Source organism: Thalia democratica, chromosome 3 (genome assembly GCF_965202585.1).
Source record: "Thalia democratica chromosome 3, ktThaDemo2.hap1.1, whole genome shotgun sequence".
In the NCBI taxonomy this organism is placed as follows: domain Eukaryota; kingdom Metazoa; phylum Chordata; class Thaliacea; order Salpida; family Salpidae; genus Thalia; species Thalia democratica.
The window spans coordinates 52515480-52587568 of NC_139167.1; the positions used below are offsets into that span (position 1 = coordinate 52515480).

At 25.9% G+C, this 72089-nt stretch overlaps 3 protein-coding genes across 4 annotated transcripts; all 3 read left to right on the top strand.

Moving 5' to 3' along the window:
• Window positions 1-815: 815 nt before the first annotated feature.
• Window positions 816-4672, top strand: LOC145831875 (uncharacterized). The gene is made up of 6 exons (XM_082939226.1): window positions 816-1106; window positions 1393-1552; window positions 2353-2516; window positions 3637-3767; window positions 3823-3898; window positions 4225-4672. The coding sequence occupies exons 1-6, from the start codon at window positions 906-908 to the stop codon at window positions 4564-4566; spliced, it is 1074 nt and encodes a 357-aa protein (XP_082795352.1). The 5' UTR covers window positions 816-905; the 3' UTR covers window positions 4567-4672.
• A 14278-nt stretch (window positions 4673-18950) lies between these two features.
• On the top strand, window positions 18951-28661 carry LOC145831271 (uncharacterized). Of its 2 annotated transcripts, none has more exons than XM_082938453.1 (18): window positions 18951-19077; window positions 19194-19296; window positions 19724-19922; window positions 21003-21100; window positions 22467-22527; window positions 23381-23476; window positions 23731-23913; window positions 24213-24338; window positions 24681-24901; window positions 25150-25460; window positions 25645-25973; window positions 26502-26610; window positions 26820-26914; window positions 26997-27207; window positions 27541-27680; window positions 27923-28115; window positions 28296-28357; window positions 28460-28661. In XM_082938453.1, the coding sequence occupies exons 1-18, from the start codon at window positions 18972-18974 to the stop codon at window positions 28631-28633; spliced, it is 2817 nt and encodes a 938-aa protein (XP_082794579.1). In that variant the 5' UTR covers window positions 18951-18971; the 3' UTR covers window positions 28634-28661. The 2 variants fall into 2 exon arrangements, with proteins under 2 accessions (XP_082794579.1, XP_082794580.1); XM_082938454.1 differs by having other exon boundaries at window positions 26997-27168.
• Window positions 28662-38997: 10336 nt separating this feature from the next.
• Window positions 38998-45048, top strand: LOC145831626 (cell cycle checkpoint control protein RAD9A-like). Its single transcript, XM_082938932.1, has 6 exons — window positions 38998-39259; window positions 39604-39755; window positions 41325-41432; window positions 42531-42641; window positions 43244-43688; window positions 44770-45048. Exons 1-6 carry the CDS (start codon window positions 38998-39000, stop codon window positions 44925-44927), a joined length of 1236 nt encoding a protein of 411 aa, XP_082795058.1. The 3' UTR covers window positions 44928-45048.
• Window positions 45049-72089: the final 27041 nt, after the last annotated feature.

The following is a 72089-nucleotide window of genomic DNA, read 5'->3' on the forward strand; positions in this document are numbered from 1 at the left end:
GTTGAAACTATGATTTGGCAGAGTGAACTAACAAAGTTTAAATTCAAGTACTTCAGTATTAATTTTATAAATATAACTTATTAGAAAATCATTAATAAACTTACTTTAGACGAAACTTTAATACAAGAAATAGTTTATGGAATTGTTTTTATTTTAATATTACACTTTTTTGTACTATCAAAAATATTTTTTTTTAAGTTTTTTTTTAATTTTTTTTTGTATTAAAGTATGAATAAAACATCGTTTACAATTTAATATTACCATTTTTAGCTACTTATGGTTTAAAAATTCTGAAGTTTGTTTCAAAAAAATATTTTAAAGCTATCTGTTCAAAGCAAATACTTGATTTTTATCTTGTCACTCACTATCACATACAAAGCAAATACTTTAATACGTGCCATTGTTAAAATTGCCCATCAAAAATAACACGGCATCATCTGTATAAACAAGCTTAACAATGCCTTACAAATCCTCTACAAGTGAATTTTGTTATGGCCAAAATAAAAAGTACTTTTTTCTTACGATAGTTTACTTTGTACTTTTCAAGTTTAGTTTAGTAAAAATTGAATGAAATAAGCTTTAGTGCAGCTACTAAACCAAATAAAGTTTTTGGAACATTGAGTTCAAACAGTAGCTCGTTTAAGACAAAGCAAACAGAAGTCAGGAGTGTTTTTATTGAGTGAAAGGTAAAAACAAAAGGTCGGCACAAAAGACAAGAGGCTTAGTTAAGAGTACTGAGTGTTGGGCAAACACGCTTGTTTCACTGTAAGAATTTACTTCAGCTTAACTTTAAAAACAAATTTACGTTATTTGTTTTACCTGGTAGCTTATTTCAGCTCAATTTTTTGATTTTTTAAAAATTAATTGGCTTGAATTAAATCTGTAAGGAGTTATATAAACACTTAATGGAACAACAAGAATGGTCAGTTAAAAGTAATAGTGGCACTTTGTTGAACTCGCTGTTTTCTGTGAACAAAAAGAGTGAATTAAAATACAAGTTTGTCAAACCAAAGTTGAAAAACAAAATAAGTTCGAAAAATTTTAAAGACTTACAACATGCAGTAAGCGACAACTATGATTTTATTGCAGATGGTGTTTTTGCAGAAGTTAGTTAATTGTTTTATTTTATAAGTAGCAGTTATAAGTTTTACTATATTAAAATTAAGCTTTTTTGTTGAAATATTTTTTCAATGCAATATATTTTTTAATTTAATTTACTTTCTGACTAAAATTGTTTTAAAGTTTTTGAGAAAAAGCTTGTTTTTTTTAAGCTGGAACTCAATTTAATGCCATTATATAGTATTACTTAGTACTAAATTTTATTTTTGTTAAATATTTGTTGAACTTAGAAAAAGAATATCACAAACAGTAATTTAAATCTGTTTTTTATAGAAAAATAACGCTAATGGTTTCAACAATGTTGTAGACTTAAGCTACAATAAGGCTAATGGAGTTTTAGTCACCAGCGAGTTTAGCACAAAGCGTCACCCTTTAGGAAAAGTGTCATTTTTCAAAAAAGATGGAAGCATTATAAATACTTTCGACACACTAAGTGAGTTACAAGTGTAACATAGGCCTTACAGTTAATACTTTTTTTACAATTGTATTTAATTTGTGTTTAATCTTAAACATAATTAGTCTTTATCCAACTACAGCTTGCGTCTTGAAATAAATTTATATAAAATGAAAGTTAAAACAAGTATAGAATCAACTAATTTATAAACTATATTTTGTACAACTATTTAATTTTCAATGACTAGCAAGTACAGTATACTACCGCTTAAGTACGCACTTTTTTTGGTACGCACCCCGCCTTAAGTACGCACTTATCCAGAAAGACAAAATGGCCAACTTGCTGAGTTAGCCTGAGACTTTCACAACTTTTAAACTAGGGTGAGTAATCCTGAGTAGTCTAAGTGGCCTGAGATTGTTACAGTCCTGTTATTAAATGTTAATAAACTAAATACTTATGTAGTGTCTGCAGAAAAGTGAAAAGAATAATGATGTTTTAGCTGCAAAGCTATAAAACAAATAAATCTAGATGAAAAAGTTAAAAAAACCTACAAATACAACATAGATAAGTCATAATTTAATTCAAATGTACAGACATTGATGTTTTGAAAATGTTTGGTAAACACAATGTAGTTTGGTCGGGTTCAATTTGCGTACTTAAGCGGTAGTCTACTGTACCTTTTTGTATAATAGCTATGTATAGAAATTTATTTAAAATAAATACTGTATAAGTAAAAACAATAGTTGAATAATTAAGCTGTAAATTATTTTTTATCAACAAATATACTACAATAGTATAAAGTTTAGCTTTATTTAATAAAATAACTTTAATTTAAACAGATAATGGAATAAAAATGAGTTCGTTCGGAGTAACACACACAAACAATGACCAGATAGCAGTTTGTAATGGAGATGCAGTTTCTTTGATGACTTCTGAAGGAAGCTTGGTTTCTAAGCTGCAAAATTCGAAATTACACAACTTTTGTCATATCACTTCTTTAGAAGTTAGATAAAGCTTTCAAGCTGTTGAATTTTCTAATTTTATTTAAATTAAGTTATGTTTTTTAATTAATGATCATCTTCACTTTACAGCTGTTGTTCAAAGTTAAAGCTTTTGATTACAATTATTTTATTTAGTTTTCTATAATAAATTTTATTTCTTAGTTTTTAGTTTATGCCATCGATAATAAACAATGAACTTTACCGCAAGATCAACAACAACAGCATCCGGGACAATCCTACGACCGGTTTCGTCCTTATTAGGACTTATCTGGCAAGAATAGTCGCGAAACCGGTCGTAGGAAAGGACGAAACCGATCGTAGGATTGTCTCGGATGCTGTTGTTGTTGATCTTGCGGTAAAGTTCATTGTTTATTATCGATGGCATACAACATCTCAACATTGTTGATGATGGCCGAAATAAATATTGGCTAAAACTGATCAAACGAGCGCAGACTATAATCTCACAACAAGCTGACAATGTCTGAGACGTTGAGCTGTGAATGATATAACTGTGTCATTTTTTCAACTTTACCCACAAACGGTCGCTTCAGTACTTAGTACTTAAGCCCGCTTGTTTAAGATCACAATAGCGGTTTCTCGCGACTATTCCTGCCTGATGAGTCCTAATAAGGACGAAACCGGTCGTAGGATTGTCTCGGATGCTGTTGTTGTTGATCTTGCGGTAAAGTTCATTGTTTATTAGTTTTTAGTTGAAATATATATAAACAAATACACCAGCTTTGTAATTAAGTACTTTAGTAGTTTTTAGTTTTTTTACATGACTGTCTTTTTTAGCTTGTCAATAGTTTACGTTTTACCTTTCTACTTAAAAAACTTTGCTTAACTTTTAGTCTAAGACACTTAGATTAGGTATTTTTATATTGTTTAAAAAGATAACAAACAACACTTTAGACTAAGTATTTTTAAATTTCTAAGCTTTTTTTAAGTAGTTATTATTTATATTTTTCAATTTCTAAGAAAACAATCAATTTTTTGTGTTAAGTTAAATAGTTACAATATTGTTAAACACTCTAATGCTAGTATACTACTAAACGTTGCAAGTACTTTGTACAGGTTTATTTAGTTGCTTTAAATAAATTTCAAGCAATTAATATTTTTCAGGCTGGTAAACTAGCTTCAACAAGCACTGAATCGGAAGACAACTGTTTAGCTGTATGGGACACGAGATCAAACCAGTTAGCTTCGCTTATAAAAGTTAAATCTCCGCGTACTAATTTGAAGAAAAGTACAAAGTAATTTAAATAAATGTTTTCTTATTTTCAATTGAAACTAATTTAATATGCTTAGGTTTTCTCCTTGGTTTTTGTCCAGTGATTCATCAAATCAATTGTATGTGATTGACAAAAGTACAGATACAGTCAAGGTAAACTTTAGCGTTTATAATTCATTTTATTATTATTTAGTGTTTACCTCTTTTATCTCGTTTTGCTAAAGACTAAGTTTTTTTTTTATAAAAATAGGTTCTGGTATATCAAAGTTTTAATATTGAATTAAACTAGACAGTAGAGTAGTGTAAAAAAATTCTAAATTTTTAATGCCTTTTGATTTTTTCGAATTAAAACAAAACAAACTACTTTAATAAACGGTTTTAAAATATTATAATGTATACTAAGATCATAAAATAATCAAGAAAAACAAACTTCATATTTATTAAAACTTTCTCAACTAAAATTATTCAACTCAAAACAGGTCATTGACTTGAGGTCTAGAAGGCAAATTTTCGAATTTGACAAAGCAGGAAAAAACAGCAAAATCGAACCAGGGTGCGTGAGTTTTCAGGGAATAGAAGTCGATAATGACGGTAACATCATTGTTGTTGATGACAAGTCATTAGAATTAGTTGTGTTTGATAAATACGGGGAGTTCGTCAGAGAAATTCCGCTCGACTTTAAAGATAATTCGAAAGCCTGGGCTGTTGCCATAAACGAAATAAAAGTTAAAAGAAAAAACAGGAGTACAATGAAATTAGCTGTTTCTGCATATAATAATAATCCTTTTGTTAATGTTTATGAGATTGATTTTACTATTTAAGCTTGACAAAGCATAACACTTTATTATGTTAGAATTAAACAATGCCGTAAGTTCTCAACATATTAAACTAAAAAGATTAATTACACATTTTCAAAAATATATTTTTGCTTTATGATTTAACTTTATTATTTTATAACCTCTGTTCAACTTTTTATTTGTTTGCGAAAACTTGTTGAAATAAGGACTTATACATTTTTTACTTAGTAATGAAAACTGTTTAACTTATTATTAAAAACTATTGTCTTGTTTGTAATAAAAAATATTATTTTAAAAAACTTAAAAGAAATAAATTTTTTTGGTATCATAAAAAAGTATTTTATTTTGTGAAAAGTTTAATAAAAAATTATGTAATTACAAATGAAATCAACTGCGTTGATAAATATGTTTCTGCTACTAATGATTTTAAGTCTAATTAATTCACCTAAAGCTAAAAATTTCAACAACCAACCAATCTTATTTGTAGCTATATGATCTTACTTTTTAATAATTTGTAACATGTGTGTAGGATAAAGTTTTAAATCCATTATAAAATACTTTTTTTTACAACTTTAAGTTTGTTTAAATGTAAATTTAAGATTTTTTTCAAAGTTCATTTATGTTTAAGTGACGTTATTTTATAAATTTTATAAAACTTTTTTATTTCTTTTAAACCAACTTTCTTCTGTATAAAAATCATATTCATTTTCATTACAAAAGCGTTTTATAAGAAACTAGTGATAAATACTAGTATATATCAACACAATTAACAGTATTGTACTTAGACGCTTAAGTATAGTTTAAAGTAGGGGTGAGCAACGTACGGCCCGCGGGCCGGATCCGGCCCCCGAAGTCAAAATAACCGGCGCCAAACCTTTTTTAAATTTAAACGCAATCCGGCCCGCGGACAAAATTTATCCGGCCCGCGAGTGGATTATCCGGCCCGCTAGGCATTTTCAAAGTTTATATGAAATCTTACAAGCCAATATAAATATTACAAAATTTGTACAAAACCTTTTTTAGATTATTTTCACAAAATAAACATTAAAACTTTAACCTAAAAACGTTTTTAAAAATGGCTTTTAACTTTTGTAGTAATAAAAACACTCTTTTGTTATAGTACCTTGTTCTGTTTCAAGTCAGTTGAATTAATTCTTTCTCAAACTATCCAAAAAAAATTGTTTGCTGAACTAACTTTGATGATCTTACATATCATAATGATTTTCATAAAAATTGACACGTAAAAATTTGATGTCTTTCCCAGATGTGTAGTGAGTTGTTCTTATAAATGTTAAGAAAAGTAGTTTTTAATAACATTGACACCTACTTTAAGTAAAACTGCTCAGCTTTACATTTTAGTAGAATATTTCAAGTAGAGACTACAGTTTGCACTCTTTTCTGCTATTGATATTTTAATTAGGGAATTTTTGAATAATTAAATGGTTAAGTTTAATGATGACCAACTGATGACAATATTTCAGACAATATCTCATTAACTTAAAGTATGATAAGTTTAGGAAATTTTTTTGTGTATGTTTGTAATAACAGTTTACAACCTAACAAAATTTTGAATGAATCTTTATAAGTTTTTTTAAATAAAAAAATTGTAGTTAAATATTGGAATGTCAGTTAACTTCTGAAAAATATTATTAATGTAGCCTCGAGCCAAGGATTACCAAAATTAGATAATTTTGAATAGTTAAAAATTCTTAGTGTTTTAGTTTTAAATCTTAGGCTCGAGTAACTTTTAGTAAGTAAATTATTGTTTTTATAAAACTAACTAGTATTAATTCGGTCCAGAGTTGTAATAAATACAGAATTATGAGTACTTGATAAAAATTAACTTAAAATTTTATACTTATGAACCTTGGTAATTAATAAATTGATTCAAAATTTTAAAACACCAAATCAATTAGCATCGGCCAGATCCAATTCTTTTGAAGTTAGTTCTATTCGGATACGAATTTTGTCTAAAATTAGTATTTAGCCGGATCAGGAAAACATTTTTGAATAAAGATCCGGATCTAAAAACGGATCCAACTGAATCAATCCGGTAGATAACTTACTCGAAATGCTCCGGCCCGCTGAGGACTAATTTTTTTTGTATCCGGCCCGTCAATTATTTACGTTGCCCACCCCTAGTTTAAAGCTACCTATAGATAGACTAAGTAATAGCGATATGCTGCATTACAAGATTTTTCACAATGTTTTGAACTTAATCTATCTAAAAAAACTGTTTACAGCATTGTTTACTATACCAACTAGATAGCTAAGTTAAATCCTAAAAGTTTTAGCTCTGCTTACATCTATTTAAAAAATTCCTTTTTAACGTATAAAAATTTATTTTACGGTACTGTTTATTGTACAGACTAAATAAGCAAAGTAGTTTGTTATATGTGAATCTATAAACAACTATATTTTTTAAAATATTTTAAAATTGTAAAATATGAAACAATGAAAATTATTTAACTTTTATGTCAAAAGCAAAAAATAAACGCCAAGGGATGTATTAGCTTGAAAATTTAAAAGACAAACAGAATTCTGTAAGTAGTAAAAGACAGTCAAAAGTAAATCACTATATTAAATATCTAATAGCTAATAAAATTCAAGCATTTAATAGCTATAAGGCTAGCAAAAATTTCAGTTAGTTTTAGGTTAGTAATAATTTGTTTTTTTACAAAGTTAACTACTTTTTAGTGTATTTATTGATAACTTAAGTAAATACTCTGCCGTTTTTTAGTTGTGGTAGAGTCTTAAGTAACTTAAAGTACCTTATCTTTCTATTGACAAAAATATATAACTTAAACGAAGTATTTTATTTTGTAAAAATGTTAACGTAGACAAATAGGATATACTAATTGAAAGGTTTCAATTGTTTTCAAAGTAACATTTATATCAAAATAACTTAAAAAAGAAAGTATTAAACTATCACAAAAAGCAGTAGGCAAACTGCGGCCTGCAAAGTGAAAATATAAGTCTCGCGATGTACTTTTTAGCTAAATAATGACTTTGAAACGTAAGTTTTTGTGGATAAAACTTATGATAAAGAATAAGTAAGTTTTTTGAACACAGTAAAGAAATCTAAGCTTAATAGTTTAGTCAAATGACCTTATATTTGGACATATATTTCAGTCATCGAGCAACACACGACAATTAGGCTCTTACTTTAGTATTTGGTACTACTAGTGGTTCATTATAATTATTTTTTTGAACTTTGTTTAACAGTAGTTCTTTTTAATGATTACTAGAATTATTTGAAAAAACTCCGGCCCGCGAGCAAACTTTTTAGGAAAACTATCCCTTTACTTGTAAAGAGCTGCCAACCCCTGATATAGAGTTTACTGTTGTACAGTGTTTTACGTTATATGATGATCTTAGAATGATACCTAACTCACTATTCAAACTTATTTCAATTAAAAACGTAAAAATTTAGTTTTTCTTGTCGTATTGATTTAAATAAATCTTGTTAATTACCGTTTATCATCAAATAAGAAAGGATGCGTTGACTAGTATTATATACAATATAGTATAAATGAAAACAAAAAGTATAAGTACAAACTTAAAAGAATGGTACGCATAGTTAAATGTATTTAAACTATTTTAGTAAACTAAAGTTTTTTTATTAGAAATTGATCACTTTATCCACCACCAACAATAACAATGAACTACACCATACGACAAGCAACTACGGAATTCAAGACAACTTACGACCGGTTTAATCCTTATTAGGAATCACCAGGTAGGTGTACTCGCGAGAAATACCTGCCTGATGAGTCCTAATAAGGACGAAACCGGTCGTGGGTTGTCTAGGATGCTCTTGTCAAGGGTATTATGGAGAAGTTCATTGTCTTTTAGGAACATTGAGGGAATTAAATGACCAAACTTTTAATTTATCATGAACGTAGAAGATTGGTCAACTAAATAGTTGGTGTTGTAAATGCAAAAAATAGATTTTCCTTAGCTACCACAAAATGTGATCAATGACTTTTATCCACCTATTTTATAGAAAAAATATTTTAAAGATACAAAGCACCACTCGAAAAATTTGTAAAGAGTTGGATTTTTCTTTATTCAAATACGGAAAAGTATTAACGAAGTACAAAAAGAAGAAAAAAAAAACACTATTCTACTAAAAATAAGTGTTCTGTACTTTGTTATATTAAAACAAATCTAAGTACCTGTTTAAAATACTAAATAAATATAATTTTTAATCTTAATCAAAAAATTAACAGAATATTTATTTAAGTATGGTTTTAATGTTTTCCAGTTCTTTAAGCTAAAATCTTAAAGCACAAGCAGATGCACTTAATCACACAAATAAAAAAATATTGCACAAAAAACTTGTAAAACTAAAACTTATTTCTAAGTTACCTATATGAAACAGTGACCATAACAATTAAGCAGGATATGTGTATTAGAATAATTTTAATTGTGTTTGCATAGATTTAGTTTCGCGTTTAAAATTTTTTGATTTATTTTACAACTTTACTGATAAGCAATTCTTTCAAAACTAAACTACAAATCAAAATCACAAAAAATAAGAGTAAATATTATATTAAAAATTTTTAGATATTGCGAAAACTAAGAAAACACTCACTATAACAAAATGGATTATTTAAAAAATCAAATGTAACTACTGATCTCTTTTATCAGGACCAAGCTATTAACTAAGCTTAAAAATTAACATTTTAATCATTGTAGCTCTAACTACTATTAAGTTACTCAAATTTTATCAAACTGAAAAATAAAAAAAATAATTAAAAATGTTTTTTGATATTTGAAAAAAAAAACACGGTTTTCAATATGAGCAAATACTGTACTGTTTGTTGGTATAGTGTGTTCTTTTATTTTATCAAACAATTGTTACTCGGTTTCTTTAACATATATTCTCGGACATACAAACTAATACAGATGGCAACTGTTAAAACTTTTGTTTTACTTAAGTAGTGGTTAGCATTTTATTAGTCGGCAGACAAAACTTAACAAATTAATATTTTGCAAGCTAGACTAGTTAAAAAATGGCTTAACAGGTCTTGTAATTTAAAAAATGTACTAATGAAATCAAGAAACTTTTTGAAAGCAAACTTTATAAAACATTCGTTGAATAAGTACTAAAAATGAATTAAGAATTTTTGTAAAACATTAGTTTTTAATAAGCTCAGTTTTTTTTTATATACTAAATATTTCCCAGCTAAAATGCGTCGCGGGGAAAATAATTTAGTAGCAGTTCGGATACAGTCCCCGCACCGTACGTTTTCCACTCTACACTCTATATATATAAAGGCTAATAGCATTATAATACCATTATAGTTAAAGTTTTTCTCATGGTTGTACTAAAGTTATTTAAAATGTTTTAAGTATAAGGAATGCTTAAATATTATATGTACTGCGTGCTTAACTATACTTTTGAATTTACTTCTAGTTTTTATAGTTTTTCTTACTTATTCTTTAACTTGTTTCTCTACAAATTTTATTGGATATGTGTTTTTGATAGAAAATGTTTAATTTGAATTTTTAGTTACTTTATTTTAAACTCTTTAGATACTAACATTTGCTCCGTATGAGCTAGTATTAAATTAATTTAAGTACCGTAATTGCAGAGTGCACATATGAAAGTTTGATAAATTCATATTTATTTATGTGATAAACACTTTTTTTTTATTCCTATTTATTATGTTTAGAAAAAATGGTTGACTCAATGTATTGGTTTTCGCTGTATATGATAAACCATTTAACTAATTGGATTTTTTGCATTTGGAAAATAAGAATATACATCATTAATACACCTACCTACAGTAAGTTATAGGTTTATAGATTTCTGTAATGGATCTTTTTTAAAACTACTTACAAACCAATTGGCGAACAGGTCAGCCAGGGTTGACCCCATAGATAACTCATAAATTTATTTGTACACTTCTCCGTTAAAAATGAGTATGTTTTGTGAGCAGGTTTTCAATAAGTTCCTAAACACGTTTTTGGTTATTTTTAATAATGCAAAAGTTTTAAAAAAAAACTTGCGTGAAAACATCTGTAACTTTATCTGCAGCTTTTTCTAATGGAACATTAGTAGACAGGCTGATTCTAAAGTCAAACGTTCTAGATCTAGACATATCTGTTGCTTACTTTTACAAGTTATTTTATGGTTTGTACTTTTGCAAATTCGATACTGAAATTTATTATCAACTTACTTGTTAAGTAGAGCTTAGGCTAGTTTTTCAGTCATTTATATAGTTTGTATTCCGGTGTTCTAATAACAGACAGTACCGGTCACATTGGGCTAACAAGTGGTAATTAGCTTTTTTGGTGACTAGAACATTGATCTAAAGCTATACCTTTTAAAATGCAAACAAATTGTTTTTTTTTTGTTTTTGCTTTAAGTATTTAAGAAGTAATATTACTTTAAATGTAGCTATTTTTTGTTATTCATATTTAAAACGCTACTTGAAGTAAATACTAGTTTTACATCAAAGTTAAACTTTGCAAACAATTACACAAAAACAAGTGAAAAAGATTATAAAATGTCTAAAATTTAGAATAATATAAGTTCTTTGAAAAATAGAAATAATAGCATTATCATCGTCTGTTTTCTTATTGGGACTCAGGGGTGTTTTTAGGGCAATTTTATATAATACTGAGGGTCCTATAATTCAAGGTCATCAAGGTGTACACTGGTGCACACTAGTGTACACGAAACTTTTTTTGGTGTGCACGAAATTTTGAAATTACAAAAAAAATACATAGAGTTAGATTAAGTATGTAGTTAATATTTAGTAAAGTATTTAAAGAATACTGAATTGGGGATTTTGAAGTAATTGCGAAGAAGTGTTCAATTAATAAGTATGTAAGACAAAGCCATATAACTAAAATATCATTGTGAAAATAAAGTAAAACAAATAAAGAGGTCAATTAAAAAGAGGATGAAATAAAAATTTCAGCTTCAGTTTTTAAATGGTTTGCATGTAAATACAAACTGATTTATGACTTTTAAGGAGAAATGCACTAATAAAATAATTACGTAGTCACACCACTAGCGGCGCTTAACAAAATTAGATCTTGGGGTGCATCGATTTTATTTTTTGCAGCTGGGTGTACACAGAATTTGATTAGCTTGACGACCACTGCTATAACATATAAGGTAAAACTTACTTGCTTTTTTTTAAAGTCCAGAGAACCTATAATAAAGAAGATACACAAAATTTCTGGAATTCGAATTTAAAGACCTAAAATTTTCAAGGATTCAGTCAGCAATATTTTAAATTCATTACTTTTTTTTTTAAATATCAACTGTCATGTTTCATATACTGTTCATAAGGCTTTTGTTAAAGTTAATGAAAAGTGTACTCAAGCTTATATTTTATAAGCTGTTTTAACAGTAGAAAAAACAGAAAACTAGTTTAAAACTTTCTACTAAAGCAATACTTGTTTGCTTTAATACGTTTTAAGATATAACGTAATAAGACTTCAAGTTATAGAGAAAAAAAACAAAGCCAAACGAAAAAATAAAACAATATAATGTTTTTTATAGCATATTTTTCTTTATAAAGCTTTTTCTTGTTTGTTTTTAATTTATTACTTATAATTGAGTTGACTTTTAATGAATTTTTTAACTTATAGTTGCATTCAATTTAATTATAGTTGAAAAAAATTAGCTGTTAAAAGCTATTAGTTATAGTAAAAATAAGTTTACTGTTAAAAAACTGATTTAAGCCTTCAAAATGACTTAGCAATTACAGAAGGTTTATAAGCTTAAATTTACTTTATTTTATTTAAAATCTACTTTTATTTAATTTTATTTTACTGACATCAGGTATTCTACTGACGAAGCTCAGTCGAAAATACTCTAAGAAATTTATATTAGTTATGTTATAAATTATTATTATCATTAATACTAATTAGTTGAACACAATAAAAAACTCAACGCTCAAATACTTCGGTCAAAGGTCCTGGTTTATAGAAAAACCTTTCGGTCATTGAGCGACACACTAACTATTTAATTTATCTTTTTTGTGTTATGAAATAAACAAAATAATTAGCATTAAGAGTTCGTAGTTTTACAAAAATAAGTGTAAGAAGAACAAAAAACATGCTAAATGAAACTAAACACAATATGACATGTTACTCAAAATAGTTTATAAAATAAAAATAGTAGTTTAATAGTGTTTTAGATGTAGAACAAACGTTACACTGAACAAAAAACTTAGTCTTATTGACTTGTTTTAAGTTGTTTATAACTATATACCTCTACCTATATATTTGACTATATCAGGATAGACGACGAAAAAAAAAAGCAAAATAGTACAATAAAGTTATTTAGAACAACAAAATTTTATCAGAAGTAAATGAATGCAAAACAAGCTAATATATTTCCTTTTTTCTACAGTAAACTAGTTGGTAATTTAAAGTTTTTAAAGCAATAATAAAGAAGGCTTTTAAGTTTTTAGTTCAATTAAAATTAAGTTTTCTAAGTTATGAGTTGTGTTAATGTTTATAAAGTTATACATACACCGGAAAAGAATTATCAGGTTAGATAAAACAAAAAATATCTGCTTTTTTGTTAAAAGCTTGTAATTCACGATATTAATTATTCGAAAAATGATCAAGTTAATCTATGTAAAATAATTTTACCCACTGTGGGCTGAAAGGGGGTCAACCGCCATTGACTATTTTAGTGACTAAAAAACTGTTGTAAAATTTTATTTAATTGTTTAGATTCGGAGTAATTTTTTAAATGCTGTTTTCTGCTTTAACTGTTCAAAATATAGTTTTAATTGTCTGCTAACAAAAGATCCTAGTGAAGTAACTTCACTGGAATATAAATAAAAACAAATTATACAGTAATCTTCCTTTATTCTACCAACATATGTTTCTGTGTGTCAACGAATCAACACACTTCAACTGGGTTCTGTAAAAAAATAATTACTGTAATGAGAGAATAGAAGCATAGAATAAAGTAGGTGTATACATGTTAAAATAAGATATTTTCGACAGATAATAGTTATTAATAGGTAAAATACTTAATATTAAATCCACTGGTTAATGTTTTTTTTTTTATTTTTTAAATAGATTACATAAAAACTAAATTAATGTTCTTCGCAATACAAATTAAATACTTTAAATATTCTCGTTTACATCGTGACGTAATTATTAGTTGCAATGAATGTATTTTTCATTAGTTAACGACAATAAATTTTGAATCAGTTATCTTTTTCATTAACGTGAGTTGTTTGTTTATATTATAATTTGTTGTTATGTTGTGTAATTTAGCTAACTTTACTTATTTTAGACTTAATAATCACATATAATATATAGTTTTATAACAGTCGGATTTAATATTAAGTATTTTACCTATTAATAACTATTATCTGTCGAAAATATCTTATTTTAACATGTATACACCTACTTTATTCTATGCTTCATTACAATAATTATTTATTTACAGAACCCAGATGAAGTGTGTTGATTCGTTGACACACAGAAACATATGTTGGTAGAATAAAGGAAGATTACTGTATAATTTGTTTTTATTTGTTTTCTGCTTTATTTATTTTAAAATTTACTTAAGCTTAAGTTTAAGAAATTTTTGCTCTTTTGAAGTTTAAAATTTACTTGAAAATTTCTAAAACTTATGTCAAAATTAAGGCTTACAGCAACTGCTAAAATATATTTTAAAACATTTTTTATTAATACATTTTTTTTAGGTTTTTTTAATAAGTGCTTATTTAAAAAAGTCAACATTATTTGAAAACTCAAAAAGAAAAGAAAGTTATTTCCAACAAAAAAACTTCTTTCTGAAAATTCGTCAGTGTTTTGAGGGCAATGTAGGGTATTTTTAAGAGTTAATTTCATAAAACACAAGTCACAGAGTTTTTTTTTTCGCAAACATCTATATACAAATTTAAAAATGTGTATCTTAATAAAAATACAACAATTTTTTTATGTTTTAGGTATTTTTGTGTAAATGTGACTTTCTTGAAGTAATATTTTTTTTCTCTTTTTAGTCCTGTAATGATATTTACATTTCATTTTCTTATTTTTTCAGTCCTAAAGTTTTGTTATAAATTAAAGCTTTAACTATTTTTAAATCAAATACAAACCTTATGAGGTTTTATTCTATTTATAAAACTAAGTGTTAACTTCAAATAGTATATAAAGCTTTTTGTGACAGTTGTATGTCAATGGCTGGTTGCAAGTACACCGTGACCTGTTTAAACATTGTAAAAAAAATAAAGCAATTAATTTTGTTGAATGTTATTTTATTTAATGCTAGTTTGACATTTAATTTCTAGTAAAAGATGAATTTACAGCTGTACAAATCAAATGACATGTCTCTACATGTCTAATTTATTAAGGCAGAACTTCTCAAATATTTACTTATTATTCATTAACTAAAATGTCTGGTCTAATTTTGCTTTTAATTAATAAGTTTTATGCTACAAACAAATAATGCTTGTAAAAAACTATTACTACTTATTTCTAACACAAAAATAAGTTACATTATCTAAATTGTATTCTTTAAAACGTTGTAATTCAGCACACTTTTCACCATTCAACACAAAAGTAAAAAGTTTCTAAACGATAATTTTTTTATACCATTGTATTTAGAAACAATCATTGTACTTTATTTAACAAAATAAAAATTTAAAATAAACTGAAAAGTTTTAATCAAGATCTGAACTTATAACACAGGTTTTAAATTATTCCTGGTGTAAAAAACTTAAAACTTGTATTGTAAATTATAGTAAATGATTACCAGTTATATTTTTTTAAGTTACGGTAGCGAATTTTTTAAACAAAAATTAATTAATGGTTCCTATACCGAAGTGTATAAAAAAAGACATCATATACGCCATTTACTAAAATAATTTTAATCATATCATTCAGAATTAATTGCAACGCTATAAAGCTTTCAAAAGTATATAACTCCAACATATGTGCTTATTTAAATTTAATTATATAGTTTTGATGTTAGAACTAATAAACTTGAACAACATTTACCTTAAGTTAATATTTTTGGATAACTTAGAAAAAAACAAACAATTGCTTGTTTACAAGTTCATACTTGTTTTCATTAGCCTTTTTTTTTAATATTTAGTGCAAAGACCTTTTTTTCCAAAGTCAGCTTAAAGAGAGCTATAAGCAACGATAGAAAACTGATGTAAAAAATCAATCTATAATTTAGGAAAAACATCTATAGGCTGTTCCCAAGTCAAATTTCTACAATACATGTACAGTTTGTTAAGTTTTATCAGTTTTTAATGTTTAAAGTTTATAACTACTAAAGGACATTAAATTAAAGTGCTTAAAATTATGATTTGTTAAACAAAATAATATGCTTCACTTTTTTTTTTTTGATCATTCTTAATTTTCGGAGCATACGATAAAGTAAAAAAAATATGTATACAACAACATATTAATAAAGTTTATTATCTAACAATTTTATTTTACACTGTTAATAACTAAAGTTATATTCTAGTTAAAATTTGTATAAAAGTTAAACTAATCGCTAACTTTTTTGTAATTAAAACATGTTTGTACTCAGTCTACTGTGTTGAGACGTAATATTTGCAAACGCCTATTGTAAACATGTAAAAGGTCGAATGTTTTTTAAAACGATAAATAAATATGTAGTAAAACATTTCTCAGTACTAATTATGTTGATATGTATTTTTTACCAGTTTTTTTTTTACTGTTACTTTATTTTATAATTTTTATTTCAAAAACAAGATGAAAATTTGTACGTAATAAGCTTAAAAATTTTTTTTATGCTAACAACCTAAAACCTATTTGCAAACATCTAAGATTTATAAATCTCAATATATACTTTTTATTTTTGTTACAAAACTAAAAAACTTAGAACTCATTCAGTCCAAATGTTACGTTCTAAACAGCGATTTCTAGTTACAATGTCTTAATTAACTTTGTAGTTCTTGTACACTTTTCACTACTTAATACTAAAACTAATTTACATTTATATGCGATCAATTTTACTACTATTTAACTAAAAACGATAATTATCGTTAAAGTTGTCAACACATTAATCTAAAACAAATTTTGAGATTATATCACAATTTAAAGTTATAACACAGCTTTTATTTCATTTCACGTATGTCAGATTTTGAAAATGAACTTAGTATAGAACTATAAAAATTAGCTCCCCTTTCTAATTTTCTAAGTTACAATGGCACAGTTTAAGCTTAAAAATCAGTAAATGTCACTGTTCTTCCGGTTTATACCTTAAAACTTAAAAGTAAAATATCATTTACAGTAACAATTTATAAAGTTAAACATGTCCGTACTTAATAAAGAATTATATTGTAAGGGAATAAACCTATACCAGAAGTAAAGTACCAATAAAAAATAAATATTAAACTAAGCTATAACTTTTTTTTCTTGTAATTACAACGATGTTTGCACTCTTTCTGTTGTACAAAACGTCATAATAGCTAACGCCTATTGTAAACACATAAGAAAAAGGTTGAATACATTATAAAAGGAAAATCAAGTATTTACTAGCTTATTTTTCAATATACGATTTAAACTTTTATAAATATCAGATAAAGACCTTGACTAAAATATTCATATAAACTTGTTTAATTTTTATACTCTTACTCTTAAGTTTCTTTAGATATGAATGAGAAAAGCAGTAATTTTTGATTAAACTTTATTGGCAAAGACCCATTTTAGTAATAATAAGAATTTTTTGTTCTTTAAATAAAATATAGTAATTTGATTATTTTTGAAAGATTTGAAACAGTTTTATAATTACGCAGTTTAGTAACTTATTTGTTTCGTTTAAGTTTAAACTTTATAATCTATATTTTTTTTTGTTTCAGTTATTATAGCACTGCTGGTTAAAAAATTATTATTAAAAAAATACTTATGAATGAAATACAGGAGGGGTTGTTTGAGTTTTCAAATACCATCTTAGAGTTATACACATTGTAGATTTAAAATTTATTACATACTTGTGACGTTGACGTTTCGACTTTTCATTAGTCATTTTTTAAATGACTAATGAAAAGTATATCTCTCTAAAATGGTATTTGAAAACTTATGAATGAGCAAAAATTTGTCAAATAGAATATAGAAAAAACATATTTTTACAGTTAAACTTATAACCTATCATTAGACATTTTATTAGATTTAAAAAAAATTCATAACCTCAATCATATATTTTGTAGATTAGTCATTATTAGTGTTGTATTCATGTAGTAAAACTAATTTCATACAGCTAAACTTTAACAATAACTTAACTTTTATTTATTTAGCTTTATAAAAAACAATCGATATAAATTTATTCACGGTTTAAAATATATAACATTATTCTTTTTGGTAGAATTTACCGCATAAACGTCAGTGTCCAAAACAAAATCAACTATCCGAGAAAGTTGCACCTTTTTAAACTACTAAACTCATTCTAAATTTCCTTACAATTTAAAACTACTGTAAAAAGATACCAGACAGATAATTTTTTACATAAAGCATTTCGTTCATATACTAAACATTTGGAAATGTGAAAACGCCTTACTCAAATATAATCTATTGTTGTATTTTATTAAGGCGTCATCGCATTTAAAAAAAATTATGTAAAAACGAAAAACTTTGTGTAAATACTTTTGTCTGGTATCAAATTTTAGTAGTAGGTAACTGTAGTTTAGTTTTGTTTTATTCTTTTTAAAAAATTAATCATACTCAAGCGCAAAAAAAAATATTCATAATAATATTTTTGTCGTAAATGTAAATTTTAATTAGCATCTGAGGTCTTTAAGCTGATTACTACTTATTTTTTGATCTACTTTAAGCATTTTGTTGATTTTTTAGAAATTTTCGAAAAAACGTTGCTTAACTCTTAAAATCTTGTACTTTTACTATTATCTTACAAGAAAAGTTTGCGGCTGCAGAACATCTTTTTTTATTTAGTTTTATACAGGACAACTTTACTTTATTTTATATACGGTCTGTTTTAGTTTTTTTGAAGACATCAGATAGAGTTTTTAGAATAAGATTAGAATTCAAAAAATAATTGTGTATTATTTTCATTTATCATTTAAGATAAGGTTTTATTGTTATTTTTTTTTTTTATTAGTATTTTTTATCGTTTATGAAGTAAAATATATTTTATTTGGAAGAGATTAATTTGTAGTTTACACAGTTGCGTACCTTATTGATGTTAATGTTAAATAATGCGTTTAATAATAGATAACATTACATATATAAATCTTATAATTTGATAATAAAAAATAAACAAGTCATAAATATAGGCTTTTATTTCTACAAAATACTAAAAAAAATGATAGCGTAATTTTTTTAAAAATCTTATTAGTATATTATATAATTTTAATTTTTCCTCCAAAAGTCAATTACTAGTTAAAGTTTTTTCATGAAGTTTAAACAATTAAAACAGTAAAAGGTATTCATTTAGTAATAAAATGGTTCGGTCAAGGTCTTCATCATCGAGTTCATCCTCTTCATCTTCATCATCGGGATCAACTCATAGAAGAGCAGTCTCCGTGGGAAAGTCTTCATCAGCTGCTGGTACTTATCTAGCTAACTATTTTTTTATTGTAAACCTTTAATTTTTTTTTACTTGAAAATTTTCCATAGCTCAGTTTGACCAAAAAAAAATTAACCAATTTAATTTTGTTTCAAAGCATCAGCAAATGTGAACATCAGTCATGCATCTGCAACTATTTCGCGTCCGTCAAGTTACCACAAAAAGTACGAGCTCGAAATGTCAAAGTATGAAATTAGTGGGTCAGTTGAAAACTACTGTTTTATTATTTCATATGTACAAGTTTAAATATACTTTTTATTATATTACTTCATTTTTACTATTACATTATTACATTCTACTTGCATTTGATAAGGTCGAGTTTTTTCACACTGAAACCTGGTAATAAATAGAGTAGCCTATTCGCACTTGTATTATTGTTTAGATTTTAACACTTCGAAAATGTAAATGATAATTAAATATTAAACTTTTATATTTGATGTAGATGTTTAGCAATAAGAGATCTGAGCTGAATAAAATTTCTCAAACCCTTGTTGGCTTAATTGCTAGAAAACATACCTTTAACATTTTCCGTTTTATTAAAAATATTCACTTTTGTAAAATTTTTTTAGTTATTTGCAAATCAAATCAATCCTTGTATATAGAAAAAATAATTAACTTAAATTACAGCGAGGTAAAGATTATGAAGGAAGGGGAAAGGGAACAACTGAAAACTCTCAACAACTCTCTCGTCAACTACATAGACAAGGTGCACGATCTTGAAGTGATGGTGAAGAAACTGTGCGTTGAAAATGCGAAGCTGTCCAAGAAGTGCAAGAAGGGCAGCCCTGAGATTGACATAAGAGCTATTTACGAAGCAGAACTGAGAGTTTGTCGTTTATACTTGTTTATACACTTTTATAATTTTGTTATAAGAATTATAAGTAACTTATAAAATACTTTCAGCGAAGCTAAAACAATTACAAAAAGCGGTTTAATAACTAACAATTAAATATCTATCTCTTCTTATATAAATGACACAATTACTAACGAAATTGTATAATTAACTTTATGCATAAGTTAAAAACAGTTTTGTATGTTAAATTATCTGTAAGCTACTTAAAAATGCTGAAAAGCTTTTAAAATGTGATAAGCAAACATCATAAAAAAGCACTACCAATAAAAATCGTACACGCATCAACAATAGTACTTTTAATTAAGACAGACACAAAGCAAAGCAAGGTTATTGAGAAATACTGATAAATTTAGATTGATAAAGACATATTTAGAACATTTTTATAACCACCTTTAAGCTAACAAATTTAAAAATATGTCCAAAAACTTATCATCAACTTGTGTTTTTATACTGAAAAATAAAAATAAAAAACTTCGTTTTAAATAGACTACTTGTTTTATTAAAAAGTACATTTATTAAAAGTTTTACAACAAAGTAAATAAATTACTAGTCAAACTTAGAAATAATAAAAAAATCAAAAAAATATACACTTTTAACGTTTACACTCATTCTTTTAAGGATTGATTAATATCTTGAACATAAGTATTCATATAGTTTTACAATCAGTTTTATACAACTTTTAATACACAAAATAAAACAATTATTAGTCAAGTGTTTCAGATATTTTGCACTATATATATATTTTTTTTAATTTACAGTTTATAGGTTTAACAGGATGTTAAAATAGAATATTCTTTATTTTATAAAATAAAATAGATCGTATAACATCAACTTTTTTTAGTCACCATAAAGCTATAAACTATTAAGTGATTGACTTTGTTATATTGAAAACTGTTTTTATGCAGATTGCAGACCCAATGAATAAACTTCAATTTTCTATAAATTTAATTAAACAAGTTAATAAAAAAATATTTTTAGCTATTATAATTTAAAAAAAGAAAGCATAACTAAATGAAAAATTCCAGATAAAACTAAAACTAATAATAATTTTAGGCTTTACGCTGCAAAATAGAAAATTTACAATCTGTTAATGTGGAACTTTCAATTGATAGAGACAATAAAAGCTTTGATTTTGAAAAAACTCGTGTAAAGTAAGTAAAATTTTCTTTTTAAAATTAAAATTAAGTTTATAGCAACTTGAAGATAATTTAAACATTGTTAGACACTTTTTAAGTTTTAAAAAAAAGAGTTTTTATCTAAGAGTTTTTATTTTTACATTTTAACAATATTAGATTTTATTACTTCTCAATTTATTTAAGATATTCATAGTTTGTTTATTCTAGCCTCACAAATGAAATTTCCATTTCTGCGGTCTATTCCTTTAAGAGGGCACTTAATTTTAGTGTTGCTGCAATCACAACTTGTTTATTCATTTTTATCTCGATTTAAATTTCCAAGCTTTTTTGCATTGTGATATTTTAATCTATTATTCTTATTTACCATACAAAAGCAAATTATTTTAATGTTATTCTAGTATTTGATTTATCATAATTTGCTGTTTTTGATAAAGTGCATTTCAATCAGATTAATGACTTTTCTGTCTATGTTAGTTTTTACTGATTTACAGAAAGGCCAATAAAACGAAATACACCTATTTTTCTATACTTTTTCTTTGCTCCGTTGTTTATTCAGTGTATTTAAATACGTGTTTGTACCCGCTTTTTATGTGTGTGTTGGGTGTAGCCAGTTTTGGCTTGATCAAATAAGCTTTTGCTGCTAAAATGCCTTTTGTCTTTTTTGTATCATTGCTAGTATGGTTTTTATGATTTATGATTTATGGTTATGGATAATTTGAAATTGCTTGTATAGTTTTATGGTTTGTTGTTAATGGTTTTGGATAATTTATTTTCTTTCAAATACAACTTCTCTCATTATTAAGTTTTCGATACGGATAAAAATTGTTATTATATGCATTTAGACATAAAAAAAGCAATGTAATAAAAGAATTATGATTTATAAGGGTGACGAGTACTCTTTGAAACTTAAGTAGCCAAAAAACAAAACTTTGCTTTGGTAATTGGTTTTACTTTTTGAGTTTTGTTTAAATTAGATAAAGTTCCAAAGTCAATCTCAATAAGCTAATTAGGTATGTTGTAGGTTTTTTTTGTTTACTTCCTAGAATAACATAACAAACTTAAAACGTCAAATTGTCTTTTACTGTTAAATAGCTTTTACAACTTTGAAAAAAGTTATTTTAAAGTCCAAAAAATAATAACTTAAAAATATATATGTTAAGAAAAAATGTAATCACTTTATTTTCATTTTAATGACCTCAGTTTAAGAACTTTTTATGTTATTATTTGAGAATAAGTATTTATAAATTATGCTTTTAACTTTTTTTAGCCTAGCTATATGAAAAAGAGACATGTAGGATACTAAAAAATTGTTTTTTAGCATTTCTAATTATATATATTGCGGTTTGTTAACTAAAAAACTCATATTATTTTTTAAAACAAGGTATACGCAAGAAAAAGACAAAATTGTTGTGTATTCAAAAGAAGTTGATGTACTTAGAAAAGTAAGTTTAAGTTTATTATTTTTCAGTCTATTTTTTAATTTTGTTTTGTAATTTTGTGAGTTTTTGAATTTTATAAGCTTGTTTTACTTCATCTTATGTTATTAAAATAGTATTATTTTAAATATCTAATACGCAATTTTTTATTTTCTATTTGTAGTTAAAACTCTTAAAAAAAACTTGCAAAACTGTTATTATACGCTAAAATTGTTTAGTATGTACTTAATTTTAAAATAAACTAACCCAGAGCTTAATTTTTTAACATCTTTTTTTAAAGCTTTATATCAGTATTTTCCATAGTGTGCACCTGTGCTCACTGCTCACTGCAAAGTAGTGTGCATAGATATTTCCTACTAACAACCAAAAGACGTTAAACTACAAATATTAGCTATTCTTTATTTTTTGAAAAAAAGCTTAAAATTTGGCTTATTAAATATGAATAGACACAATTGAAAATAACATCAAAGTTCTATTGAACGATAGTTTTTGCACAGTTTTTGAAATTTTAAGAATTTAGTTATATGACTAATTCAAGATAGTTTTAAGAAGTTTTTTGTTTTACAAAATTTTCTGGCTGAGTTCAAAGTCGTCGTTTGCAATTTATAGCAAAACTTGATTTATACAAGTTAACTTAGTTGTTTTTCAAAAATTCTTGTGTGTGACCAAAAAATACTATTATTAGTTATCCGCATTTTAAAAAACTAGTTTCGTCCTGGATAAAGAGCGTTAAAAATACATAAATTATCACGCTTTTACTATTTGATGTTTTAAGTAGTATTTAAAATACTTAAATTTTGTAGGAATTTACATTTTCTAGAAAAATGTTCTTGAACTAATAAATAATACTTATATATAGGACGTTGATGATGCAACTGTTGAGAGAACAAAAATGGAAGGAAAAATTGAGAGCTTAGAAGCAAAAATTGAATTGGAAAGAAAAGTGCACGAAGCCGTTAGACTTTCTTAAATGTATTAACTTTATTTGAAAACCAAAAGCTTTTACTACTATCAAAAAAGTGCTTTCTTCATAGTTTAAAAAACTTTATTCATAACTATTCGCTGAAACTTTTAACAAATATTACACTTTTTATGTCCAAAGATTATCGAATGCTTAAAAAACGTAATTTAGTCTAAATAATAGTTTGTTTTTATTATGTATAGAGTTTTATGATTGATACATTCAAAAAAACCAAACATCTATAATAGGAGATGCAGAACTTACGAGATCAGAATGATCTAGTTGAGTCGAAGCCAACATTTGCAGACCATATTGATTCGAAGCCAGCCTTATTACCAGATCTTTCAGAAACAATTGCAAATGTCAGAAAAGAATATGAAGCTTTCAATGCTAGATCACTTGAAGATCTTGATAGGTTTTATAAAGAAAAAGTAGGTTTTTCATAACGTTTGCCTAACTTTTCTACATCAGTTCAGAATATTTTTTATGTATAAAATCAGTTACATGTTTAAACTTAGTAAACTAAAAAAGTAATTTTTAAAGCAAAAAATAGTTTAAAGTCATTGTTTTCTTTATTGTAATTTAAGTATATATCATAAATGAAACAAAGCTGAATGAAATTGTTACGATAGACAGTATTTACTATTCTTGTAATTAAAATAATATGTTTCAAATAGTTTCAAAAATCTTGATTTTAAAAGAATCTAATTTATCTATCTTTTAAAAACAGGTCGAAACACTTAATGTTCAAGTTAAAGCTTTGTCGGTAGAAATAAGAGATGTTAAAAATGATAACTCTGTTAAAAGAAGAGAAATTTCAAGAGCTAAACTTGAAATCGATGCTTTGAAGCAAAAGGTTCGTTACATACTTTTTATACTCACATTGAAATAAAACGATTATTGATAAAATGACTGTAACAGCATTTCTGCAAATTATATTCGAAACAAGGAGTATAAAAATATTTAATTGCTTTCTTTATATGAATAAATTATAACTTCTTAAAGTATCAGAACACTAAGCAACTATTTAAAATGAGCTACAATCAAAGCTAATTTTAAAAAATACTGAAACTAATACAAACTAAATTAAAATATTTTAATGTATTTTATACTTTTTACAGAATTAATAAAAATATCATACATATACTGTACATACTTTGTAAAGAAAGACTTAGCTAGTCATAAAAAACTTTTTTAGAAAAAAGCTTTGGAAAAGTTGATAGCCGAGCTTGAAGAAAGGTTGAGAAATCAAGACAAGGAGAAAGACGACGAGCTCGCAGGAATGAGATTGCAGCTGGCTGGAGCAAAGCAGGATCTCGGAAAGTATCTAAAACAGTACCAGGAGCTGAACGCTCTGAAGCTCAGCTTAGACCAGGAAATTTCAATCTACAAAAAACTGATCACCGGAGAATCCGTCAGGTACAAAATATCAGCTCTGTAATTTAATTAAGTTTACATACTTTAAATAAGTTAATCTATAGTCGTGTTGGTCGTGGAAAAAATAGGCTAGTTTAAAAAAAATCAATAACTTAAAAATCTTTTTAGACTAAGATATTTTAAAAGCTTCTAACTAAAGTTTGAATTTGTATTAATTCACATGATTTTTTTTTACTCAAAGAACTTTTAAGCAACTTAATTAAAATGATTTTTTTTATCAACTTGCGCAGGATCGCGGATGTTGACACGAGCGTGGTGGAGACCAGATCGCGCTCCTCATCCAGATCCTCGTCATCTTCAAGATCTTCCAGCTCTTCCTCCTCCTCGTCATCCTCCGACGAAGAGTCGTCTTCGTGCAGCGACGTCGACGAGGCGGGAATCACCGAAACCGAGAGGAAGCTGAGGATCGAGAGGAACAAGACGAGGAGGGAGGTGCGAGTGAGGCTGAGGGTTCAGCAGCAGCAGCGGAGGAAGGAGAGGCTTGAAAGAAAGCAGTTGAAAGTAGAGAGGAAGAGGCTTTACGCTGAGGTTGTGATTAAAGGTAGGTTGCTGTGTTTTTATATCAAAGTTGTGGAACAGCTAACTTAATGACGAGATTAATTTTGTGAAAAACTTAAAATACTGCAAAATAAAAATAAAACCTCTTATTTTAAACTATGTTTATATCACTTTAATAACCTCTTTAATGTATTTTAATAAAGTTCCAACTTCTGAAAACTTTTTAGGAGAGTCTGAAGAGATGAAAGTGGCTCGCATCGCTGAAAAGAAAAAGCGAAAGGCTGAGAGAAAGTCTCGGAGGCAATCCAGAAAAGAGAGGAGGCAAGCCAGGAAGGAGAGAAGGCTGAGAAAGAAGCACAAGAGGCAAGTGAAAAAAAGTATTAGGCAGGCGAAAGCTTCAAGCTCATCCAGCTCGAGCGATGAGGAACAAGTGAAAGGAAAGGGGCAAAATGACAAAGAAAAAATTGTTGAAAAAATGATGGAAGCAACTAAGGTGGATCAGCAGCAATCTACTCCGAAGAGGCAGAACACAGCCAATAAGAAAGATAATAATGATGTAAGTAGATGCTTCACTTTAATAAGTTTTATTAAAATATAAACTTCGTCGTCATACTTTAACTCAAAAATGTTTTGAAAATCTTAAAATATTACATTTATACTTTTATTACGAATATTTTAAACAACAAAGTTTTAGTTTTTTAGTACCTAAATCGAAAAATAAAAATATGATTATCTAAATTGAACTATGCACAGTAGGGTATTTAAAAATATTATATAACTTTCTGTTGAGTTGTATAATTAATTTAAGTAGGCCAAAAATATTTTGGTTTAATAATGTATTTTAAACACTATTAAATTGTAAGCAAACTATAAAAGTATGCTAATTTCTTTTAACTACAGTAGAAACTATAGTAAATATAAAAGTATTAGGATAACTTTAAGAGTATTCATTTGCAAACATTGAAACAATTTTGAAATATAAACCTTTATTTAACTTTATGTTTTAATATACTTTTCACTGATTAAACTTTTTTTCTTAATTTGCTTACTTCGTTACTTACTGAATTTATCTGTAACAATATAGGAAACGATTTCTGTATCTTGGAAAGTAAAAGGAGGAACGATCCGACCTAAAAATCCCTTTGACCCCGATGAGGACGCAGAAGCTCTACACAAAGCTATCAAAGGAGCAGGTATACTAGCATGAGTATTTTTTCATCCAATTTAAAATTATCACTTTTTTTATAATTAAAAATAAGAGGCAGTTAAAAAAATTAATACATCTAAAAAAATTTTTCTTAAATTGATTTTTATTTCCAACTATAAGTAAAAAAAAGGCAAATAGTCAAAAGACGAAATCCATTGCATTAATTGCTAATCATGAGTCATTAATATTTTCCAGGAACTAATGTTGACGTAGTTATTGCAATTCTCACTAGTAGAACAAAATCGCAAAGAACGCAAATTTGTGTGAGATATAAGCTTAAATACCAAAAGGTTTGTGGTTATATATTAAGACTTAATAAAATTTAAAACTATACTGGATTTATTGAAACTCATTTTTATCATGCATCGACAGGACTTACTGAAAGAACTGGAAGCTGAGGTCGCACTTTCAGGCAACTTGCTGACCACAATCCAGCACCTGATGTGGAAAAAATCCGTACTCGACGCCCAAGCTCTCAGAAAAGCCATCAAAGGATTCGGCACTGATGAGGGAGTGCTGATGGAAATACTTTGCACTCAATCTAGTAAGGAAATAGATGATATCAAAAGAGAATACAACTTTTGTAAGCTAATTTTTCTTAAAACTATAAAGTGTCAACTCTTTGTAGTTTATTTTTGACTGTATTAATTTTTAATATGTAAATAAGATAACTTAATTTATACATCTGCTAGACCTGACAAAAATGCTTATATGAAATAGTTTTTCAAACTAAATTAAAGTTTGTTCTGGTACAAAATCAAAAGTTAAACGTACTTGCTCAATTTTTTTTTCTGTTTTGTATCATCTAAAAAAGTTTTCCTATAAGTTTTTATACTAGCTGTGAGATAAGCCAAAACCTAGGTTAATATTATATAACACAAATGTACTACAAAAACTAAATTCAACGAATTAACAGTGTTCAAGCGCGACCTTGTAGCTGACATCAAACAAGAAACAAAAAGTTTGTTCAAGCAATTCCTGATTGCAATCCTGGAGTGCAAGAGAGCAGTTGACAGTGGAACTGTGGTCCATGAGGAAGCTCAAGATGATGCTAAGGTTTGTAAAATTAGATATATTGTTTTTAGAAATATTTTATATCAAATTTTATTATTACTATACTTAAAAAACGAACAAATACCAGTTCATAAACTCTTAAACAGTTATTATCTTGCTTTTATACTTTTAACGAATGAAGTAAAACTTTCTCTAATGTTCGAACTATTTTATCAGTTTTGGTAAAGTTTAGAATTGAATGATTACTGAAAAAATTCAATTACCTCAATGTAATAAAAACTTAGGCCTTGCATGCAATTCAATTGAAAAACTGGGAGCCTTCAAACCCAACTTTCTTGAACATCTTCACAAAGAGAAGCTATCAACATTTGTTTTACTTGTTCAAACAATGCTGGCCTAAAATCTACAAAGCAGACCTTATTAGCAGCATAGATGAGCAGTGCAATAAAAACCTTAAACGAGGCTTAAAAACTATTAGTAAGTAAAAAAGAATATCAAAAACTAACACCTGTTTATTCGTTTTATATTAAGGTCTTATCCACAGGAATTATTTTATAAAATTTATTAAATTTGTAAAAGAACTTATAAAAGTATAGTATTTTAGTATGATAAAATGTTACTAAAAAAATTTATTACTAACAAATTTTTAATTTACAGTTCGTTTTTCAACCCTCATTCCACCACAATACTATTCATCTCAAATATATGATGCACTTACTGTGAGTTATTTTAATTTAATCAAACTTTTTTAAGATCTTTTATTTTTGATAGTTAAAAAATAAAAATAAAGCAAAACTTTTCTAAATTGAAAACATTTTTAGAAAAAACCACTCGAAGACAAGCAACTGATATACATTCTGACAACCAGGAGTGAAATAGACCTGATTGACATCAAGGAAGAATTCAACAAGAAGTACAAAAGTCCCCTCATAAGAAAATTAGAAGAGGTTACCAATGGAAAGTACAAAAAAGTCATTGTTTCTATTGCTACTTAAAATCTGACTAGTGTGAGATACAGTCGCATTTTTCGTTCAAATGTAAAATAAACTATACTTTGTGAACAATAAACAGTAAAAAAGTTTAAGTTGTGATAAAATAGATTATGTCAAACAGTTAGTTGATTTCTTAGTTACAACAGGCTAAGTATAGTGCATAAATAGTGTTTAAATAATAAAACACTTTTTAAAGTACTTCTATGCTATGACTTAGATAAACACGCAATCTAAAAAATAACAACTATTTTAAAGTTTTTTAAAAGTACTGGAGTTTTTTTTAAAGAAAATTACGATATAAATCATATCATTAGTTTTGATTCTTACTACTATTTTTAGCTCAAGTTTACTTACATGTTTTTGTTCTTAAATAGTTTATATAAAACTTTATCAGATTAATATAGAAACCTTAAAGTATAAGTTGAAAGCAGAATTTAACTAACTAAAACTGTTCAGTTATTTTGCTGTAAACATAGTACATTAGGCTTTATTTATCTTAATAATTTATAATTTTATTAGATTCCAATACTTAAAACTCTTATTGATAACTATTAAAACAAACATTAATATACTTTTTACAACTTAAAACAAGTTTAAATACCAGTTCTGTTCTATCATTATTTAGGAAAATGAACCTTATCGCCTGTAAATTTAACTCGCTTACGAAATACAAAACTTAAAGTGTTTATTTTTAGCTTTCTTAACTTGTTAAAATATTAAATTTTATTAAATCTAAATTCAGGTAATCACATCGAACTTTATATACATAACAATGAAAACTTAATTAAATCATTGAAATTTAGTTAACCTTTATTGATGCAAAACGTATCACCTAATCTAAAGTTTTAGCCAGTATTTAAAGGTACTAAACTAAAGTTAAAATATTAAACTTTTTTTAAATTTTATTACCACTTAAAACACAAACAGAAAAGAGTTTGTTTCATAACTCATTTAAATTCTTTTTAGTCTTTTACTTTTAAACATATAAAAAACCTGACTGTAAGCAAAATTGCAGCATTTAAAAAAGTAAATTAACAATCTACATTGTGAAAAAAAAGAAAGTATGTATCAATATTTAAATACATTTAATTTTCAATTACTGTAAATTTAATAAAACCAGTAGCATAAATCTAAAAAAAAAAGAAAGTTAGTTGCATAAAAACTAGTGGTCTGCAAAACTAGATAGCCGTGGGCCAAATTTTGACAATAAAAGTACAATCGGGCCGCAGTTTTTTATTAGTTATTAGTACTATTTAAAGGGTACATCACGTTTTTGGTCTTAACTAACATTAGCTATAATGCGGTGCGTAAGTTTTCGAAAAGTTAGAAATGATCGACACGTTTTCGTTTCAATAGGCAAAACATAACAAAGTTTATGACGAACCTATTTTACATAAGTCAGATACTGTTCATAAGGTTTTTATGAATGTTAATTTAAGTACTGAAGCTTGTGTGTAGCAAGTGAAATTGTTTTATTACGTAAAATGGTAAGTTTGAATAATAACGGTACAGATTGTTCTTATTTCTAATTAACAAACTAAATATTAGAGTGAATCAGTAGCATTGCTTTCTGTTTTTGAACGGCTTACGTGAATAGCTCTAAAGTTCCAGAACTTTATTCCTTGACAAGACCTTTAAAGTATCCAAGTGGTGTACGACTCGATAGTTGAAAGGTTCTTCGTGCACCATGTCCTAGGACCAAATATTTTGAGCGCATTTTTGTCGTTCAAAAATACTAATACCAAATTTTGTCAAAACTATTTTTCACCTACTTATTCAAAGATATTTAGAATCATTATTAAAGTTAGATGCTTTTTCAAAAAGAGTTCTATAATTTTTTTGTAATAATTTTAAAACTCTATTAAAAACATTTAATTTTGAAAATTTCGTAAGATGTAAAAACAGTTTTTATTATAAACATTTTTTTTATTAATTATTACACTTCAAGTATATGTGCCTTGAAATAAGTTTAAAACAGCTTTATAGTTTATTGATATACGTGAACTTAGTACTTATATTACATTGTTATTTGATTGATATGTTACTAAAACAAATCTCACATGACATTCATCAAACGAACAATTCAACGTCTTTGTAACAGGAATAGGTATTATTAAAAAATTTAAGCATCTCAAAAAAGCTGAACAAATAATGGTTAAAACATGTGTAGCATTATTAAAAAACAAACTACTCACAATTTGCTAAATTTCAGCCCTTAGAACTTATAGGAGGAAACTCTACGTTTCCACTGCTTGGCATCATCCTTTTGTAATGAAAATAATGTGCAATAGTAATAAACTTATAATTTTCTTTTGCAAAATTGCTAATCTTAAAGAGCCTGAGTCTACTTTGAAAGAAGTAAAAAAACACAAAATTGATGAAATTTAGAAATCTACACAGTGTATTTACTTAGAGAAATGTTGTATCATAAGAGTTTTGTTTGTTTGTCTTATTTTTTTCCATTGTTTTACAAGTCAAGCAGTTTTAGTTAACCGACTTTATTTATGTTTGCTTGTGCATTTACTATTTTGTTAAGTTAAATTCAAAATTTAAAGTATTTATAATTAAATTAATTCTGATATTATTTTTAAAAGCACTACATAAGTAAAAAAATCCTCCGAAGTCTATAAGGCTTATATAATTTAAATTCTGTAGTTTTTGAAGCTGTTTTATTATTTGTTAAATTAATTAGTCTGACTTAACAATAAATAACATGAATTTTTCAGTTAAAAAATAAAATCAACAAAAAAAACAGTTGAAAATAGACTAAATGAAAAGTTATGTTTGAAAACAGAGAGTCTTGGACAGAGCAAAATGTAGCTTAATTATTTAAATATTTCATAAAATTATATAACAATAGTAGTATCTTAAAAAATTAACTTGGATAAGTCGTCTGATTTGAATTACATGGAATATACGAGACAGCTCCAGTAATACTTGTCGTAGCCCTGAAAATGTAGCCAAGGGTCTTAAAAGGCTTAACGCTAACAAAAAATATGATTATTTTTACTCGTCCATAACACAAAATCGTATTGTCAAATTTAATGAAAAAGTTTATGTTAGTTTACTTGTACAATACATGTAGTAAGTAGTCTTTTTTTTTTATCTATTATTATTTTATGCATATAAATTTATATACATATCTATAGAGTAACTTAAAAATTGGTTTTAAACAGACATTAAACTCAATTAACAAAAACATCGGCGAAAGTCTGCATAGCAGAAGTCTGGACTTTCGTATGCCGTGAGACAAGCTCTAAATTTAAAAAAAGGTTGACCATACCAATTCGATCATCAGACCACAAGCATTCGATAGACTGAGACCGGTCTTAGTCTAACGAAGGCTTGTGGTCTGATAATCGAACTGATATGTTCAAACCTTTTGTTAAACAGACATTTAACTGTATCTAAAGAGTGTTACTGGACAACCAAAAAAATTTTTTGTACACCAGGTCATTAGACCAAAATTTTTGAGTGATTTATAAATCAGTTTTTTTTTACGAGGAAAATATTATTTAAACACAGATAGATTCAGCTTTAAAATATTACATAATATAAAGTTAATTTCTAGAGAACCATATACGATGGTATCGACATTTGGCTTTGTTGAGCTATTCATATTTTATGAGAAGCAAAACAGCGTAAATCAATAAAGTGTTTGCGTAGAAAAATAGTTGTTTTTGTTTTTATTTTACCGTGGTAAGCTATTTACGTTATACATTAGAGAAATTCCTTAATTTTTTTAACTACATAGTTATTTTACTTATTCTATCAAAACTAAAAAAAAGCTAGAATCGAAGGAGTTGGGTCATTGTTGTATGTTTCAAACTTGTTTCTTCTAGGTAAACTAGGCTTCACTAGATTTTTAAATCTTAAGTGTTTTTAAAGCTCACAACCGTAATTTTGGTTTTGTTACACTTTATTACATTTTATAATGTAAGTCGTTCTATTTTTGTTTCACGTATCTGTTTATAGCATTAAAAATTAAAATAACGTCTATGTATAGTTTAACTCAATACATCAGCTTTTCAGTTACTTTTATGAACACTTCTGATGTGGTAAATTAGTATTACAACTAAGTTTTTTAATTTTTTTACTTGTTTTAATATCATTAAGTTAAGATATTAAAACATTTACGAAAACACAATTAAGCTAATGATGAAAATAGAAAATAAAAGAGTGCTTTTTTGATAAACATTTTTTTTCTGAATACTATGTACCCTTTATTAGATCATGTAATACATTATATGCTCTGCTAGCCGTTAGGTTATTTCATTTTATAATTTTTAAATTAATAAAACAATATAAAATAAGTTCAGTATAGTATACCTATATGAAATTTTAAACTATTAAAACTTAACTAAATTAGAATATTAGCGATGTTTAGAAAATTCCTTAGTATGTATCCTAATGTGGGACACGTTTAAAATCCACCCGCGATCAAAATCCACCCGCGTTCAAAATCCACTCAATCAAATTTCACCCAGTCAAATTCAAGAACCGCTTACCGATCGGAGTTAGGGGTAACAGTGATAGTGAAAAATAAATAAATAAAAAATAAAGAAAAGCAAAAAATTGATTATTAAAAAAAGAGAAAAAAAACGGGTGGATTTTGATAGTATACCCCTTAGATAAAATTATTGAATTTCATCTGCTTTACAAATGCTCAACATTACGAACAACATTTTCTATTATAAGGACGACTGTAGTTTTCTCCTTTTTGTGTTAGTATGGCATGGGCTGAATATTCTACACATGTGTCGCTGATTGGCTGATCTATTTTCATAGAGATAAAACTATCCAACCGTAAATTTTGATGCTATTTATCATATTTTGGAGCCATAAGTTGTTACAAGTTAGCAAAAGACTTAGTTTAAAATTCAAAAGTCTGTTCTCAAATATTAAACCTTACTAGTTTCAGAAATTTGTATACAATTTAACTGTAATACATCTGTAGGATGAGAAAAAATTATTAAATAATAATTTAACTTAGGATTATTTATTTTTACTGCTAATATAAGATTATGAGTGGTGGGGTTCATTATTTTGGTTTAAAAATTCACAGTAATTACCTAGGATTAAGTTGCACCAATGTCAAGCTGAAATTATATTGAATTTAATGTCATTCTAACCATTATTTTAGGCTAAAAATCAGTGTTTTATGCTAACTATGTTTAGCCTGAAATATACTTAGTTTTAAACAAGATTTAAATACATAGTGAGAATAAAATTTATTTATGACAAACTAAAGTATTCGATTGATTATGTTTTACAATATCATAATCAATATAAAAAATTGAAAAGACTTAATTTCTTTATATTGTTTAATAAAAGCAACTATATATTTAAGTTTTATTAATTTATGATATATAAATCAATTTATGTACTTATAAATATAAATTATTAGCCAAAAATTATAGTTAAGAATACATCAAATACAATATAATTTCAATTAGATATTGGTGCAACATCATACTAGTTAATTATCAAATTCACATTGGCTTTTATGTAATAAAATATATATAGGATTGCCACACACTAATGAGCTCAGAGAAATTTCAAATAATAGAAAATCTCAGGAAAACTCACGAAATTTTTAATTTTCTTAAACTCTGGGAAACTAAAAGCAGTTTTAAGGTTTTTAAGAAAACCTCAGAAATTTTTTTAAAAAGTTATTAAAAGTATTTGAGGACTTGAAAAAAATTCCGGGAAGGTTAAGGTTACTTACAGAAGATTTTATGACTCAAATGATGGCAAACAAGTATATATTAGGATTTAATTAATATTATTTCTTGAAGTATTAGCTTATAAAATTTACAGTTATAGTTAGTTTTAATTAAGTTCAGGTTAAATGTATAAAATAAAGTTCACAGGGTAACTTAGGCCTCTGATTGTTTTTATAACTTTGTTTTGGATCTAAAACATTGTTTGAACAACAGATATCTAATTTGCCACAAGAACTTTTTTTAAGGGTATAGGGGGTTAAAAGCCAATCACTACCATTTTTTTTGTTTATTTATATAACTATGATTCTTTCATTAAATAAGCATAAGGAAATTACAGTTGAGGCCAGGGGTTACATCCATGTAAGACACTCACTAAATTTTTAAAACATATATGTTTTATATTTAAAGGGTATTTTTGAGAAGTACGCATCCGTGTAAGGTACGCACAAATTTTTCAAAATATTTATCTATTACATTCAAAGAGTATCTTTAAGAAGTATGCATCCGTGTAAGGTGAGAGTAAACTTAGGGGCATAGGGGGGTTAAAACACTTTTGTCGTAATGTGATCTTGTTTTGTATAGTTTTTAATAAGCTACAAGTTGCTTTTTACAGACTTTAAAAATTCAAAATAACTTTTGAGATATAGTCGGTCAAATTCGGAGGCAACAATAGGTTCCATATGGGAGGCACAACTAAAACAGCAAATAACTAAAATTCACTTAAGATATATCTCCTAGCATTTTTGAAATTACTATCACAAATTTTAAGAAACGTTCCTTGCAATATTTAAAAATACTGGTGCAAGGAATTATTAAAATTATTAAAAAATGAATATATAAAAAATAAAACAATTTTTTTTGTTTTTTTTGTTATAAAGTTTTTTATTTTTTTTTGCAAATGACTTATTCTTAGTGATTTCTAGTTATTTGCTGTTTTAGTTGTGCCTCCAATAAAGAACCTATTGTTGCCTCCAACTTTGACCGGCTATATCTCAAATATTGTTTTGAATTTTTTAAATCTGTAAATAGCATCTTGTAGCTCAGTAAAAACTATATAAAATAAGATCACATTCTAAAAAAAGTGTTTTAACCCCCTATGCCCTTAAACTTATCCTTATCTTACACGGATGCGTACTTCTTAACAATACTCTTTGAATGTAATAGATAAATAATAATTGACTTTTTAATTATTTTTATAATTATATGTGGTTACTTACATAATTATATAAAAAAATAAAAATATGGAAGTGGTGGGCTTTGAACCCTAACACAGGTGTTTCTGGGCAAAAATGCAAAGCCTTACCTTAACCACTCGTCCATGTTACCTGTGGTACAGCAGCACATTTCGCGTTTATTAATGTAAAAATTTTAACAATTTTTCAAAAGTTTTTGCACTGAAATTTATTCATAAAACTAATTCAATAAAAATATGATAACATAATTAATTATGTACCTATTTTGTTAACATAACAAAACAATTAAATTAATATTTAAATTAATTTAATCATTATATTTAATCAAGTATAATACTTGCTATTTCAAAAAATACAAAACAACAAAACAAAAATTATACGTAATACACACAACAAATTAATACATAAAACACACAAGATAATTGACTTACTTAATTTAAATAAAAGTAATAGTTACTTTAACTTAAACTGTTATGCCAAAGTATAAGCTTCAAGTTTTAACCAACAATTAATAAACTTTTTTGAATCCTACGCCTACCCCTTACACTCATTTTATTTCTAAACTAAATGGATCTCATAAAATTTACTCCTTTATTAAACTAACTCTTAATTATTTTTAGAGTTTTGTTTTTTAATAATTTTAAAACTTTTTCAACTATACTTTTAAGTTTATATTAAAAACTTGCTTGAATATTTTTTATTTAAAATTTTGTTTTCTCTGAGTGTTTTCAATGAAAACAGCTTAAATACAATTGAAAAATATTGTTTTAAAGAACAAAGAATTAATAAAATTCATTACTAAACGGGTTATCAACCAATGAGAATTTAAAATAAAGTTTTTGGTTGTACGAACCTTGATTTAATTCCTTTGGTAAACCTGTTTGGACCATATATTTAATATTCTGTCATTTATGTATTAAAGGGTTATAAGTAGAATTCAAAATGTTTTTAAAGTGTATTCTTGTCTCTTAAAATGTTAAATTTTATAAATACTTAATTTTTCTATAAACTTCTCATCAAACCATTTTTTAATAGTATTTTGAGATTTACATACAAAAATTGATCTATATATGACGTTTAAACGACGTTTTATTGTTTATTTTATATACAAAATGTACTAAATACCATTGTTTTTATTGAAACTGATTAAGTTATAACGTTTTTAGGTTTTCTTATTTTTTTCTGAGTTTTAACATAAAAATTTAATTACTATTGATTATTTTATAATTTTTTACCTAAAAGTACATTTCTTTTAATTGTTTATTTTAAAATTTACGTAAAATTTGGTTTTTTATAGGTAATTATTAAAAAAATCATTAATACTTGGTGGTTTATAAATACACTAATTAAATTATTAAAAACTAACTGTTTTATGTTATAGAACTTTAATTAGTTATTTTTCAAGTTAACTTAATACATCTAAGTTAAGTTTAAAATATTAGAGTTTTTCTAGATTTTTTATTATGTAATAATATGTTTGCTTTTTTAATGTTATGGCATCATTTTGTCCCTAGTTTCGTAATAATTTTAGAAAATTTAATAAGTTTTTATGCTCTTTAGCGCTAAAAATGTTTAACAAATCAGCGACGCATTGGTGGAATATTCAGCAGGTATGGCATTATATTTAAAATACTTAAATTCTCACATGTTTGTGAGTTAATATAATTAAACATACATTTATCCCTAAAATACCTCAAAATTTAAAAATTTTTTTTGTTGTTGAAATTTTTTACAACATATAACTATAATTGTATTATGTACTTTGAGTGGCTTGATGGTGTAGGGGTCCTAATAGTAACTTTGAAAACTCTCTGAGTTGAATATAACAAGATCAAAACCCATGGCCAACCCACAAACAAAGAAAAATCTACACTATAAAAAATAATTTAGAGACTGATTTATATACCTCTGATTAAAACTTCAAACATAAGTTTTTGCTTTCAATTAGGTGCAGTTAAACTAACATATGTTGATTTATTAGTATGCATATGTTTATATTTACTTTTATATTTTTTTGTTTATAATATTTTTTTCAAAAAATTAAGTTATAGTTTATGTTTAACAATTGATTGAGAATCTTCAATTTTTGTTAAATAATTTTTATTTTTTATCAGTATTATTACAGTAAAAAAGCCCTAAAGTACTCATTGTTAACATATTTTTTAAGATTAAAATGTATTTAGTATAATAATAATTTAATGTGCTTTGTCAACAACTGATTGTGGGATCACTCTGGTGGTAGTGATCACATGGTTGCATAGTTGTTTTGATTTTGTTTTTGTAGCATTGGTGAACAATTGCTTTTGGAGCATTTTTGAGGATTTGAGCCTCATCATTTTCCAACACTTTGTTGTTTTTATTTTTGAGATTTAAGCCTTGTGAGTGTTCTCCAAATGCTGTGCAACCAAGATTTTTTTATTGTTTAAAAATATATTTTTGGTTAACTAAAACAAGGCTATAGGGGAGGGTAAGTCACTTTTTTCACCAATTGATTTTTTTCTAGAGTTTTAACTGGGCTAAAAGTGTTTTATGATTTTTGAAATATGACCAGTTAAATTTTGAGAATACAATATGTTGTTTAAAGTTTGATAAAACTAGAGCATTGAATATGTAGAAATCACTAAAAGTATATCTCATCCAACATTTTTTGAGAAAATGCCTCAAATTTCCTGGAAATGTTCCTTGCAATATTTATAAAAATATTTTGTAAGAAATTTGAAAAAATAAAAAAATATATAAAAATATATTTTAAGACAAAAATAAACCAAAAAATTTTTTTTTTTTACAATTTTTTTTTCTATAAGACAAAATATTTTCAAGGCTGATTTTCACCAAAATTTTGTAAAATTTATTAGAAATCTATCTCCTTCATAAATTTTGAAGCAACTTATGTCATGCTTTCAGAAAATTTTCTTTTTATTATAAAAAATAACTTTTAGAAAGCTAATTAAAATTTATATGACAAAAATTAAAAAAAAAATTTGTATTCTACAAGTTTTTAAAAACTTATTGAAAATTAGACTGATAAAGTTTTAAAACAATTGTTCAAAAACTGAAAGAAAAGGTAGATTTTTAGAAAAATAGTCTATTTTTGCGTTTTTAGTTAGAGCCTCCCATACATTTTTTCTCTCTATTTTTAATTGCTTATATCTCAAAAGTTACTTTGAATTTTTAAAAACGGTAGCTTTGTTTTTTATGTAAAAAACAAGACTTAATTTCAAAAAAGTAATTTACCCCACCCCATATGGCATTAATACTTCGAAGAGCATTTGTAAATTGAAACTCAGTAAATCTCTTATATCTTTTTCTTTAGAATATATTTATACTTTTGAATTTATTCACTACATGTATATTCAGAATAACATTAAAACCTTTTTTTAGTATATAAAAAGACTTAAATCAAGTTTTATTAGTTTTAAGTATATTAATTTACAGTAAAGTTAACAAAATGAAATGTATTATACCATCTGTCAATTTAAAAACTTTTGGAAAAGCTATCCACTGTCTGGCTAAGATTGGGTTTGAAATATATATAGAAGTCCTTGAAAAAGGAATGGAGTTGAAAACAGTCAATTCATCAAGATCATCCTATTTTTGCTTCAATTTTTGGAAGGCAAACTTTTCATTTTATGATAGTTCACTCCAAAATAACTCTGTTGGTGATGGAGAGTTTTTTAGATGTAAGATTGTAATGAAAAGTATTCTTCAAGGTTATTAGTTTTTTTATAAACTTTTAAAGAAGTTCATTTTATGTGAAATTACTTATTAGATGGATTATTAGTACTTCATTCATAGATAGTTAATAAAAAAAATTATATAAAAGCTATTTTAGTATTTTAATTAAACCTATTTCACTCAACAAATGGAGTTTCACTTTGTAGAAATTTTAAGGAATAACTATTTATAAATTATTTTTGTTTAAAAGTTATTTGAAAAGTTTTATTGGCTTTTAATAAAGTAATTTATTTTTTTGGTGAGGTTAACCTTATATGAATTTAAAAATAGTTTCAATTTTAAGTCTAACATAAATTTAATAATTTCCTTTTAATTTCAGTTTTCAAGTCATTAAACAATATAGAGAGATCTGTTGAACAATGCACAATAAGACTTGATCAAAATGAAAGTAGACTTGTATTCCAACTTAAGTGTAGACACAATATTACCAAAACACACTACATATACTATCAAGAGTGTGATTCCTTACAAGTAAGTTATATTATTTTAATATTTTTCAACTTGGCTTCAGTTATTTTTTTTGTAAATTAAGAGGGATTAAAATTCAAAAAATTCAGCATATAAAGATTAGTTTTTTTTTTGTGATCTTATTATTCTTTGTTTTTTTTTTAATTGTTGTAGGTCACATTAAAAAAAAAACAACATCAACTTAAAACTTACTTTTTTCATACTTTTTCATTATAGTATAAGTATTTTGTATATATGGAGTTTAATATAGGCATGGTGGATAAACACTTTTTTTTAAATTTAGTCTTGTTTTTTACATAAATAGTTAAGCTATCAGTTACTTTTCACCGCTTTTTGGAACTCGAAGTAACTTTTGAGATATAAGTGATCAAAGTTAGAAGGTACAATAGGTTCCTTACGGAATGAGCAAACTAAAAAGACAAAATAAGACTATTTCACTAAAAATCTATCTCCTCCAGTTTTTGAGCAATTGTTTTAAAAGTTTTATAAGAGTAATCTTTAATAAATTTTTAACAACTTTTATGAAACAGATTTTAATTTTTTTTTATTAAATAAACATACAAGTTTTTTTTTATATAAAAAAGAACATTTCAAGAAATTTTTTAGTAAATTGCTTTAAAAATGAAGGAAGAGATAGATTTTTAGTGAATTTTTCAAAATTCTGATAAAATTGGCAATCAAAATTTTTGATCTATACGGTTGTATCGGATTTTTTTTTACAAAACTGGTTATATTTCAAAATTTAATTGTTCATTTTTTTTTAATATAAAATATCGTATAGCTTATTATCTTACCTTTCAAATAAGAGCCAATGTTAATTTTTGTAAAAAAAATGTATATATGTTGGACCCCCATATGCCTTTAATTCATAAAAAAGACATTTAAAATTTTTGATTTAATGTTTGGAAATATAAGTTTTTATCAAGAATAGCAGTTACTGATTTTGTCAAGTTGACTGCCAATTTAATTTTTTACATATATTTACTAGCTATTAATATAGAAAATACATTACAAAATAAAGGTACATCTCTTATAAAAACTAAAGTACCTGTTTGTATATGGTGAGTACAATTAAATTATCTAGACACCTTTCTTTAACACTTGAAATCTAGCTAACAAACTTAGATTTAATAACAATGTGGTTGAAATACCTTATATAATATATTATGTAAAAAAGCTACTCTAAAATTATTAAGTGCTTTAAAAGTTTGAAATAATATATATGCTGTGATAAAATCTACATTTTGTGTTTTAATGCACAATTATAAAAAAATCTGTTGCAGTGCATTTATACAATACTTAAATCTTTGTAACACAAAAAATCTTAAAAATGAAGGTATGAGTATGTGTAGTATTGTTAATATTTAGCAATCTAAAAAGAAATAACTATACAAATGAACTTTCTATTTTGAAAATTATTTCTTTGAAAATAAGTTTAGTTGCATAAAATAATGAAAAAAGTTATTGAAAAAAAAATTATAAATGTGTTTATGTAACAATACTTTAATGCTCACACAAGATTAATTGCTGAAAATTATTTTAAGTTTATGCAATATTTTTTGAAATTAACAGGCTAGGTACAGAAAAGACTTATCAACTAATTTACTAAAATGTGATTATCGACTCCTGATGGATGCAGCTTCTAACTTCATTTCTCAACAAGATGAAATATCACTTAGTGTTAGTTAAAGTTTGCATAAAGTTCAAATTATATGTTATTATGCTTAGGTTTAAAACAGAATACTTATTGGAAGGTTTATAATAATCATATTTAGTTTAAGCAATGTTTTCAGTTTTAATTAACACAAAAATGGAGTTTGTTATCCCTTATTATTATTGTTACCCCTTATAAAGTTATTATTTACTTGGTTTGCAATAAATATTAAATGGGCAAAGGAAATATATTAATTTGATAAGTAGTTTTTTTTTTTGTGAAAATTTCAGTTTATTTTTCGTATTTAATTTTTGAAGTTTAATTTAAAATATAATTAAACATTTTTCTTTTGTGAAAAAAACACTAAACTGAATGGATCAATTCATTGCATTACTAAAGTTTTTTTATCATTATCTTTCTCTTAGAAAATATATCTTATTAATAATTTAAGGTTGGTTTTATACTAAAAAAGATACATAGGTAAGTTTATATTAAATTGGCTAGTAAAATTAAATTTGAAATGTAATGTCTATAGCATAAAGTTTACTCAAAGCTTTGTTTTTATATGTTCTAAAGTAGTAAAAACATTCAAAAAGTGATCTTACCATTTAACAATACTTTTTTTTCTTTATCGATAATACCACTCATCTTGGATATTTAAATATTTTATTATAAACTTTTTGTTTATATAAATAAATTTTTTACTTGAAAAACAGTCAAAATTAGTTTTGCTGTTTGTTCTAAGTTTTTTATAACACTAAATTTCTGATTTTTTTAATAATTTTAAAAATCTTTAAAACCAAGCTGGTTAAACTGTTTTACTTTGCCTTGAATGTAAATTTAAGTATTTAAAAAAGTATTTATATTATAATTGGTTTAACTTTTTTTTTTTAATTAAGTTTCAAAATATAGTTAATTAATTTTTTATCTCCTATAAAAAACTCTTAGATAGAATCTATAAAACCCCTAAAAAGTTTGGAGTTTTTTTGTTTAGAATTATCAAATTAAACCTTCAGGTGTTTTAAAAAACTTCACCTTACATCTTCAATTTGTTTAATGTTTTGATTTTATTTTATAAGTTTGTGTTAGAATTTTTTTAAATTACAATAAACTATATGTTATAGGTAAACCCGTGTAACGTTCATCTGAGATCAATTCCTTCTGACGAGGATAACATCACTCACTCAATGAAAACTCAAATGGTGCTAAGTCCTAATGAGTTTACTGATTTTCAGGTTCTTCTTTTAGTGTGTTTTTATCATTATTTAATAATCAAGTAAATAAAAAAGCAGCTATTTTAAATTTCGACTGTTTATTTTGACGTATTTAAAACATGATCAATTATGTACATAAAATTTTTGTTTTTTGTAAGTTTCCATACCTTAGTTTGATTTTTTTTTTCATTAATTTAGTTTTTAAATAACTTAAATTTACAATTTTGTATCTAACATTCAAACGATGGTGCAAATTAAAGAAAATCATTAAAATATATTTCTTATAAGTAGTTTTAAGATTTTTATTAGCTTGTAATCTAGTTTTTAAATATAAATTAAACATTAAACAAAGTCTTAAAACATTTATGTTTACCAGGATTTAATTACAACAGAAGATCTTTAAAAGAATAAACCTTGTTTTTTAGTTATAAACACAATTATATAAAAACACTTTGAAGTTTTTTAAATTTTGTTATTTAAACTGTTTAAATTTGCTATTAAATATGTTAGCTGAAGTTTTATGCATTACATTAAATAAACTTTTTAAAACATTGCTGCTTACAATTTCAAAATAATAAAACAAATGACCATCTCAAGTAAAGTAAAACTTTTTCACTCGACAGGTGGGAGTGGACACGGAGATCACCTTCTGCCTCAAAGACATCCGCTCCATCCTCTCCTTCTGCGAGGTCCCTGCCTGCTCGTCACTACAGCTCGCTTTCGATCAGGGGGGCTCCCCTCTCGTCGTCGAGTGCGGCGAGGAGCGGCTGTTCGCGTGCACCTTCGTCCTTGCCACCATAGCAACCAGCGGCAATCACATGCGCCACCAAGTGACCAATAACAATTCGACGTGGCACCAGGACGCTAGGAGTCGCAGCAGAGTGCATGGCAACCATGGCAACGTGAGCAGAAAACCTTTTGAAGTTCAGAAGCAGCCGGTCCCCCCTCCGAGGGTAGAAAGAGATCAAATGGAAGACGATGAAGTCATGCATGAGTTTGTGAATAATGACGTCACACTCAATGAAGTCGAAGAAAGTGTAAACCAAAATGTTTCAATAAATAACGAAGGTAAAATTTTTGATTTAAGTAAATATTTATCTAAATAAAAATTTTATGAATATCTATGAATATTTATGATTTATAATGATAAATCTATTTTTGCTATAATTTTTTATATTTAAGTTTTTGAAACGTTAAATCAAATTTTGAAAATTAATCCAAGTGTTCACAAAATGCAGGGTTGCCACACACTCAGGGAACTCAGGGAATTCAGGGAATCTCAGGGAATTTTCAAACTGTAGAAAATCTCAGGGAAACTCAGGGAATCTCAGGGAAACTCAGGGAATGTTGGCATTTTTCTTTTAACTCAGGGAAACTCAGGGAAGTTTTGATTTTTTCTCTAAATTTCAGGGAAGTTTTTGAAAATCTCAGGGAAATTTTTTTCTAGATCTAGAATGAGGTTGAGTTAATCCAGTTTCAATATTTTGTTCAAAAGTAGTAATTTTTATTATTTAAGTGGTTATTTAGAATTTTTTTAGCCTTGCGGCTAGTTCTTAAATATTCTTAGTATTAACATTGTAGTTTTTTTAAGTTTTAAATTTATAGCCCTTTGCTAAAAATGTTCCAAATAAAGGTTTTAAGCAAGTTAGGAGAACAAAAAAGTAAACTTACAAAGCAGCTCAAATGTTTGAATGAAGACTATGACAAATATACTGCAGCTGCCTACAAATTAAACTTTATTCTTTTATGTAGAAAGTTAACTAACAAGTTTACACAAAGTTGTGCAAAAATTTAGTTTTTAATTTTTAATTTGTTTAAACCTTTTAAGATTGAGTTTTTGAAAACAGTTTTTTTCATAAATTTAATGCAGAAGCATACACATACAACCTTCCTTTTATTATTAAAGAAGAAAAAAGAGAATGAGGTATTAATAATTTGTGTTAGAAGAGAAATTTTTTAAGATTTGAAAAAAACTCAGGGAAACTCAGGGAAATTTAAGGTTACTCAGGGAAATTTTTGGTCACTCAGGGAAGATTTTTTGGCTCAAAGAGTGGCAACCCTGAAAATGTTTTTGTTGCAGAATACTTAGTACTTCATACATACCATAAAGTAATCAAATTTGCTTTAACAAATTTTATCCACACTTTAGCATCGCCCACCGGAGTTATAAAGAAGCAGGGTTCTGTTGCGGATACTTTCTACCTGCCGTCTCAGTTCAATTTTTCAAAACTTCCCAAACCATCTGCTGGTCAACTCATTTGCCCCAACTCCAGTGACGATGATAGTGATGAAAATGACCCATTTTAATTATTTTTTTATAGTTGTTATTTAAAAAGGTCAACCATTGTTTCATTAGTCAAAAATAATTCAATTACAAATTTTAGTTTTTTTAAACAAATTATAGTTAGAGTAACTAGATAAATATCCTTATTAAATCTTGTATCTGATTTTCAAAGCATGTGCAGACTTTTTTATTTTTTATTAAGTTTTAACCGTGTTTTTATTTAAAAGTTTTTGATTGTGTTTGTACATAAGTTTGTAGTTAGTTTGATGATAAATAGACTTACTTAATATGTTGTTAAGGATTTTTTAAAGAAATTTTTACTTTTTAACCTAGTTAATTTTTATTTTAAACTGCCTTCTACTGTAATTTTTTTAGGGTATTTATTTTTAAATTGTAAATTTTTACTTATAAAAAAGTTTCTTAAACGTTGTTCTTGTATTTTTATGAAAATTTACCTATTATATACTTTTTGCTAGTTCTACTTGAATGCATTTTAGAAATACTTACAAAATAAAAAAAAGGTTTAATTTTTTTTAGGATGTTTATAAGTAACAACTAACGTTTGACAAAACTTGTCAAGTATATTTTTATAAATTTTTTTTTGTTGGTTTATATAAAACTCTTAATGCTCAAGAGCAGTTTATTTCTAAAAAAAAGTTGTTTGTCATAATTTTAAAAAGCACTATGAAAGGCTCTTAGTTTGGATTTTTAAAGCTTCCTGAATATACCGTTAAATCTTTTTCAAAAACTAGTATGTCCTTTACTTTAGTTGCTTGTATATTTAAAAAAATATATTTTGTAAGAATATTCCAGCATTTCAATAAAATTGTTTAATGTTTTAAACTTGAAGCTAAAATGATATAATATTTTATTTATACACTGTTAAATAAAAGTAAATTGCTAATTTAATATTTTATTTGTGACTTGTTTCGGTGGGAAAATATCTGGCTTTTCAACAAATTAACAAAACTGTATTTGAATAATAATGTTTTTGTTATGATTAAAACTTATTAATTAATGTAAACATAAACAAAAACTTAGATGTTGCTTAATCAAAATTTTGAATTTTGTAAATACATAGTTTGGTGAAAGAACTACTAATTTAAAAAAATAGTTAATGCAACAATTCAAAAGTTGAATTTTATTTGAGTTAACAGTTATCTAAATTTTCAAATTTAAACAAAGTATCAACAAAACTCAAAAATAAATAACTAGAAAATTGTTTTGGTTCTTAACTTATTACATTAATTTAATTAAGTAAAAAAAAATATTTATCATACCAAAATATGCGTTTATAAATTTAGACAATTTTTTAAACATCATTTTTGTTTATGTTTTAATACTTGAATAAGTTTTAACATAACCATTATTACTTGAGTGCAGTTAACTATTTTGTTAATTGTTTGAAAAATCAGATATTTTTTCACCAAAGCCGGTAAAAGTAAAATAGTTAATTAGCACATTTACTATTGTTAATACTATTTTTACTATTGTTACTAGAATAAGCTTTTTACTCAGTAAAATGAGTAATATTTTTAGTTAACACAAATAGTTATATTTGATAAATAAAATGTAACCATAAATTTCAAAATAGTTAAAAAGTTGTCTAATTTCATGTGCAAATCTCTGTAATAAAGTATACTTATATCTCAAAACTAGGTTTGTTATTGTTTTCTTTTTAAAAAATTAAAATCAAATTTGAGCTTTACATAATTTTTGCCTGATTTTTCTATATAGTCTACAGCTTTTATGCTATACAAAATTAACAGAAAATATATAAAATAAATTATTATGCTAAAAATATTACAACGTATGTATTTAATTTGAACTTTATTTACTGATTTATATTTCTAATATCTGAGCATTGTAAATGTTTTCTAGAAGTTTTCGTGTTTTAAAAGTTCACGATGCTAATGTGCCGTCTAATTCTTTGTATGCAATATATTTTTTTTTTTTATTAATTATATGTTTTTGAAAAAAGGGACGTAAAACTGTGTTTTTATGAAAAATAATATAAATCCTACAAAAAATATCACGGTTTTTTATGGTTAGATGCTGCCTTTTAGTAAAATCCTTATAAAAAATCAATTAAGCCACTAAAATTGGAATTTTAAAAAAGCTCAAAAAGCAACGTTGAAAAATATGAATTTTTATATAGTTTGAGAAAAACCCTAGATTATTTGACTTGTCATTTTATGTAGAAGAATGTTGTTATTTTTTGTGAACTATGACATTGAATGCTACAATAATTTGAATATTAAAAAAAATCTTTCTTTTAACTAGAAACAATCCATTTTTCTATGAAAAGGTTTCTAAATTTACAAAGTGCTTTCATTCTAACTTCACATCTTTAAAAGAAGCATAAAACTATCTTGGTATTGCTAAGATTGTTACCAACAAGTTGCTGTTGTAGTATACTAGTGACTCATACAAAAATCCTTGTAAAACATTATAAATATGTTTTTGTAATTTATCTTTATAGTTTGAGAGTCTATATTTATATATCAATTATTAATAATTTTTAAGTACTGTGTTTACTATACATACAACTTGTATTTTATCAGTTTTGGGAAATACAACTTTTTGAGTTTGTATTTGTTCCAAGGAAACATAAGCTCTAAATTTTAACTAGGTAATTGATATTATATCAATGATATGGTTTTTTAAAATTATTAGGGCTTAAATCGAATATAAGTCTGTACTGGTTTTAATGAAATAAAAAAAATATATGTTAACAATACAACATCTTTTCAGTTATTTTATCTTACTAAAACAGTTTTTTTGAATCTTAAGTTAAATTAAAAGCTTGCATTTAAAAAACCAAGAAAAAAATCTTTAATCGCGGAAGAATTTCAGCAGGTATGAAAAAACTTATAAACTACAAGTGTCCAAGTAGGAAGAAGTAGACTTTTAGTGTTTTTTATTTATTAACCGTTTTAGTTTTCTTTTCACAAAAACAACCTGTTGTATTCTCTGGCTTTTACAGTCTAAAGCTCAAAAGTTGGCTTGAACATTTAAAGCAATTTATTGCTTATTTAAACTGAAAAAAATAAGATCAAGTTTATTAAAAAAAGTTATTTTCTCACCTTAATTTAAACTAGTAAACAAAGCTTAATGAAAGCAAACAAAATAACTGTTTTTCACAACTTTTTTAGTAAGTTTTTTTTTGTAGTAGTGGGAAACCGATATTCAGAAAGATTAAAAAAAAATGTTTTTATAAAGTTTTCTCTGTTTGTGTTTAAAAATTAAGTCGCCTAATACCTTCTAAATGATAATCTTCATAACTTTTTAACTAACGTAATTTAATACAAGTAATAATATGCTTATGTAGCGTTACTACTAAACATCTGAAACTTTAAAAAACTTTACAAATATTTTTTCCTAAACTTTTGAAAACAGTACCGGTAACTTAGTACTTTATTTAATGTTAAAACTTTAGTATGCGCTAATAAGTTGGGATAAATAATATTCATATATGAATATGATAGATATTAATAATATCATATATACATATATGAATAGCACAGTTAAACAAGTTTACTGTAAGCAATTAAGTAAACTAAAAAACTGTTACAGGAAAAACATTTTGATTTGAAAAAATAAGACTTCTCTCAAAGATATCGTTAAGGAACTTTCTAAAAGTTAGAAAAATATATATAAGTTAGTAGCACATAATAAAATCCTTAACTTTTTAGATGTTGCTGATTGTATTTTACAAATATGTTATGTATGAATTTAATAGTCACAAGAAGGTAAAAATAAACTAATCACTTCAACAATATAACTGAAAAAAATCACATTATCTAAATTTTAAATTCATACTCTAATACTAAATATTAATTTAGGTAAAATAGATCAGGGATAGAGGTATAAAAAAGTATTTTAAGTATAATTATTTAATATAATGTAAAGTAAATGAATGCACGTTTGCTTTATTTGATGCTGTAGTAAGTCTACTAGGAGTAATTTGTTTTTTTATAAACCGAATTAATAGCTAAGTACAAAAAATTTTCTGCTTATTTTAAATATATTTTTATTATAGCCGATTTTGTATTATATCTTGAGACTCGGATGTGTTAAAAAAAATGTTTAACGGTCTATGTAGATTTAGACATAAATTAATTTAATTGGAAAAATTTGTTTTACTTTGCTGACATTAGTTTCACTACTTTGAAATTTTATAACGTTGAAGTATAGAAAATTAAAAAAAGATCTACATTGACGATATTTTATTGATATTAAACGAACTGAAGATATTAGAATAACAACGGTTTATTTTAGTTTTCATTTATTGACTATTTTTTTTTAATAAAATAATTTTTTTCTAAATACTTTAGCTGCTTTCTTGTTGACAAACCTCTCACAACTCACCACTCATCATCACTATCAACCACACTCTCACGCTTTTTCGTTGTCCACAATGCATTCATCTTAGCAAAAGTTGCTTTATTGCTTTCTGAAAGCATACACACTTTATGCTCGTCGGTGTAACGGTACGAGACAAATTTATCGCTACCGCTCACACTGTCACAATCACTCTCACAATCACTCTCACAATCACTCTCACAATCACTCTCACAATCACTCTCACAATCACTCTCACAATCACTCTCACAATCACTCTCACAATCACTCTCACAATCACTCTCACAATCACTCTCACAATCACTGTCACAATCACTCTCACAGTCACTCTCACAATCACTCTCACAATCACTCTCACAATCACTCTCACAATCACTCTCACAATCACTCTCACAATCACTCTTACTCTCACCTTCACAATCACTCTCATTCTCATTATCACAATCACTCTCTCTATTATTGTCTGTTTCATCAACTCTTATCTTAAATAAGTCACACTGGCTCTCGCAAGAATCTGGTATTTCATTAGAACTCTCGCGTGCAACCACACAGCTACTCTCACTGTCTTCCTCATTTTCTGTTTGGAATAGAAATCTTATATTGAAACTTTCCATCTCGTCTATATACTTTCCATTACAATTATCTAGCTTAGTGGAGGTTCCTTCATCACAGCTCATACGCTCACTAACTTTATCATTACTGTTTGTGAGACTTTTTAACTCATCATCGTCATCATTAGATTGTTCTTCTTTACCATTGCAACTCTCACTATCTTCATCGCTACTCTCTTCCTCTGGAGCCATCATATAACTATCGCTCAAGCAAAGGTCTGTGAAATTTAAATAATAATAAAGTTACCAAATTGTTAAAATTTTAGATTGTATAATTATTAATTTTTAGAGCGCAATAAAAGTTCTCGACTTAATAGTAAGGAGAATGAACAATTTAAAATTCTAAACTTTATTAACTAAACAATGTTTCCTCGCTTGAACCAAATCAAACGAGATCATCAGTTGAATAAGATTTAAAATACTAAACTGAGAATTTTAGATTAACAAAGCAGCGAATTGATTATGTTAAACAGTTCATAAAACTAAAGTTTAAAAATGATTAAGTTAAAATATTATTTACCGTGGAGAGTAAAGTGAGGGATTTTGTCTACATAAACCGTCGTAGATTCTGTTGACTCTGCTTCTGTTAAAACAAAAAACTTACAAAACTTATATTTGTAAATATTTCAGTTTTTACTATTAGAGATGTATCTTAAAGATGATGCAGTGCTACATTATTTTCTTAATAACGTTTTTTTTTTTAATTTTACATTCTTAAATTTAAATAAGTATATAAAAAGAAACTAAATTCAAAACATTCTTCAACAAAAAGCACATTCTTAAAAGTTTGTATCTTAATGCAGCAATTTAAATAATTTTAGTATTTTTATGGTGAATATTCTATACTTTTAACTTATTCGTAAAAAATACTTTGAAAATCAAAATCGCTTAATGCTAAAAAGCATATTTTTAAAATGCAAAGTATTCTATTCTAAGAAATATATTTTTTTAATGGTTAAACTTTCTAAACAACAAAAACACATAAAATTTTAAAAATTCCAATCTAACCTTCAACAAGTTCGTTATTAATTTCAGTTACTGTCTGCTCTTCATTTTCTTCACTAAAAAATCTCTCCAGTAAAAAAACAGCAATTTTTCTACGAACGGTTCTAGCAACTTTGATTAAAGTATCAGCCTGATGTTAATTAAAAAGTAGTAAGCATTTGGTTACAAACTCATACACTTAGCAATAATTCAAAGTTAATGTTTTAAAACATATTATAAGTTTAAATATATATAATGTGTTAGAAGATTTAATGCTATTTCAATATCTATCTATATTTTTTATTAGCTTATATAAAAAAAAAAAACTACAAAATCTTCCAATATTAATAACTAAAAAATGGTGATATATAAAAAAATAATGTTTGTCTTTCTAACGTTTAAAAAAAGTAAATAATGTATCAATGTTTGAAGGTAAGTTATAAAACGTAAATACAGTTAGACATATTACAATAGACACTTACCAACAAAAATATAATTTGGTTTAACAACCAAAATGAGATCGTTTTAATTTTGACAATAGTAGAAGACTTCAAAACTCCATGTACAATCGAGTAACGAAAATATGCAAGTAGAGTTGAGATACTTTTTTTGGATTTGGCTGCCAGCAGAAAAACTTTCTTCAAATTAAATGCATAGTACAGGAATAAAGTTTTTAGAGCGATAATCAAAGCAGCAAACCTGTTGAAAAATAGTTTTAAATTTAAATTTGAGTTTTTAGCTCAATAAAACTGATAGTTATTTTTTTAAGTTGAGGGTTATAAACTTCTTAAATTCATCATAGTAAAAGTAAATGTTTTTTACCAAAGATGTAAAAGAAGTTATAAGACTGAAGTAAAATTGAAGACTACTTTTTTTAAATTACTCAATCCTCTGTGCGCAAACTTCAGCAAAAAGTTTTAATTTAAGCAAGTATTAATTAGTAAAATAACTAGCATAATACATTACTTTAATTTAAAATAAAGTATTTTTATATACAAAAGTCTTCAAAGATTTTAAGTTATGTTAACTAGTCTAAATAGTATTTATTGAATATTATTTTATTTAATAACGCATACATTTTTCAAACGATCTTTTTTGTAGTTTAACAAAAATAAGTCTATACATAATATGTCAAAGCTTTCTTGGTTAAATGTTTCATAACTTGATAGTTTTTAATTTTTACGTTTAAAAATAAATATTAACTAACATGTATTTTGCTGCTACCTTTACCAACGAAAGTTCAACAATCGTAAGGAATTCCGAACCTAGATAAAACTTTTCTGCGACCTTTGCTCTTTTCTGTCTGTATATTGTATTTATCTGACCAATGATCGTCTTTTTTTCTTTCTTTGGTTCAGATATGATCCAGATTTTTATTTTATCTATAAAAGCATCGTTTTTTTCTTCTTTTTCGATAAAATCTTCGAGGAAGTTTATTACTTTGCCCTCAAGTGTTACATATTCCTCTTTGATAACCTCAACTTTTATCATAGTACTATTCTTTACTATGCTAAAGATAACTTTTGTACTAATTATGCCCAATAGGCACAAAAGTAGTGCTTTAAGTATTTTTATTTTCATCACTTTAACTGTGATTAGTAAAAACTATATGTATAATTGTAAAATTAAAACTTTTTCGATCAAAGTATAAAACAAACGTCATAACTAGTAACTAGAAATAGTAACTAAAATGATCTTTTTTGTATAATTTTTCTGTAAAGCACTTTTAAATTAAAAAAAAAGTTTAAACACAAAAACATCTGTGGTATATATTCCGATAAGCTTAGCTTATCAGGATCTCTAGGATTTAACGTCTTTTAACGTTACATCTTATAATTTTTAACATACTAAGTTAAATTGATGCAGTTTCTAAATAACCTAAACTACAAAATAAAAGTTATCACAAAGGGTTTTAATATTTTAAACAGTTTATTTGCTACTCCTCGTATAGTAATTAGGTTTAAGTATATGGGTCTTGTCGGCCACATTAAACATTTTTAATATTTTATTACAAATTTGGTTCTTAAAAACTTTGCTCTTATATTCTAGTGCAATTTTTTTAAACTAATCAGTCCAAAAAGATTTTCATTTCAATAAAAAGATCCTATAAAGAGTTTTTAAGTTATTTCAGTTTTTTTTTTCATTTAAAAGCTGCTGGTCCTTTTTAAGGTCATAAAAATCACTATGTATAAAACCTAAAAAGCGAAGAAATCAAGTTTGTACTCTGAAACCAAGTTTAATAAATTACTGTATTAGCTCGAACAGATATGTTTTAGTGTTTACTTCGCAAAAAAGTTTTAATAAGTTTAGAAACATTGATGTAAAAAAACTTAAAAGTTTTAAAATAGCTTCAAAGTTTATGTTTTAGCAAGCAATATTGATTATTTTTATTTATATTTTATGTAATACAACAGATAAAAGAAAAAGCGCTCAAAAAGCTTGGTCTAAGGACCTGGTGTACAAAGGAACCTTTTGGTTATCAAGTCGTACACCACATGCTTATAAAATCTATCACAATGTGTATTTTTTTCTTTTTAAGGAATTACACAGCCTATACAAATCCAGTTTATAGCCGCACCTGGTACAGACACTAATCTTACAATAAAGTACCTTTATGTAAGGTCGTATATAAGAAAAAATAAGAGTGTAATAATTTTAAATTTTATAGTACACATGAGCAAAAAAAAAAACTAGATGTAAGATTTGAACTGACTTGTTGTATATATAATTGAAAAAGTAAAACTACATGAATTTTTGAATTAAAGCTTCTTAAAAGTTTATAACCAATCATAGGTAAAATTAATTAATTTAAAGTTATTTTGCACTTATATTTGCCTATACTTTATCAAAAAATTAAAAAGCGTATGTTATAGTGATATATAGTAGAAATTAAGAAAAAATTAAATGTTACAATGGAAATAAATTTCAACAAAACAAAAATCACAATTTAAAAAAATTTCGATAGAAACATTAATGACTGATTTAATAGTTTTTATATGCTTCAAAGTAGTTTATCTTTATAACTTTACTGTCGTAGAGCTAATTAGTTTAAAAACATTAAGCTTTTTGTAACTTTTAAAATATCAAAAGTTGTTCTGAATCCGCTGTAGTTACGCTATCATGTCCTGGACAAAACGTTAAACTGTATCCAAGTGGTGTGCGATTGGATAACTGAAAAGTTTTTTTGCACACAAGGTCCTAGGACTAATTATTTCAAGCAATTTCAGTAAACAATGTTATGTTATTATAAACAAAAATAGTAATGAGTTTTTTATCTACGCAAAATAAACATTCATTTAGGTTTATATATAAACATTTTACAGCATAATGCTTTTACAGTAAGTATTAGATTTAAACTAGCTCTATTAAAATAAATTGTAACATATAATATTTTAGTCTAGTTTTTAAATAGATTAAAAACTTAAAGAAAAATACTTTTTTTTGTTAAGTCTCATTTCTATAGACCAACTTTAAGTGTTTCTCTAACCTACTATGGTAAATTTTTATGTATAAATATTCATTTTGTCAAATACTTTTTTTTTCGTGACGAAAAGCTACACAAGTATAATTAAATATAATTCAAGGAATAACTACTCGTGAACTTTCTCAGGAAGAATGTGATGTTAACGATTTGGACTAGTGTAAACTTATGACACCGCTTTATTATATACGCTGATTTCTTTTTACAAAAAAAGAGTACTACCGTAAGCTCGGGAAAATGAAAAATTGTTATTGTTGTCAATTTGTACAGTTGGTAAATGTAAAGTTATTTATTTTGTCAACCACACTAGTTTTTTTAATTATTCAATAATATGTTCTAGAACTTGATTGATAATCTCTTTTTTACCCATTTTTTATAGTATCATTTTTAAATTGCTTCTAAAAATATACTTGATAATGTTGAAAAAACTAACCTTATTAACAAATTGATCGGGTGGAAACTATTTATTGGTCCAAAACATGTTAGTTATTCAACTTTATGCGATATTAGTTATTTTATTAAAATTACTTGGGTTTATTAATTTAAACAACATATTAGTTAATTTACTTTCTACAATATTTGTTACTTTACTATAATTAATCGGGTTTTTTAATTTAGAGAACTGTAAAATATTTGTTAAATTTTTTTTTGAATAAAAAAGTTTTATTTATTAATTACTACTATTGTTACATATATTTCTTTAAAAATGATTTTAACATGGCTACTTATATTGAGAAAACAAGGGGAAACTTAAAAAAAATATTTATCTTTTAAGCATAAAAATACTTTTAAAATTCATTATAAAAATCCATAAACACCCAAAAAACTATTACTACATACAGGATTGTTGAAGTTAAGTACTAAGATTTTAGTAAATTAATGTTATACGTATTACTTATTTATGATTTTTGTATTTACTATTTATTGCATAATAACAAAAAATCTTTTTCAAGCAAACTCAGTACTTTAAGTCTGTGTAAAATAAAATAAAAATTGTATGAAAATATCGTTTTATTCTAAATATAAGTATCAGAAAATCATAACAATAAAAAATATGTGATAAAAGTTGAAGCACATTTATAATGACATTTTTGCATGTGCGATGTTTTAAATAGAAGAATATATTATTTACTATGTTCTTTTTTGTTTGAAGTTTGCTTTTACACAATTAATCTTTAAATGAAACTCTAGTTGTTTATTTTTCTTCAGGTATATTTTTAAAAGCAATGTATGTGTATCGAGAAAGTTGCTTTATTTAACGTATTTGTTCTTTTTTTACAAATTATTCTAAACTCTAAAAATCTTAAATTGAAATCATATTAAAATATTTTTGTTATTTACTATCACTATTTAATTTTTAAATTTTTGTTTAAACCTTTTAAATAGTTGACTAAAACAGTGAGCTATGGCAAATTTTTCTTATAATATTCACTCTTTTATAGTGACAAAAACTTTATAAGTCTAAAAACTTTAGTTAGATAATATAAATGGAATTAATTAAATTAACTTATTATTTACTTTGTTTCAACTTTAATCAATCCAAACTTTATAAATACGTTTGGACATAACTTTCTTTATAATCATGCTTGAATGATCAACAAGTAACAAGTATTTTAGACGTCTGTATACTGTTTGCTCCCTTAATTACTATTTACGTTCAATTAAATCTATGTGATGAACTAAAATATAAGTTATCCACTGAAAATTAATATCTAGGAAGGTTTTTTTCTAAAAAAAACTTTTGCTACAAAGAAAGCTTAGATTTCTATAAATCTAATTAAATCGAACCTAGTTTTATAGGTATTATCTTTTTTATTAAGTATATAGATGTACATATTACAACAAATATATTTTATATAAACTAATAAATAAATTTTACATAGTTATTGTTTAAAGTAAACATAGCAAGTAGTCAGCAATCAAAAGCAATGAATAAAACTCCAAAAGATGATGAAATTACAACAGAACGTACTAGTTTCATCAAACAAGATGGAAAACTCAACCCTGTAATTTGCGCTAAAGATGGGAGCTCTCAGTCTTCACTTACAAACTCCGCTGCCACAACAGAAGATGCCTATCATCCGCAGTCAATGTCTTCTAGTGATTATAGCCCAGCACATAGGGGTCCAGGGACAAGTCCTAGTTCTCCCAGTTTAAGAAGTCGGTTACGTGCTGGTACCACTCAAAATTTTCTCGATGACAACGCTCGTTCAAGTCAATCAAGTAATGCTTCTCATTTTACTGGCCCGCCTCAAAGTCAACTGAATGGCGCAACACTCCACCAAGGAAGCCCGTCCGGTAGCACGACACGTGATGGTCAAGCTATTAATGATCAAGTTATGTTGAATGAAACAGTTGCCGGGCTTGTTGAAATCACAGTTAATGGAGAATTAAGACCTCATATCAATGTTGTGAACAGCAGAACAAGACGTCTAGATGGTGCCGATAACGAAACAGTCGAACGTCTCTATTTTATGGAACGAAATGTTAAGTTTATCTTTGGTTGTCTTGTTTTGTTGTTTGTGGTTCTTTTAGTTGTTGTTATTTTAGTAATTGTGTTGTCTAAACAGTAATTTTAGGCAATTTAAGTGAGGTAAAAGTTGGGCTTGAGTGAATTAAGTTGACTGAATAATGTTTTTTTTTCTAGTACGATTTATACATTGTTGTTTGTACAACGTTCTTTTTTTAAATGATAACAGTCTCAGTGTTTCAATCATTCTGAATATTTGTGACTGTTGTATATTCGAAAAATAATGATTTTTTTGTAAAATAAAACTTTATAAGTACAATATGTATGATGTTAATCAACAGAATGTTACAGACTAGATATATTTACAAATTTAATTTAAAGTGTTACAGAAATGAACAAAAAGTAAAGAATTTACTAAAAATGTTGTAGATAAAATAATAAGGTTTAAGTGTATGTGTCTTGTGGGCTACATTAAACATTTTTAATATTTTATTACAAATTTGGTTCTTAAAAACTTAGCTTTTATATTCTAGTGCAAATTTTTTAAACTAATCCGTCTAAAAATATTTTCATTTTAATAAAGAATCCTATAAAAAGTTTTAAAGTTGCTTCAGTTTTTTTTTTCTTTTTAAAGCTGCTGGTCTATTTTAAAGTCATAAAATCACTACGTATTAAACCTAAAAAGTTTAGAATTCAAGTTTGTACTTTTAACTAAATTTAATAAATTACTGTATTAGCTCGAACAGATATGTTTTAATATTTACTTCGCAAAAAAGTTTTAATAAATTAAAAAATATTGATGTAAAGAACTTAAAAGTTTTAAAATGGCTTCGAAATTTATGTTTTAGCAACCAATATTAGTATTGATTTTTAAAGTAAAACAACAGATTAAAAAAAAAAAACGCTCAATAAGTTTGGTCTAATAACCTGGTGTATAAAGGAACATTTCGGTTACCAAGTCTTACATCACATGCTTATAAAATCTATCACGATGTGTATTTTTTTCTTTTAAAGAATTACACTGGCTCCACAAAATCCCCTTAAGTTTATAGTCGCACCTGGTACAGACACTAATCTTACAATAAAGTACCTTTATGTAAGGTCGTATATAAAAAAAAAATACAGTGTAATAATTTTAAAATTGTATAGTACACATGAGCAAAAAGAAAAAAAAACTAGATGTAAGATTTGAACTGACTTGTTGTATATATATTTTTAAAAGTAAAACAACATGAATTTTTTGAATTACAGCTTTTCAAAAGTTTATAACAAATCATAGGTATGATTAATTAATTTTAAGTTATTCTGCACTTATATTTGCCTATAGTTTATCAAAAAAAAAAGCATACTGATAATTAATAGAAAGTACAAAAAAATTAAATGATACAATGCAAATAAATTTCAACAAAACAAAAATCACAACTTAAAAAAAATACGATAGAAACATTAATTAATGACTGATTTAATAGTTTTTATTATACTTCAAAGAAGTTTTTCTTTATAACTCTAGTTTTGAAGAGCAAATCAGTTTAATGACATTTAGCTTTTTGTAACTTTTAAAATATCAAAAAATTGTTTTTTATCCGCTATTATTACGCTATCATAACGTAAAACTGTATCCAAGTGGTGTGCGACTCGATAACCGAAAGGTTTTTTTTTGCACACAAGGTCCTAGGAACAATTATTTCAAGCAATTTCAGTAAACAATGTTATGTTATTACAAACAAAAAAGTAATGATTTTTTTTAACGCAAAATTAACATTTATTTAGGTTTACCACAGAAGTTTTTGTGTCAAAACTTTATTCCGACTAACGGCGTTTCACTGCTCTCAAATAAAGCTCTAAGATATAAAAAGCTTGAGACTCCGTATATCTGTTCTTAAATTTATTTCCGTTAGTCGGAATAAAGTTTTGACACAAAAACATATGTAGTATATATTGCGATAAACATAGCTTATCAGAATCTCTAGGATTTAACGCCTTTTAACGTTACATCTTATATTTAGGTTTATATATAAAAATAGCATAATGCTTTTACAGTAAGTATTAGCTTTAAACTAGCTCTATTAAAATAAATTGTAACACATAATATTTTAGTTTGGTTTTTAAATAGATTAAAAATTTAAAGAAAAAGCATTACAATACTTTTTTTAATAAGCCTCCTTTTCATGGACCTACTAAAAGTGATTCTCTAACCTACCATAGTAAGTTTTTATGAATAAATATTCATTTTGTCAAATACTTTTTTTTTCTGGACGAAAAGCTACACAAGTATAATTAAATATAATTCAAGGAATACCTCGTGAACCAAACACCAACAAATTTTCCCAGGAAGAATGTGATGTTAACGATTTGGACTACTGTAAACTTATGACACCGCTTAATTAGAAACGCTGATGTTTTCTTACAAAAAAAGAGTATTACCGTAAGCTCGGGAAAATGAAAACTTGTTATTATTGTCAATTTAGACAGTTAGTAAATGTGAAACTTATTTATTTTGTTAACTATACTAGTTTTTATAACTATTTAATTACCTGCTTCGATTGAATAAAAACTTGATTGATAATCTCATTTTTACCCATGCTACATCTTCAAAATTAAATTTGATAGTATTGGAAGAACTAACCTTATTAACAAATTAATCGGATGGAAACTATTTATTGGTCTAAAACATATTAGTTATTCAACTTTATGTGGATTTAGTCATTTTATTAAGACTACTTGTGTTTGTAAATTTAAACAACATATTAGTTAACTAACTTTATACGATATTTGTTACTTTATTAAAATTAATCGGGGATTCTTAATTTAAACAACAGTATAACATTCGTTTAACTTTAAAAAAAAATTAATTAAGTTTTGTTTATAAATTACTACTATTGCTACATATATTTTCTAAAAAAATTTTAACATGGCCTTTTATATTGAGGAAAAAAGGGGTAAATTTAAAAAATAGTCTTTTTTAAGGATAAAAATACTTATAAAATTTACTATAAAAATCCATAAACATCACAAAAAACTATTACTACATACAGGACTATTGAAGTTAAGTACTAAGATTTTAGTAGATTAATGTTAAACGTGTTACTTACTTATGATATTTGCATTTAGTATTTTTCATAATGACAAAAAGTCTTTTTAAAGCAAACTCGGTACTTTAATTCGAGTATAAAATAAAATAAAATTGTATTAATATATCGTTTTATTCAATATATAAGTACAAGAAAATCGTAAAAATAAAAAATATGTGATAAACGTTGAAGCACCTTATAATGACAATTTTTGCATGTCCGATGTTTTACATGGAAGAATCTCTAATTTACTTTGTTCTGCACAATGAAACTTTAAATGAAACTCTAGTTATTTTTTTTAGGTGTATTTTCAAAGCAATGTATGTATATCGAAAAAGTTTCTTTACTAACATACTTATTTATTTATTTTTTACAAGTAATTGTAAACTCTAAAAATCTTAAAACTTGAAAATATATTGAAATATTTTTGTTATTTACTATCACTGTTTAATTTTAATTTTTATTTAAACCTTTTAAGTAGTTGACCAAAACAGTGAACTAAAGCAAATTTTTCTTATATTATTCACTTTTTTATAATGACAAAAACTGTAAAAGTCTAAAAAGTTTAATTACATATTATAAATGGTGTTAATTAAATTTACATTTTGTAAATTTTTATAGAAATTTAATCAATTCAAACTTTATAAATATATTCGTTCATAAAAATATTTGTAATTTTACTTAAATGATCAACAAATAAGTTGAATTTTTTTTATTTAATTAATAATAAATGGTCATTATCTGAATTCTTATAAAACTGAAATATTTATTTTTAAAAATTTTGAAAACTGTTTATTTACTAAAAGAAAATAAATTATGTAAACTGCCTTATGTTTTGATCCAGTAAATAGTTGAAAGATAACGACAGATTATAATTCCAGTAGAATGGGAATCTAATTTTTTTTGTTTTACATGTATATTAGACGTCTGTATACTGATTTCTCCCTTAAGATCCTTACTATTTTCAGTCAATAAAAACTACTTGAAGAACTAAAATATAAGCTGTTCGCTGAAAATTAATATCTAGAAAGGTTATTTTTCTAAAAAAAAATTCTGTTACTAAAAAAGGCTTAGATTTAAGTCTAATTAAATCAAACCAGGTTTTAAAGGTATTATCTATAAGTATATAGATATACATATAACAACAAATAATTAATATAAAAGTAGCTAAACAAATAAAAATTTTTTACATAGTTATTGTTTAAAGTAAACATAGCAAATAGTCAGCAATCAAAAGCAATGAATAAAACTCCTAAAGATGATGAAAGTACAACAGAACGTATCAGTTTTATCAAATTCAACAGCGTAAATTGCACTAAAGATGGAAGCTCTCAGTCTTCACTTACAAACTCCGCTACCACAACTGAAGATGCCTATCATCCGCAGTCAATGTCTTCTAGTGATTATAGTCCAGTACATGTGGGTCCAGGGACAAGTCCTAGTTCTTCCAGTTTAAGAAGTCGGCCACGTTCTGGTACATATCAAAATGTTCGCGATGACAACGCTCGTTCTAGTCATTCAAGTAATACTTCTCAATTTACTGACCCGCCTCAAAGTCAACCAAATGGCGCAACACTCCACCAAGGGAGTCCGTCTGGTAGTACTACACCTGATATTAATTGTCAAGCTTTGTTGAATGAAACAGTTGCCCGACTCGCTACTCTGGAAATCACAGTTAATGGAGAATTAAGACCTCATATCAATGTTGTGGACAGCAGAATAAATCGTCTAGATGGTGACGATGATAACACAGTCGAACGTCTCGATATTTTGGAACGAAATGTTAAGTTTATGTTTGGTTGTCTCGTTTTGTTGTTTGCGGTTTTATTAGTTGTTGTTATTTTAGTAATTGTGTTGTTTAAAAAGTAATTTAGGCAATTTAAGTGGGGTAAAAGTTGGGCTTGAGTGAATTAAGTTGACTGAATTATGTTTTTTTTTTCTAGTATGATTTATACATTGTTATTTGTACAATGCCCTTTTTATAAATAATAACAGTCTCAATGTTACAATCATTCTGAATATTTATGGTTGTTTTATATTCGAAAAAAATAACCTTTTTTTTCATAAAATAAAACTTTATAAGTTAAATATGTATGATGTTATTTAATAATATAGTTTAAATAAGCAGTAAAACTCAACAGAAAGCTATAGACTATATATATTTACAAATTTAATTAGGAGTGTTACAGAAATAAACAAAAAGTTAAGGATTTATTAAAAATAATGTAATCAAAATAATTAGGTTTAAGTGTATGGATCTTGTGGGCCAGATTAAACATTTTTAAATGTTATATTACAAATTTAGTTCTTAAAAACTTTGCTTTTATATTCTAGTGCAATTTTTTTAAACTAATCAGATCAAAAAGATTTTCATTTTAAGAGAAATTAAAGTTTTTAAGTTATTTCAGTTATTTTTCTTTTAAAGGCTGCTGGACCATTTTAAGGTCATAAAATCACTACGTATAAAATCTAAAAAGTGAAGTTTGTACTTTTAAACCAAATTTGATAAATTACTGTACTGGCTCAAACAGATATTTTTTAATATTTACTTCTCAAAAAAGTTTTAATAAGTTAAGAAATGTTGATGAAAAAAACTTAAAAGTTTTAAAATAGCTTCAAAATTTATGTTTTAGCAAACAATATTAATATATTAATATATATGCAAGGTCGTATATAAGAAAAAATAACAGTGTAATAATTTTAAAATTGTATAGTATACATGAGCAAAAAGAAAAAAACTAGATGTAAGATTTGAACTGACTTGTTGTATAAATATTTTAAAAGTAATACAACATGAATTTTTTGAATTAAAGCTTTTTAAAAGTTTATAACAAATAATAGGTATAATTAATCAATTTTAAGTTATTCTGCACTTATATTTGCCTACAGTTTATCAAAAAAAAAAACGTACCTTATACTGATAATTAATAGAAAGTACAAAAAAATGAAATGATACAATGGAAATAAATTTCAACAAAACAAAAATCACAACTTAAAAAAATTTCGATAGAAACCTTAATTAATGACTGATTTAATGACTTTATTATTCTTCAAAGAAGTTTTTCTTTATAACTCTAGTTTTGAAGAGCAAATCAATTCAAAAACATTTAACTTTTTGTAACTTTTAAAACATCAAAAATTGTTCTGAATCCACTATAATTACGCTATCATGTCTTTGACAAAACGTTAAACTGTATCCAAGTGGTGTGCGACTCGATGACTTAAAGGTTTTTTTTGTACACAAGGTCCTAGGACCAATTATTTCAAGCAATTTTTTTTCGTTAAATTAATAATGTTATGTTATTACAAACAAAAAAGTTTGATTTTTTTTTAACGCAAAATAAACATATATTTAGGTTTACCACAGAAGTTTTTGTGTCAAAACTTTATTCCGACTAACGGCGTTTCACTGCTCTCAAATAAAGCTCTAAGATATAAAAAGCTTGAGACTCCGTATATCTGTTCTTAAATTTATTTCCGTTAGTCGGAATAAAGTTTTGACACAAAAACATATGTAGTATATATTGCGATAAACATAGCTTATCAGAATCTCTAGGATTTAACGCCTTTTAACGTTACATCTTATATTTAGGTTTATATATATAAATAGCATAATACTTTTACAGTAAGTATTAGCTTTAAACTAGCTCTATTAAAATAAATTGTAACACATAATATTTTAGTTTGGTTTTTAAATGCATTAAAAATTTAAAGAAAAAGCATTACAATACTTTTTTTGTTAAGCCTCCTTTTTATAGACCTACTAAAAGTGATTCTCTAACCTACCATAGTAAGTTTTTATGAATAAATATTCATTTTGTCAAATACCGTTTTTTTCGTGACGAAAAGCTACACAATTATAATAAAATATTATTCAAGGAATAACTACTTGTGAACCCAACATCAACAAGTTTTCTCGGGAAGAATGTGATGTTAACGATTTGGACTACTGTAAACTTATGACACCGCTTTATTAGAAACGCTGATTTCTTCTTACAAAAAAATTAGTACTACTGTAAGCTCGGGAAAATGAAAACTTGTTATTGTTGTCAATTTTGACAGTTGGTTAATGTGAAACTTATTTTTATGTTAACCACACAAGTTTTTATAATTGTTTAATTACCTGCTTTAGAACTTGATTGATAGTCTCATTTTTACCCATGCTACATCTTCAAAATTAAATTTGATAGTATTGGAAGAACTAACCTTATTAACAAAATAATCGGATGGAAACTATTTATTGGTCTAAACATATTGGTTATTCAACTTTGTGCGATATAAGTTATTTTATTAAAATATCTTGTGTTTGTAAATTTAAACGACATATTAGTTAACTAACTTTATACGATATTTATAACTTTACTAAAGTTAATCGGGTTTTTTAATTTAAACAACAGTATAACATTCGTTTAAATTCAAAAAAAATAATTAAGTTTTGTTTATAAATTACTACTATTGTTACATATATTTTTCTATAAAATGTTTTAACATAGCCTCTTATATTAAGAAAAAAGGGGCAAATTTCAAAAACTTTTTTATTTCAAGCATAAAAATACTTAAAAAATTCATTATAAAAATCCATAAACATCACAAAAAGCTATTACTAAATCAAGGAATTTTGAAGTTAAATGCTAATATTTTAGTAGATTAATGCTAAACGTGTTACTTACTTATGATACTTGTATTTAGTATTTATTGGGTAATGGCAAAAAATCTTTTTAAAGCAAACTTGGTACTTTAAGTCTGTATAAAATAAAATGAAATTGTATTAAAATGTCGTTTTATTCAAAATATAAGTATCAGAAAATCGTAGAAAAAAAGAAGAGATAAACGTTGAAGCACATTTATAATGACAATTTTTGCATGTGCGATGTTTCACATAGGAGAATCTCTAATTTACTTTGTTTTACACAATAAATCTTTAAATGAAACTCTAGTTGTTTTTTTTTCAGGTTTATTTTTAAAGCAATTTATGTATATCGAAAAAGTATCTTTACTAAAATATTTATTTATTTATTTTTTACAAATTATTCTAAACTCTAAAAATTTTAAATTGAAATTATATTTAAAATGTTTTTGCTATTAACTATCCATGTTTAATTTTGATTTTTGTTTAAATCTTTTAAGTAGTTGACAAAAACAGTGAACTAAAGCAAATTTTTCTTATATTATTCACTTTTTTATAGTGACAAAAACTTTATAAGTCTAAAAAGTTTAATTAGATATTATAAATTGAGTTAATTAATTTTACATATTGTAAATTTTTATATAAATTTAATCAATTCAAACTTTATAAATACATTTGTTTATAACTATCTTTATAATTATAATTTAATGATTAACAAGTAACTTTTGCAATTTTGTATTTAAACAATAATTAATGAACATAATTTGGATTCATATAAAACTGAAATATTTATTTTTTAAATTTAGAAAACTATTTATTTAATACAAGAAAATAAATTATGTAAACTGACTTATGTTTTGATTCAGTAAATAGTTAAAAGATAACGACAGATTGTAATTCCATTAGAATGAGAATCTGATTTTTTTGTTTTACATGTATTTTAGACGTCTGTATACTGCTTTCTCCCTTAAGATCCTTACTATTTTCGGTCAATAAAAACTACTTGATAAACTAAAATATATATTAATATCTAATTAAATTATTAATATCTAGAAGGGTTATTTTTCAAAAAAAATTGTTACTTAAAAAGGCTTAGATTTTTATAAGTCTAGTTAAATCAAACCTAGTTTTAAAGGTATTATCTTTTTTATCAAGTATATAGATATACATATAACAACAAATATTTAATATGAAAGTAGCTAAAATAATAAAGAAATTTTACATAGTTATTGTTTAAAGTAAACATAGCAAGTAGTCAGCAATCAAAAGCAATGAATAAAACTCCTAAAGATGATGAAATTACAACAACACGTACCAGTTTTATCAAACAAGATAGGAAACTCAACCCTGTAAATTGCACTAAAGATGGAAGCTCTCAGTCTTCACTTACAAACTCCGCTACCACAACAGAAGATGCCTATCATCCGCAGTCAATGTCTTCTAGTGATTATAGTCCAGCACATGGGGGTCCAGGAACAAGTCCTAGTTCTCCCAGTTTAAGAAGTCGGTTACGTGCTGGTACCTCTCAAAGTGTTCTCGATGACAACGCTCGTTCAAGTAATGCTTCTCGATTTACTGGCCCGCCTCAAAGTCCTCAAAATGGCGCAACACTCCACCAAGGGAGCTCGTCCGGTAGTCCGACACGTGATGGTCGAGCTATTAATTATCAAGATTTGTTGAATGAAACAGTTGCCGGACTCGCTACCGTGGAAATCACAGTTAATGGAGAATTAAGACCTCGCATGAATGCTGTGAACAGCAGAACAAGACGTCTAGATGGTGCCGATAACGAAACAGTCGAACGTCTCGATATTTTGGAACGACAGGTTAAGTTTATGTTTGGTTGTTTCGTTATTTTGTTTGCGGTTTTTCTAGTTGTGTTATTTTATTAATTGTGTTGTTTAATCAGTAATTTAGGCAATTTAAGTGAGATAAAAGTTGAGCTTGAGTGTATTAAGCTGACTGAATCTGTTTTTATTTTTCTAGTACGATTTATACATTCTTACATGTACAATGCTCTTTTGATTAATAGTAACAGTCTCAACTTTACAATTGTCTTGAATTTATATAGTTGTTTCATATTTGAAAACCTTTTATTAGGAAATAAAACTTTATAAGTTAAATATGTATGATGTCATTTATATGATAGTTTTAATTAATATATAATTTTACAGCAACAGACTAAATATAATTACAAACTGAAGGTTAAGTATTACAGAGTTGAACAAAAATTTATTAATGTGTAGTATCAAAACTGTATTAGATAAAACATTAATCGTATAACGACAATAATAAAATAATTAACCATCTTGAACAAAAAAAATAGTTTGTAATTTGAATAAGTTCTGAACTAAAGTTTATTAAAAAAAAGTATCAATTATATATTAATTAGAGAGTTAAGTTATTTAAACTTAGATAGCAGACACTTCGTGAAAATGATTATTTTTACGAAATGCAAACAATTGAACCTAATAAGAACACTATACAGTTTCTATTAAGTTCTTTTTGACTAACAATATTAAAGTCGATAAAAAAAAAATTGTTAAAGTTAGAGTAACTGATTAACTTTGAATTTAACTTAATCTGTTTTTTTGTTGGTGAAACAAAAATTCAATTTATATTTTATACTAATAAGAAAACAAAATGTTAAGTTGACAATCTTTTTAATGTACGCAACACATTTTAATTCATTTTATCCGGTCTAAAGACACGGTGCCATAGGAGTCAGATAGTATAATGATACTTTTATATAGCATAATATAATTTGTAACTTATATTCTTAACAAATATTTGATATTATCCATACCGATTTTATTAGCATTACTTTTTTCTAATTAGTAGCATTATAAACTTGTTTAAATTAATAAGAGATGTTCTAATTTTTGTTTAATATTGAGCATGTCTACAGCTTATGCCTTTTGGTCTAAGATTCTATGGTAGGGGAAAGCAACGTACGGCCCGCAAAGTAAAAATGAGAATCTTTAAAAATTTAAGTCAGATCGAACCAGCGAAAGATAAAATTTCGGCCTGAGAGCATGTAAATCTGGCCTGCTAAATTAAATGCCAAAAGTTAAAGACATATTTTAGGGTTTGAAAAAAAAATCCTGTGAAGTTTAGTGAATATTCGAAATTTATAGATATTGTAAAAAGATATGTAGAAAAAGAATTTTACGAAAATGAGTTAAATAATTAAAATTACTATCATACAGGAGTCGGCACGGCAGGCTTTTAAAATTCGCGGGCAGACTTTTTTGAAAAGTTTTTGGGGCCACAGTTGCTCCTAAACAATTGTAACAATAAATACTATCATTATCCGAAAATATGATATAAGGTATAAAAGAGCACTGGTAAAAAGTTATTATTAAATTAAAAGTCTAATGACGAGCTCTTACCGCAAGTTTTTCTTTTTTAAGTACGTTTTTAGTTGAAAAGTAGCTCACGTGCCGCATTTTGTCGATCTTTGCGCTAATAAATTACAATAAATAGATATAAAAACTTAGATATGAATAGTAGAGTTTACGAATTTAATCTATGCAGTTGTACAATTCAAAAGATTATTAAAGCTAAAATAATCTGGCTTAAAAAACATCTTAACGGATGCTCTCAAAAACAGACTTACTGAAATTTTCTGAAAAGTAAAATATATTTATTGGATAGTAAAGTGTGGTTTACTACTTATTTATTTTGAAAATTATTTTAGATAAACCTTTAATGACCGAAAATAAAAAATACGAGAAAAAAATATTATTCATTTGAAAATAAAAACACTGTTATTATCATTTCCGACAAAATTAGTTTTCTAAAGACTTATTTTTTGCTATAAATAATTTCTTAACGGTACAGAATTAAAAACACATTTATGATGTACAATAACTAAAAAAAGTTTTGTGTATGCAAATTAATAAATGTTAATGTAATTAAATTAAACAGATTTTTTAATTCATGTTCACCTGACTTTTTTTAAAATCTAAATTAAGCTCTAACTTGATTATGGAACTAAATACTCATTTATATACAACAGGTAGTGAATAAACAATTTAGCACTATAGGTATAACATGTATTGTTGTAGAAAGTATAACAGACTGAGTTCAAAAGTTAAACTAGTACAGTTACTGAATTATATAAATGAATTTATTTTTCTTAATAAAAACGAAACAAGCGATTGAAATTTATAAGTTAGAATTGATAGTGAATTTATTCTTTTATCTTTTTTAACATAATTTGGGTAATTCTAAGTATTTATGAGTAGAAAATTGCTTTTAAAAAGAAAATAATATAATTAATTGGTATCAAAAATTTAACGAAAAACTTGACATAATATAGCTATAACTACCTTTAAAGTTTTTTACGTAAAATTTATTTAAAGTCTTATACTACTGTGTTGTAAATAAAAAAAAATAGATAAACTCTTCATGAAACAACTACTATGTTTCTAACAAAAATATTTAAAGATAATATTTAATAGTCTAAAGTTTATTTGAGAATAAGAAAAATTCCCCCATTTAAACCAAAATAAACTAAACATATAAAAATAATTAACTTTGAAATAAACAATTTTTAAATAAACAATTTTGAAATTAAATATAACTTAATATAACATTATAACAAATAGTTTGTAAAAAAAAGTTGATTTTACTAATAACTAACAGCAACTATAAATAAAAGGTCCTCTTTTTTTTTAAGCTTAAAACTAAGTGAGATTATAGATAGTGTACATCAAAATTGAAACTCTAAAAACAGACAGCTTAAAAAAGTATTACGTTTAAACAACAATAAAAAAACGATTTTAGAAGTTTGTGTGTAAGTTGAAGAAAACTAAACAAAAATTTAATAAAACGAGCTAAAGCAATTTAGTTAAGGTAAATATATATATTAAAAATGTTCTGATTAAATTAAAGAAGTAAATATTTCTTAAACATTTAGACAAAAGGTTTAACATCATATTTAAGTTTCTATACCAAAACTTTCTAATTGATAAGTATTAGAAAACCACAGCAAACGATAAAAGACACAAGTTAAAAAATTACAGTGTTTTAAAAACGAAAAAACAGCATTTAACCTTTAAATAAAGTAAAACAGTTTTAAATTAAATACTAAGACCATAAGCGATAATTTATACTATTTTTACAATATATGATTAATTTTCTACTTTGCCACTTATGAATATAATAACAGGATTGAAGTTTAAATACAATAGTTTTTAAAAAAAAAGTATTCTACAGAATAAAATTACAAACTTATTGATTAAAAAAATTTAGTTTAAACAAAAACAAGACAAAGTACAACTATTTGTTAGCATAAATTTGAAGGTATAAAACTTATAATTCTGTTACAATTTTAGTTTCAAAAAACAGTTTTAACGACCTCAACTCATGTACATTTGAATGCACTTTTGCACTTATCAAAAACGCCATATAAATCATAAAACGACACTTTCTCACTTACTGCTCGATCGCGACTTACTGTTGACTCCCTTCAGTGAAGCTATTACGGATATGATGCGCTTCATGTGCGCCCGAACCACTTCCTCCTGCAGCCTCTTGCAGTCCGTCTTGTACGGGTGACCTTCCTGCCTGCTCATTCCCTTGCACGCCTGATCGAACCTCCTGGCCACCCCGGTGCTGAAGAGCGCCTCCTTGCTGTGCTGCGAGTGCTTGGTGAGCTGGACGAGCGCTTGCACTGCCGCCAGCTTCACCGAGATGGACTTGTCGTTGATGACCAGGTCGGCGAGGGTGGTGGACACCCCGTTGCTGGTGGCCACCGAATGCATGCTCTCGTCTGTTGCCAGCAGAAAGGATGTTAAAAAGCTGTCTAGTTTCATGTTGTAATAAAGTATACTTATATTTCGGAACTCAGTTTTTTATTATTGTTTTCTTTTTCGGTAAAATTAAAAAGCAAAATTAAGCATCTCTAGCAAAAGTCTTTTGCGTTTCTTCTAAAAAAATTAAAAACCAAAATTGAGCTTTACATCATTTTTTCCTGATTTTTCTATATAGTCTACAGCTTTTACACTGTACAAAATTAACGGAAAATATATAAAATAAATTATTATGCTAAAAATATTACAACGTATGTATTTAATTTGAACTTTATTAACTGATTTATATTTCTAATATCTGAGCATTGTAAATATTTTCTAGAAGTTTTCGTGTTTTAAAAGTTCACGATGCTAATGTGCCGTCTAATTCTTTGTATGCAATATATTACTTTTAATATTAGTTATATGTTTTTTAAAAAAGGCACGTAAAACTAAGTTTTTCTTGCTGCAAAATAATATACATCTCACAAAAAAATTTATGGTTTTTAGATTTAAATGCTGCTGACTTAAGAAAAATTGTCATAAAAAATCAATGTAGCCATTAAACTTGGAATTGAAAAAAAGCCCTAAAAGCAACGTTGTAAAATATGAATTTTTATATATTTTGAGAAAAACCCTGAATAACTTAAATTATCATTTTATGTAGAAGAATGTTGTTATTTTTTGTGAACTATGACATTGAATGCTACAATAATTTGAATAATAAAAAAAATCTTTCTTTAACTAGAAACAATCCATTTTTCTATGAAAATGTTTCTAAATTTACAAAGTGCTTTCATTCTAACTTCACATCTTTAAAAGAAGCATAAAACTATCTTGATATTGCTAAGATTGTTACCAACAAGTTGCTGTTGTAGTATACCAACGACTCGCACAAAAATCCCTGTAAAACATTATAAATATATTTTTGTTAATTTATCTTTTTAGTTTGAGAGCCTATATTTGTATATCAATTATTAATAACTTTTAAGTACTGTGTTTACTATACATACAACTTGTATTTTATCAGTTTTGAGAAATACAACTTTTTGAGTTTGTATTTGTTCCAAGGAAACATAAGCTCTAAATTTTAACTAGTTATTTGATATTATATTAGTAATATGATTTTTAAAGTTTATTAGGACTTAATTCAAATATACGTATGTACTGGTTTTAATGAAATAAAAAAACATATATTAACAATACAACATCTTTTCAGTCATTATCCTACTAAAAACACATTTTAAAAAAATCTTAAGTTAAATTAAAAGTTTGCGTTTAAAATACCAAGAAAAAAATCTTTAATCGCGGAAGAATTTCAGCAGGTATGAAAAAACTTATAAAAGACAAGTGGCCAAGTAGGAGGAAGTAGACTTTTAGTGTTTTTTTACTTATAAACCGTTTTAGTTTTCTCTACACAAAAACAACCTATTGTATTCTCTGGCTTTAACAGGCAAACCTCAAAAATTGGTTTGAATATTAAAAAACAACTTATAGCTTAGTTAAACTCAAAAAACTAAGATCAAGTTAATTAAAAAAAGTTATTTACTCACCTTAATTTAAAGTAGTAAAAAAAGCTTAATGAAAGCAAACAAAATAAATGTTTTCACAACTTTTTTAGTAAGTTTTTTTTTTGTAGTAGTGGGAAAACGATATTCAGAAAGATTTAAAAAAATTGTTTTTATAAAGTTTTCTCTGTTTTTGTTTAAAAATTAAGTCGCCTAATACCTTTTAAATGATAATCTTCATAACTTTTTAACTAACTTAATTTAATACAA

Coding starts and splice junctions, on each gene's coding strand:
- LOC145831875 (XM_082939226.1), top strand. CDS start 906: ATGGAACAACAAGAATGGTCAGTTAAAAGTAATAGTGGCACTTTGTTG. Junction 1,107..1,392: donor CAGATGGTGTTTTTGCAGAA/GTTAGTTAATTG, acceptor TGTTTTTTATAG/AAAAATAACGCTAATGGTTT. Junction 1,553..2,352: donor AAATACTTTCGACACACTAA/GTGAGTTACAAG, acceptor TAATTTAAACAG/ATAATGGAATAAAAATGAGT.
- LOC145831271 (XM_082938453.1), top strand. CDS start 18,972: ATGGTTCGGTCAAGGTCTTCATCATCGAGTTCATCCTCTTCATCTTCA. Junction 27,208..27,540: donor CAAAAGAGAATACAACTTTT/GTAAGCTAATTT, acceptor ACGAATTAACAG/TGTTCAAGCGCGACCTTGTA. Junction 28,116..28,295: donor ACGAGGCTTAAAAACTATTA/GTAAGTAAAAAA, acceptor TTTAATTTACAG/TTCGTTTTTCAACCCTCATT.
- LOC145831626 (XM_082938932.1), top strand. CDS start 38,998: ATGAAATGTATTATACCATCTGTCAATTTAAAAACTTTTGGAAAAGCT. Junction 41,433..42,530: donor AAGATGAAATATCACTTAGT/GTTAGTTAAAGT, acceptor TATATGTTATAG/GTAAACCCGTGTAACGTTCA. Junction 42,642..43,243: donor ATGAGTTTACTGATTTTCAG/GTTCTTCTTTTA, acceptor TTCACTCGACAG/GTGGGAGTGGACACGGAGAT.